Here is a 72,089-nt window from a genome sequence, read left to right as displayed (position 1 = left end):
GAGAGATGAGACAGTGCTGTTTAAACTTCTTTTGGAGTGTTGACAGGGCATCAGCACTCACCTAAAGATGGCCAGTAGACGAGTGGTAGCAAGTTGCACACATCCGGCAGTTCGTTTAAAATTTTATGGAGCAATATATCAATAATTCAAAGAAATATCTACAGTGACTGAAACACAACATGATGACCATGTATCCCGACTTATCCTGATTTCCCCCGGTTTCAGTGTTGAAAACCCGACGCTCTGTTAAACATCGTTGGGATCTGTAAAAATCCCAAACACGTAGTATTGTCTGTCCATTACGCGAGTTTTTAAATTAAGAGCCAATAACATAAACAAACTGAAATTGAAACTATACCTTTTAGTGCAAAGAGAATTAAGTTTGCTAATCTGCACTCAACAGATGTTACATCTAATTTACCCGCATTTTGTTTTGAACCAGAAGCCGATTAAAAAAGATGCAAAAAAAATGGAACACCAACACCCGTCCTTATTTATTGTATACCTAACAGTTTCGGCACTTCAATGCGCTGTCTTCATGCATGTATGCCTAACAATAACATTATCAACTTATCAACCATGTAACAGAAAGACAGATTAAAAACAGAATGAGAATAAAGGACAAGGCCCTACAAGTAAATTTGCCGTAATCATTTGATAGAACAAACTGAAACATCCACTGTAACATACCTAAAGAACACCATAACGAATTTCCACTCTATACGTCGTATAATTATATTATTTATTAATAACTTCTTGAATTAACTATTCCATGACTTTTATTTTGCCAATCGGACTTACACCATAAGCACAACCCTGAAATAACCTACTGAAATACAAAATAACTGGAGAAGATGATAGATGTATGAAGGAGAAAACAAGCACAGAAACATAAAAGCGAAGAGAAAATGGCTCTGAGCACTATGCGACTTAACATCTGAGGTCATCAGTCCCCTAGAACTTAGAACTACTTAAACCTGACTAACCTAAGGACATCACACACATCCATGCCAGAGGCATGATTCGAACCTGCGACCGAAGCGGTCGCACGGTTCCAGACTGAAGCGCCTAGAACCGCTCGGACACATTGGCCGTCTAAAGCGACGAAACGATCTACACTTAAGAGCCAAAAAAACTGGCACACCTGCCTAATATCATGTGGGGTTCCCACGAGCACGAAGTGCCGAAGCACGGCTTGGCATGCACTCGACTAATGTCTGAGGTAGGGCTGGAGGAAATTGACACCATCAATCCTGCAGGACCGTCCATGAATCCGTAAGAGTACGACGGGGTGGACATATCTTTTGCACAGCACATTGCAAGGGATCCCAGATATTCTCCATAATGTTCATGTCTGGAGAGTTTGATGTTTTACTGTATTCTTGATATTCACGGTACGCTCGTGAAATGGTCGTACAGGAAAATCCCCACTTCATCACTACCTCGGAGATACTGTGTCCCATCGCTCATGTGCCGACTGTTACACGACGTTCAAACTCACTTAAATCTTGAAACTTCCTGGCAGATTAAAACTGTGTGCCGGACCGAGACTCGAACTCGGGACCTTTGCCTTTCGCAGGCAAGTGCTCTACCAACTAAGCTACCCAAGCACGACTCACGCCCCGTCCTCACAGCTTTACTTCTGCCAGTACCTCGTCTCCTACTTTCTCATTCTGGAAACATCCCCCAGGCTGTGGCTAAGCCATGTCTCCGCAATATCCTTTCCTACAGGAGTGCTAGTTCTGCAAGGTTCGCAGGAGAGCTTCTGTTAAGTTTGGAACGTAGGAGACGAGGTACTGGCAGAAGTAAAGCTGTGAGGACGGGGCGTGAGTCGTGCTTGGGTAGCTCATTTGGTAGAGCACTTGCCCGCGAAAGGCAAAGGTCCCGAGTTCGAGTCTCGGTCCGGCACACAGTTTTAATCTGCCAGAAAGTTTCATATAAGCGCACACTACGCTGCAGAGCGAAAATCTCATTCTTACTTAAATCTTGATAACCTGCCATTGTAGCAGCAGTAACCGATCTAACAACTGCGGCAGACACTTGTTGTCTTATACTGGCGTTGCCGACCGCAGCGCCGTATTCTGCCTGTTTACATACCTCTGTATTTGAATACACATGCCTGTCTATATCAGTGTCTTTGGGGCTTTTTTGACACCTTTCATGGTAGAGTGATAGAACTTTAAACATTCAGTTGTGCTGCTTAAGCTGTAAGTTCATGGTATAAAAAATGTGTGTGTATGTGGTTGTGTGTGTGTGTGTGTGTGTGTGTGTGTGTGTTTGTGTGTGTGTGTATGTGTGTGTGTGTGTTTGAGTGAGTGAGAGCTCCTATTTGTATTTTAGATTTGGAAATCCTGCCAAATACATCATTTCTGTGATTTTTTGGAAGAGTAGTTTTGCAAATAGTGCAAAAACTCAGATTGTTTGGATACTTCTGAGCGCAGTCAATATACCTGCTCTGGGGCTGCATTGTGATTTCACTTTCATGGCCACTAAAATACTACACAGTGATCGTTTCATTTTAATACTTTGCTGATACTGGCTGTTCAGGCCGGTGGGCAGCGTGAGAGGAGAGCGAGAGAGGCAGGGTAGGGGGAGTTCATAGCTTGTCACGTGATAGACGAGGAGAGTGTCGCTTTTCATGTGATAGGTAACGGGAATATTGCTGCCATGTTGGCTTTTTTTAAAATTTCCCATCACAACCAGTGACTGCAGCGCCATGACAGCAGCACTCTGGAAATTGAACTATGCACAGGTTTGGTACAGATGTACACTGAAGCGCCAAAGAATCTGGTATAGGCATGCGTATTCAAATACAGACACATGTAAATAGGCAGAATACGGCGCTGCGTTCGGCAACACCAATAAAAGACAACAAGTGTCTGGCGCAGCTGTTAGATCGGTTACTGCTGCTACAATGGCAGATTATCAAGATTTAAGTGAGTCTGAACGTCGTGTTATGGTCGGCGCTTGAGGGATGGGACACAGCACCTCCGAGGTAGCGACGATGTGGGGATTTTCCCATACGACCATTTGACGACCCTGAATATCAGAAATCCGGTAAAATATCAAATCTCCGACATCGCTGTGGCCGGAAACAGATTCTGGAAGAACGGGACCAAAGACGACTGAAGAGAATCGTTCGACGTGACAGAAGTGCAACACTTCCGCAAATTGCTGCAGATTTCAGTGGTGGACCATCAGCAAGTATCGGCACGACAGAAAGCTTTACGCTTCACGTGGACCCGTCAACACCGACATTGGTCTGTTCATGACTGGAAACATGTTGCCTGTTCGGACGAGTTTCGAATGGTATCGAGCGGATGGAAGTGTACGGGTATGGAGACCACCTCATTAATCCAAGGACCCTGCATGTCAGCAGGAGACTGTTCAGGCTGGTGGAGGCTCTGTAATGGTGTGGGGAGTGTGTAGTTGGAGTGGTGTGGGACCCCTGATACGTTTACATACGACTCTGGCAGGTGACACGTCCGTAAGAATCCCGCCTGATAACTTGTATCCGTTCAGTTCCACTGTATATTCCGATGGACTTTGGCAATTCCGGCAGGACAATGCGACACCCCACACTTCAAGAATTGCTACAGTGTGGCTCCAGGAACACTCTTCTGGTTTCACACTTCCTCTGCCCACCAAACTTCGCAGATATGAACATTATTGAGTATATCTGAGGTGCCTTCGAAGGTACTGTTCAGAAGAGATCTCCACCCCTCGTACTCTTACAGATTTATAGACAGTCCTGCATGATTCATGGTGTCAGTTCTCTCCGTCACTACTCCAGACATTAGTCGAGTCCATGCCACGCCGTGTTGCGGCATTTCTCCGTGCTCACCGGAGCCCTACACGATATTAGGCAGGTGTACCAGGTTGTTTGCATCGTCAGGGTATTACTTTAGCCATTTTCCACTTCTGAATGGAGTCGACACTTTAATATGTATTTGACAATGTTAGTGATAACTGGTGGCCAGATACCCGTCCAGACGACACCAAACCCTCTGGGAGGGAATCTGTGTAGTCCTTCTACAGTGCATCATATTTTCAAATTTTCGGAAACTTTACATATCATTTATGTGAGCTGTGGCCCGACATTTATGTAAGCGGCTGTGAGGAACCAGGTAAAAACCGTATCCAGACTGGCTGGCCCACCAGCTCTCATCATTAATCCTTGAGGCAGAGTCGTTCTGGGACTAGCTCACCTTCCTGGATCCTGGAAGCAGTGCATTAATGGGCTTGGCTATCTGTGTTAATTTTCGCTATCATGTGCTCATTAAATGTATTATTCTTTGTACATCAGTGAATATTTTTAAAGTCATAATTTTTATTTTGTTGAGTTGCAATTTTCTAAAACACTGCCATCTGTTGGTCTTTAATACTACTCTTTTAGCTCTGTATTCACTGGAAATTCCCATTTTGACCGATGCGAGGCCCCGCAAGTGTCTTCCTTACCTAATCACTTGGTCAGACCCAAGCCTCGAAGTGTTCATGAAAATAATCGTTTCTTGAGACGTGGTTTGTTTTCACGCACATGATGGGACACTGCAGGGAATGTGCAGAAAAGAAAAGAAATATGACTGCGACATATAGTAAGAATGTACTGACATGGCGACTGCACCAGACCTAACCCATCTCATGCTCATAAATATTTGCAAGGACAAGACATGCTTAGTTAATGGTCATGTGCTTTCATCTACACTGCCTGGGAAAGAAATTGAAACACCCAGAAGACATAGTCCATGTAACTTCATATACGTACACAGCACCAGAAGTGTGTGTAAATAATTACAGTTGCAATTCTCTGTGATAGCTAGAACGGGCAGGAGAGTACATCAGTGTCGTTAACGTATAGCTCTGTTAGCGCGGTCCTGGTAGGGTATATTTGGGGCGCGTGATCAGTATCAGGCGTCAGGCGCTCATGCGAGACAGAGTTATCATCACCTAACAGAGTTTGAAAGAGATCTCTCTTACAAGTCTCCATTTGGCCAGCTGCTCGAATTGTGCAGTATCGAGTTTCGTGGGGCATTCGGATGTGAACAATGGCACAATGTTGTACTACAAGGGAACTTGAGAGTGGACTACACGTCATCAAGTTTCCGCTCGACTTTGTCGCCACATGGCAGACCAGTGTATTGTGCACCACATGCGTCATAAGCCATTCACATCTGCGCCTGCCTTCTTAGAACAAATAATAGTCTTCTTGCAAGATTCTCTGTCTCCCTCTACCATTGGTTGGAAAGTACCAGCAACCGGACTACGAAATGAACGTCCCATATGTAGACTACGTTGGCTCCACAACACAAACGGCTGCGTTTGGGGTGGTGCCATGATCAAGAAGGATGGATTGCTGATGAATGGCGTCACATTGTGTTCAGTGATGAATTGCGGTTCAATCAGGTGTAAAAGTGTGAAACCGGAATTTCTCTGTAGATGGTGATAGCCGTCAGTGTAGGGCCCGTGAGACCGCGTCTGCAGTGCCATCTGCTTCCTGTAACGCCTGACGACGAATGCTAACACACAGTAACCCAAGTTCCACACATCGGTAGCTGTTTCAAACCCGTAAAGAGGTCGAGTTTTGTGCCTACGAACTACCATTTTCGGACAGCATTGGTTTTATGTTATCATTTGAAGGAAACTGCTGCAGAATGGCATCGAATGCTTGTCGAAGCTTTAGGCGGACATACTCTGTTCCGAGTGGTTAAAAAAATTCAGAAGTGATGATTTTGGCGTGAGGAGCGGCGAGTGCGGGAAACCACCGAAAAACTTCGAAGACAACAATTTATTGACCTTATTGGATGAAGATTGTGGTGTCACCGCCAGACACCACACTTCTTAGGTGGTGGCTTTAAATCGGCCGCGGTCCATTAGTACATGTCGGACCCACGTGTCGCAACTGTGTGATCGCAGACCGAGCGCCACCACAAGGCAGGTCTCGAGATACGGACTAGCACTCGCCCCAGTTGTACGGACGACTTTGCTAGCGACTACATGGACGAAGCCTCGCTCATTTGCAGAGCAGATAGTTAGAATAGCCTTCAGCTAAGTCAATGGCTACGGCCTAGCAAGGCGCCATTAGTAACATTGCATGTATCTAAAGAGTCTCACTTGTATCGCCACAATCTCCAGATGTACCAAAAAGATGGATTAAAGTTAAGTATTCCAGAAGCTACATACTTTTCTTTATAGCATTCATTACGTATCCTGTTTCAGACCTCACGCCATCCTGTTTTAACTTAGCGCGTGCCTTTCGGCTTCCTCTCATTGTGTCTAGGCTGTCTTGTCTAGACACAACATTTCTGGCGACGAGTCCAAAAAGGGTCTTGTTCTTTCAACTTGCTTCCATTTACTTGTGTCATGGTTTCGCCAGATGTACTGTCCGAATTTTATCGCTTGCAGAATCAGCAGACGCAGGCGTTATTGGATGCCTTGGACAGCTCGTCCAGGGTCAACGTGCACTGCAAAACGATGCAGCCACCGCCGCTTCATCGCTACTGCAGCCACAACATGCAGTTGCACCACCATTCCGTAATTTTCAAGCAGACGTGGAATCCTGGACGGAGTGGTCACACCAGTTTGAATTTCATCTCGCCGCCTACAGAATTCAAGGTAACGAGCGGCAGCCTCATTTATTGTCGTGTGTAGGGGTGCAAACGTACCGTGTGATAGTGAAATTGTTTCCCCGACGCGACGTAGCAACTCTGTCCTACGAAGAAATTTTGTCGGCATTGGATGCCTATTTCAAAGAAACAGTCAATGTCGTTGCAAGAAAGATATACATTCTTTCGTACAAAATGTACGGCCGGTCAGACTAATAGGGAGTGGGTTGCAACATTGCAAGGCCTTACTCGGGATTGTGCTTTTGAGTGTGAATGTGGACTCCCTTATTCAGATACTATGGCATGTGATGCAATAGCACAGAACGTTTCTGATGTTCGTATACGGGAACAGATTTTGAAACTAGTTAATCCCTCCCTTCAGCAAGTGATAGACATATTGGATAGGCGAGACACACTTGACTTTGCTCAGGAATCATTTGCAACTTCGCCAGCCGTGTGTAACATTAACCGGCCCGCCGGGCGCGCTGCATGGCCCAGTAAACTGCCCTCGCACACGTCCGCGCAAATGCCGCCACGCTCTAAACCAGGTGTGCCGCGCCAGCATAAAAATGCAGTGAAATCATGCCCACGGTGTGCTACTAGACATTAGCGTGAAAATTGCCCATCACGCCAAGCTATTTGCTTTTTCTGTAATAAAAAAGGACATGTTCAAAGTGTTTGCCAGAAAGCTCAGATCAGACAATCGCAACCATTCCAGGCCCTTTGCTTCGCGCCGGAATCGAACCAAGAATACTCAGGCTCGTGAACCTTCACCCATGGACATTGATGTAGTTAATTCCACTTCGTCCAGTGCCACTGTCTCTAACAGTGACTGTGTTCGTCCCACAAATACTGTGCGTCGACGTCGCCGGAAATTGCGTCAAGTCGCAAGTGCTTCTGTACCAGTGTCAGTTCAACTTGCAAGAGACAGTCGCTCTTGTCGTCAGCAGGACAATAAACTTTTTGTAGATTTGGACTTTAATGGCAAGGTCATACCATTCCAGCTCGATACCGGAGCTGCTGTTTCATTGATCAATCACGGCACGTACAAACAACTGGGCAAGCCTCCGTTGCGTGCCGCAAATGTTCAGTTAAATAGTTATTCAGGTCAGAATATCCCTGTGTTAGGACAGTGCACTCTTCTTGCAACATACAAGGGACAAACAAAACTTGTGTCATTTTACGTTCTTCGTTCTTCTACTGCAGTGAACTTGTTTGGTTCAGATTTATTTCAGTTGTTTAACATGTCTATAGTAAATCAGGTCCTATCAGTGAACCAGACTGTGCCTTCAGACAGTGTTTCTCGTCTATGTGAGGATAGAGCATTCGATTCTTCCGAACTTGCTTGCATGTTCATTGATGCGGACACCGATGACGTGGTCGAATCGTTTCCGATTTATTTTCGTCGTGTAGCTACAGCCACAGCTGCTGACCCTGTCCTTGCTACCGTTTTGCGTTTTGTTGCTACGCAATGGCCTTTGTCAAAGTCTCGGATCGAGGATCCGTTAGTTCGCCGATTTTTTGCTCACAAGGAGAGACTTTTTGTTCGACATGGTGTTTTGTTGTTGCGTTCTGATAATGATCAGTCCAGAGTCGTGGTCCCACGTTCGTTACAGTCCTCTGTTTTACGGCTTCTTCACCAAGGACATTGGGGTATAGTGCAAACGAAACAACTTGCTCGTCAGCACTATACTTGGTTCGGAATCGATGCTGCGATTACGAATATGTGTTCTTCTTGCATGGCGTGTGCCGAACAACAATCCGCACCGCCGCGGAAAGTCTTTGCATGGCCAAGAGCCAATTCCCCTTGGCAACGCTTGCACATCGATTTTGCTGGTCCATTCTGGAATGATCGATGGTTGGTTCTGGTAGATGCCTTCAGTAATTTTCCTTTTGTTGTCCGGATGTCTTCCACGATGTCCTCTGCCACCATCCAAGCGTTGTCTGCTATCTTTTGCATTGAAGGTCTTCCGCAGACCATTGTTTCCGACAATGGCCCACAATTCATGTCTGCAGAATTTCAGTCCTTCTGCAAGGCCAATGGTATTCAACATCTGACATCCGCGCCGTTTTCGCCTCAGTCAAACGGTGCCGCTGAACGATTGGTCCGGACTTTCAAGTCACAGATGTTGAAGTTAAAAGAGTCGCATTCTCGGGAGGACGCGTTGTTGCTCTTTTTGTCATCGTATCGCTCTCAGCCCCGAGATGGTCGCTCGCCGGCTGAGTTGCTCCACGGTCGTCCTCATCGACCCTTGATGTCTTTGCTGCACCCGCCGCATCAGGTTCCTGTGCAGCGGCAGACTTCTGCTTTTGCTCCAGGCGACGTTGTATTCTATCGCAACTATCGAGGTTCACGGCGTTGGCTCGCAGGGCGCATTCTTCGCTGCCTCGGCCGCGCGATGTATTTGGTTTTGGGGGCCTCTGGTGAGGTGCGTCGGCATCTCAATCAGCTGCGCCTCTGTCGTCGTACGGGTTCTGCCGCTCCCCGTCTGCTTTCAGCAACGGTGCCGTTTGGTCAGCGCCCTGGGGACCCATCTACTGGCTCGCCTCCTCCCCAGGTGTTACCGACGATGCCTTCCATTTTGCCCCATGGCGACGCGCCGCTGCCGCCTCCGCCGCCGCCGCCTGTCCTGCAGCCGGGGCCGCCCGCAGTGGACGCTTCGCTGCAGCCGCCAAGCGCCTCCCTGGGTCACGCGCCGCCGATCGCTTCCCGTGACCGGCTGTCCTCCGCCATGGAACTCTTGCCCGCTCCGGACCACATGACGTCATCGCGCGTCGGATACCCCGACGCATTGGAGGTCGACCCTTCGGCCCCTCCTGTCTCTTTACGGGCGCATACACCGCATGTTGACGTGCACCCTGGACTAGGTTTTCAGGCGTTTCCTAGATCCCCTCGGACCGAATGGCCGGGTGCGGGTGGCACAGCCTCGCCTGTTGTTAGGCTCCCCACCTCATCGCATACGTCAATATGGGGTCCTCCCCACGGCGGGCGGAAGCCTTATAACACGACCGTTCGCCGATTTGCGGGGGAGGAATGTGGTGTCACCGCCAGACACCACACTTGCTAGGTGGTAGCTTTAAATCGGCCGCGGTCCATTAGTACATGTCGGACCCGCGTGTCGCCACTGTGTGATCGCAGACCGAGCGCCACCACAAAGCAGGTCTCGAGATACCACTTGTGAAATTCTGTTCGTCATATACAAAAGAAAGTCGTTTCTCCATCGAATAGTGACTGGTGATGAAAAAATGGATCCTATGCGTCGTAAATCATGGGTGAATCCAGGCAAACCATCGTTGGCCGATGCAAGACCAAATCGCTTTGGAAAGAAGACAATGCTCTGTGTTTGGTGGGATCAGAAGGGTGTCATCTATTATGAGCTGCTATGACTTGGTGAAACCATTAACACTGATCGCTAACAACAGAAAATGATCGATTTTAATCGACCGGTATATGGAAAAAGGCAAGACACAGTCGTATTGCTCCTTGATAACGCCCCATCACACACATCAAAACGGGTCAGGGAAACGATAGAGGCGTTCAGTTGGGCAATACTAAGGCATGCGGCTTATTCTCCAAACTTGGCTCCTTCCGATTATATCTATTTGCATCACTGGTACACGCGCTCACTGAACAATTCGAATGAAGATGTACGAAAATGTCTCGCTGACTGATTTTTTGTCGTGGCATTCATAGCCTGCTTGAGAGATGTGAGAAATGTATAAATAGCAAAGGAGATTATTTTGAATACAATACTGTTCATCAGTTTCAAACAACAACCATATTTCGGGTTCATACTTCCTACACCTGGTACGCTACCCCGTATGGCCATTATTGGCGAGTATGTTGTCGACCTGGGAGAAGCCCATTCTTCCAATACTTTGGAGAAGTGCAGCGCTGTTACTCCTGGCGCGATGGAGTGGGAAGCCATCGAGTACCAATTCAGGTCACGTCTGGTAGCGATTTTGGGGGGGGGGGGGGTGAACTCTCATGGCACGACGGTACTTCACGGACATCATGCATCCTCATGTGTTACGTCTCACGTGACAGCACCCACTACACTTTCAACAAGAAAATGCTCATCCACACACACCATTTGTCTCTATGAACTAGCTGCGTGCTCTTGAGGTACTCCTATGGCCAGCATGATACCCAAATCTGTAACGTGTGGTAACAGCTCGGATAGAACGCTGTCCCGGTGGCAGCGTCCAGTATATCAAGGAGCAGTTACAACTGTTGTGGGGTATCTTACCTGAGGAGAGAATACAGTGGCTCTGAGCCACTCTTCCAAAGCGAATCAGTGCGTGCATCCAGGTCAGAGGGTGTGCAATGTCAAACTGATAAGTGGGCTCATACTGCCAAGTTCTCCTTAAATTGGATTCGATTGTATAATCACAGCAATAACATCACATACCCCCTCAACCCGTAAAGTTTCATTTCGTTTAATCCACCCCTTCTGGGTGCTTCGCTTTTTCTTTTGAGGCAGTGTGTAAATTAGAAAGTAGCCATGTATCAGAAAGTTGTCTCGTCAGATTTCTGACGCGCGATAAGAATAAATGAAATATGAACTTATAGCCAAATTACAAACGACGGAGCATCCGCAGCTGCAATAGTTACTGCTACAAAACATACAACCAAATTGTTTCAAACGTTCCTTGTGGGGGCCATAGCTCATCAGCATAGATATTTGAGGCACAACAGTAAAATTTTGAGAAAAGAAAAATGTGAACAAACGACACTAGCACCCCATATTGTGAAAAATATTCTCATCTGCATGACAGATCGCTTCGTAGATCGCACGTGTGTGGGCTAATCGCACTGATCGGTCCCTATCACACGCAAATCTTCTCTTCGCCCACGTGTGAATAACAACTTTTGCTTTACAATTTATGATTATTTGGCGACCATGAACTATGCTGGAATTGAATGGAGGCCGGAGTTGCCGTTCATATTACCTTCGCAATACCAAAGGGGGATGGGGTGGGCTATGTGGGGGGGGGGGGGGGGGGTGAAGCGATTACTTCGTGCCCAGTTTTTAGAAGTATCGTAATCTAGGCATATACTTAATGTTTTAAATTTCTGAGTAACATACTTATTGTTTTTAATTATTTCTTATATCAGATTCCGCAACTGTTTTAAATTTTTCAATAAAACGTAACATAAAAATTTAAGACTTAGTAGTAGTGTGGGTTTTAGCAGTAAGTGTCATATTCATATTTTCAGGTTTAGGACCTTCCTTATAAATCTATGTAAAATTTTTGTATTTTTTAAATATTTTTGTGATGGTCATAAAGTACCCCTCCAATCGGTGTAAGCATTACGGAAGTGTGTGCTAAAAGATATTTTCAGGTTCTGTACCCTACTTATACATCACCACCCATTTAAAAAGTATGTTGTTAATAAAAGTAAACACATTCAATGAAATTTGCTTTTTCAGTTATTTTCGCGGTGGGTGCAAAGTACCTGTCCCCGGGCCCCACTGGTGTTACAGGCTATGGAAAATGCGTTGGTATTGATGAGTTTGAGAAGTAATACAAAATACAGCTTCCGGTTTTTCAGCGATTAGTATTTTCGAATCTTGTGCCGTAGGAGTAAAACTGATGGGATGTTCATAGTAGTAGTAACGATATACTGATTTTCAGTTATTTATGAAACAATCATGCGCATTATTATAGTTTATAACTTCTAAACAGAGTGACGTATCGTAATATTAAGATGACATTTCTGTGATACATATTCAGTGCAATTCCCTTATACAGCTATACTCAAGTTACTTGTCGTTTCGCATAATCTAACTCTCCATCATGCTAGAGTCATGATAACCAGCAGTGCTACTACAGACACATCCACATTGGAAAACAAATTCTGTGAATACTTGAAGTTAAGTTACGAGACTAATGAAAAATGAATTGAAGGGTAATAAGCAAGAAACAAATTGTATTATAATATTGGAAAGAGGTATACAACCCACTTTGTGTCAATGAAGAATGTCACATATCCTGTAAAATAACTTTGAAATGTTCCTTTCTTGGATATTGAGATATTTTTCTGAAAAATATCTCAAATAACCGACGATACATGATATTTGCAAATGATGCAATACTTCGCATGTGTTAACTGTTGCGCCAATGAAGTACGTTCTAATGAGGATGGGACTTTTAACCGTAAAGCGCAAATAAACTGATAAATCTGAGAAATGAGAATTATTAATATTCAGATATACCGCTGTCAGTGAAAAAGATGGGGGAGGGGGGGGGGGAGGGCGCGTAAAATCAGTGAGTATGATCGATGATATGGCGCCGATCAAATGAGAGAAAATCTTACGGAAGAAATTACGTAAGACAAAGGAAAATCCAGAATGAGATTTTCACTCTGCAGCGGAGTGTGCGCTGATATGAAACTTGCTGACAGGTTAAAACTGTTTGCCGGACCGAGTCTCGGTCCGGCAAACAGTTTTAATCTACCAGGAAGTCTCATATCAGCGCACACTCCGCTGCAGAGTGAAAATCTCATTCTGGAAACATCCCCTAGGCTGTGGCTAAGCCATGTCTCCGCCATATCCTTTCTTTCAGGAGTGCTAGTTCTGCAGGGTTCGCAGGAGAGCTTCTGTAAAGTTTGGACGGTAGGAGACGAGGTACTGGCAGAAGTAAAGCTGTGAGGACGGGGCGTGAGTCGTGCTTGGGTATCAGATGGTAGAGCACTTGCCCGCGAAAGGCAAAGTTCCCGAGTTCGAGTCTCGGTCCGGCACACAGTTCTAATCTGTCAGGAAGTTTCACAAACGAAAATGATCAGCAAATTAATCTCAGAATGGCTGTGTCTTCTGTTACCGAAGAGTTAACGATAGAGAAACGGTCGTTTCGTCATCTAAAAATCCCCTCCCAAATCCACGCCTTCCGCCGTTGTAAATTACAAAAATGCAGTGGAAGTTACGGTCATGACAAATGAAATTAAGAAGGCAGATGATTCTTAAATAATTACAAACGACTTAGTGTAATAAATTGGGTAATTATTTCCAGCAAACAGAAAATACATTTCACTTACGTCTGATCTTTTCGAGCTCACACAGGAAAACGCTATAGAAACGTTTACAACACAAATTAACTTGCCCATTTAATTGTTACAAACAGCATAGAGTCGTGATTCTGTGAAATTGCAGACGGTTGACGACTATTTACTTTGATTATGAAGAGAAAAATTAATTCATTGGTTTCACACAGAGTCGTCTATGTAGCAGTTAAAAATGTAATGTTTCGTCATGCAGCTCCAAAGGATAACGTTTCAAAATAATTTTAATAAATTAAACTTCTTAAATTTAGTTTTTGCAAATACATGTGGGGATTCTGAGATCAGCTGCAATTGGTGCTAGACATAGTACTTTTCATTTTCCATGCTAGGACCTCTCGACGCAGTGGCGTTTGTAATTAAGACTAAAATTGCTTGCAAATCGCTCGTGGGCGGCAGGATCGAGGTGGGCGACCGATTACGACGGCATCGCGAGCGACGGATCGCTGCAATCTGTCTCTCCGGTGTGAGGCAGTTGAGGGGAGGTACCCGTAAAATTTCACCTCGATCATAAAAAAAGTCACAGGGTGCTGACAATTTGTTTCATAACATCTGTTCGCACGCTGAATTGTGCCGGTAAATCAAATATGCTAAACAAAATGTTTTCATAGTTTTGGATTTTTCAAACCCGTATGTGGAGTTGTTGATTATCATGGAATCTATTAAAAAAAGTTTGAGCCAAAGATGTTTAAAATTGACGGAGGAGTAGCATTTTACGTTTCGGCCATTTTGCTTTTTACGAAGAAATTGAACTGTTGTGACCTCTTTAACACTGTTCACGCATGAAAAGTGTAGATACATTATAAAAATTCTGTTTTTAAAATAAGTGACAAGAATTTAGCGTACAGTAGAATTTCTACTAAACTATGCTATGTTTGACCCAGTATTAAAGGTAAGTTCGAAAATTATATTCATTATTTTCAGTTTACGTTTTACATGCGCATCGTACATTTATGAATAATACGGAGTTACATCAAAACAAAGCAGCACCGTAGATTACACTACCACCTTCAAATACAGCTTCTTCTCTTTGATGTTTGGCAAAATCAATTTTTCGGCGAACGTCTTCGTACCTGTTCAAATTTTTCGCTTCACCTTGTGGCAAAGTTACTTTGTCCTTTCGTACTATTGATTGTGCTGTTCGATAAGCATACTTGAGTTCTAATTTTCTGAAATAACTCTGTGAGAGCCTACGTTGTATTCACAAACACTGACAGGAGTCGCTACTTTTACTCTCATTGCAGAAAAATACATCTCTTTGAGACATCCATTCCATATAATGCTGTGTAAACTGCCTTGGCATCTTGTGCTGGATATCGAGCACATCGTGACAGTACTAATTCATCAGTCAAGCGAATGCAAAACGGCAGTATTTTGTCGAAACAAAGTTGATTTATTGGTGTCGTTATATTAGAAGTGTGAGATCCACGTTCTCGCTTCCCACGCCCGGGTTCCCGGGTTCGATTCCCGGCGGGGTCAGGGATTTTCTCTGCCTCGTGATGACTGGATGTTGTGTGATGTCCTTAGGTTAGTTAGGTTTAAGTAGTTCTCAGTTCTAGGGGACTGATGACCATAGATGTTAAGTCCCATAGTGCTCAGAGCCATTTGAACCATTTGAGATCCACGCTCGATTTCTTTTGCCAATTTTGACGGATAAAAACACCGTGATGACTTTCCTTACGGGCAGGGGGAGTGTTGAGGACTAATTTCAGTAGAAGCGCAATGATATAATGTTGCGGGTATTGTACCTTTCATATTCTGTAATTAATAAATTAGTTGACACTACTGTAGCTGTAAAGTGTCAATCATATTGAAAAGTATGTTTATGTGTACCTTTTATCATCTTTATTTCTAGACACTGCTTTTTTGTAACCTACTGCCAGTTTTTGTATTGCAGTGTTCTTCAGTTGTCAATGACCCTTTACACCTAACGTAACTTTTCTGCTTCCTTCTTCTTTCACAATATGTGTTATATCTGCAGAGACCCAGCACACTGTAAGTATATCCTATCCGAGTTTTGCGACATAAATAATGAAAATAAAATAGTTGTGAAGTAGATATGAGTAAAAATCTAAGTATACACAACAAAATCCTTTTTGCAACATAATTCACAGTTTCTTCTTTCTGTATTTTATGATTATCTCCACGCTCGATTTCTTTTGCCAATTTTGACGGATAAAAACACCGTGATGACTTTCCTTACGGGCAGGGGGTATTTGGATATTTTCCAAATATTTGTAGCAATCATAGGTTCCAGCGCACCAAAGGACCCCGAATGATTGATAGAACATTGATTGGCACAACATTACAACAAAAATTATATTCCGGTGAAGCTTCGCGTAATTGAGTTGCTGTTGCCACGCCAGTCTAACAAAATTTTGTTACAATACACATCGACAATGTATCCTGTCGACAAATCAATAACGCTGCCAAAACCAACTTTTGATCGGAAACCTCTAGTTGGCCATGAAACATCGTAACTCATATCTAAATCTACTTTATCATCTGAACTTTGCAGTATTATACCTTTTTTGGCAACAATATCATCACTAACCTCATAATTAGAATCCACGTGGAATTGTCCTCACAATCATTATCAATAAATTCATTATCAGAATCCGATTTGGTGTTTTCCTCAAAATCTTTGTGAATAAGCTCATTCTGAAAATCCAATTTTGAATTTTCATCAAAGTCAATTTCAATAAGCTCGCAATCCAGTTTTGAACATTCATGTGTATTTTTTACTGTTACCCGACATTCATACCCGTAGATTCATCAACAGCAGTTTCTATGTTTTTGAAAAGGAGATACAGGAGAAAGATCGCATATTCATAGGCCTCGCGAAATGTTGAATGCTCGAACATTTTCTTCCCGCATATATAAATGCCAGGCACAGACGCGTATTTACATCAAAAGGAGCTCTGTTGTATTTTGTTTCAAACATTGTCCCGACGTAATGTATGTGATTTAGAAGATTCATTTCCATGCAGTTCGCTGTAAGAACATTTTAACGTGTTTCTACGCGAAAAACCCAACATGTTGGTTCAAACTCCAAATTCAAGGTACTTTGGTCGCAATCAACGCATTTCATTTTTGATAATACTGATGACAACAGTGAAAAATCAAGTAGTATATATTCAGAGTATTCTGTCTTTCGTTCAGCTTTTTATTTTATATTTATTGCTAGTGTTAGCAACATTGAGTTTGTCAACGCTATTCCTGGCATTACTATCAAATTTCCTTAGTGTTCGTTATGTTTTTCTCATACGATATATTTTCATTCACACTTTCCCTACTGTCACTGACACTTTCTATTTTTCGCTTTTCACATTTTTCTGTCTCTCCTTCACTACCTCACTACAATTACCGAGTGTCTCTTAAGCCGAGGTTAGTTATTCTTATCAAGGAATCTGTAAACGCCTCGAACTTGTGCATGCGAACTCGTCCACTGTGGAAAGCACATTCCTGTCTTTGCTGCGTCCACATGGGCGGGTCGTCGGCCGCGGGAATAGCTAGCGACGCGCAGTCAAAGTGGGTCTTTTCTGGCCGCCAGAAATCGCCCCGAGTTGATAGACTCGAGGGGCGTTGACTGTTAGAGTGTGTATACGTATCCTGGTATGGACAAAGTTATGTAAAGTAATTGCGTTGGAATGCTGGTCACCTGCTCGCCCTAAAAACCTCACACCCTGCCGCCATCCATCCTGTAACTTTATAAATATTTACTTTCTTGCTCACAGTTGAGTCTGCTGCGAACGTAAATCCGAATGTCAGAAAACTGCGTTGATTTCAGTTGTACGTATATACTAGGCACATGTACATGCACCATTATAGATGTACTACTGATTATGTAGACATATTCATACAAAATCAAAGTTTTAGTTAAATTTCTGCGTGGTCCATACCTATCAGCTGACAGAAAACTGACAATTGTGGCGGTACAAACCCCCGTTACTAGATGAATAGGTCTAGTATGCAAGCATTGCTTTGTGGAGAGCGAGTGCGCTACCTGGTGCGCGATTCGCGGAAGCACGTGGCGCGCCCGCGCAAGATTTGCAACGGTCGGGGGGACGCCTGTGTCGCCGGGCGGCCACGTGGCCCTAAGCTTGGGGCATTGCTGTTTTTTTTCGCGCATTGTGCGAAAATTATGTAACTTACGGTGAAGAGCGATGTGGCAGTGGATTGTGGTCAGCAATAGGCACCTTCTGAAAGATCGAACTTTATTTCAAGTCACGAGACGCAAACGTTATAATAACTTCAAAATCGGTTAATATCACGAATACTGAAAGATGAATAAAAATAGTAAATAGCAACTTACAGGGATGAGCAAGGACTCATTAAAAACGTTTCGACATAGCAGATCGAGTGCCGTAGTCATACGTTAAGATCAAAAAATAATTAAGCGCTTAAAGAGCAATAAACTAAGTTTGAGTGAAAATTGTTTATAGAATACAATAGAAAATTCATGACGTAAAGAACGGCACTATATAATATTTTGGGTGGCATCACACGTATTTTAAACTATTTAAGTTTTGCTATGCACTTATCTTGCAAAGGTTTTCGTTATTTGAAAATTATTATTAACATTTATCGCTCATAATTAATTAATTATTATAGATATGAAGATTTTGAGCAGGGCAATGTGTAGATCGCCATAGATTACGTCTAAAAACGGTGTTATATGCAGGTCTATGTTAAAACTTTGCAGCACAAATGTAAATAAACAAATTTGCGCTAAGTGGCGAAATTTTGCAAAAACTAAAACTTGATTTTCGGGCGATAGAATAATCTATAGAAATTAATTTAACATAGTAAATAAGATGTACCTTTTAGCAAGGTTCCGATGATGGACTTATTTCTGTCGAGGGATGTATGTATCAAAATTTGTAACCTTAACTGGTGAGATTGTTACTCACATAACCAGGGGGTTGGCGTCTGAGCCTATACAAGCGAGCGGCCATCTTGGCCAGGGGTCAGTAGTTGGTCAGTCGTTTTGGAGGGTGGGTGGCGAGCAAGCCCCACCTGAGGGTGACCCATGTGGTCGTTTGAGAATTCTTTTTCGCGCCGATTTATTTCGACAAAGAGTATTGTTTAATAGTGCAAGTGTGCAATCATATATTTGGTGAACTGGAAGTGCTACGATTAGTTGCGTGAGTATGATTTACGAGTTATACATTGTCGTAAGTGAACATGTGGCGAATTGTGATTTCGCGCCGAAACTGTTAGATAAAAGCGGACAGTGGGACTTGTGGTTCTGTTCTAATTGACTGAGTAATTATAGTTCATAGCAACCTACATTACTGCTATTGGGGGCTCGGAGTCAAATTATTATTAAAGTAAAACTGTAAACCGTCTCACCAGTGCTAATTTCATTGTGTGAAAAAAGGACAACGCCAATAAATAGTGATTGAACTCTGTCGTGAAAAACTGAGTTTAGTATAATGTTGTTGTTGTTGTGGTCTTCAGTCCCGAGAGTGGTTTGATGCAGCTCTCCATGCTACTCTACCCTGTGCAAGCCTCTTCATCTCCCAGTACCTACTGCAGCCTACATCCTTCTGAATCTGTTTAGTGTATTCATCTCTTGGTCTCCCTACACGATTTCTACCCTCCACGCTGCCCTCCAGTACTAAATTGGTGATCCCTTGATGCCTCAGAACATGTCCTACCAACCGATCCCTTCTTCTAGTCAAGTTGTGACACAAACTCCTCTTCTCTCCAATTCTATTCAATACCTCCTCATTAGTTGTGTGATGTACCCATCCAATCTTCAGCATTCTTCTGTAGCACCACATTTCGAAAGCTTCTATTCTCTTATTGTCTATGTTTCACTTCCATACATGGCTACACTCCATACAAATACTTTCAGAAACGACTTCCTGACATTTAAATCAATACTCGATGTTAATAAATTTCTCTTCTTCAGAAACGCTTTCCTTGCCATTGCCAGTCTACATTTTATATCCTCTCTACTTCGACCATCATCAGTTATTTTGCTCCCCAAATAGCAAAACTCCTTTACTACTTTAAGTGTCTCGTTTCCTAATTTAATACCTTCAGTATCACCCGACTTAATTCGACTACATTCCATTACCCTCGTTTTGCTTTTGTTGATGTTCATCTTATACCCTCCTTTCAAGACACTGTCCATTCCGTTCAACTGCTCTTCCAAGTCCTTTGCTGTCTTTCACAGAATTACAATGTCATCGGCGAACCTCAAAGTTTTTATTTCTTCTCCATGGATTTTAATACCTACTCCGAACTTTTCTTTTGTTTCCATTATTGCTTGCTCAATATACAGATTGAATAACATCGGGGAGAGGCTACAACCCTGTCTCACTCCCTTCCCAACCGTTGCTTCCCTTTCGTGCCCCTCGACTTTTATAACTGCCATCTGCTTTCTGTACAAATTGTAAATAGCCTTTCGCTCCCTGTATTTTACCACTCCCTGTATTTTACCAGAGTATTCCAATCAACATTGTCAAAAGCTTTCTCCAATTCTTGTTCCCTAGCATAAACTGTACTTATGTCTGAGTGAATAATTAATTAAAAAACTGGAACAAATGCGCGGGTGTTGAAGTGCACTGATGCACCAAGTGTACAAATCATCCCCTGAGACTTACGTGAGACCCAAAATTTGCAATAACATTTTTTAACCAACATCTGTATACGCATAATTCGTGTGGATACTCTGCAACCGCATTACTTCTTTATTTATACCGCCCTGTCACACTATACTTCAATTTAAAAAAAAATCAGAATGGCCACCATAAGAAAATGCTACTTCTCTGTCAATTTTAAACATTTTTGGCTTATATTTTTTTTGCCAGTACATTCCGTGATAACCAACTTCTTCACGTATGAGTTTGAAAAAATAAGGATTTTTTCAAAATGCACAAATAATAAAAGTACGAAAAAATTTGTTTAAGAAATTGGTTTTACCCATTTAGTTCTGCATGCCAAGGTATGTTATGAAACACATTTTCAGCCCCCTGTAATTTATATACTATAGGGTTGAAGTCCTCACAGATACCTCCCGTTAAGGGTCTCCTTGGACGCGTTGTGCATGCGTCTAATTTCAACCTGTCGTTGCACTGCTGAGTGCGTGAGCCGCTGTAACAACTTGGCGGTGAGGTCTGCAGCCAGCCTCGCTCCTCTGGGCTGGTCGTTAGCAGACGGCCCCTGGCGCATCCATCGGCCCTCGTCTCGCCCCGCCTGGCCCGCCTCGTCGTGCACTCGACCAGCGGTGGTCGGCGGTCGGCGGCCGGCGCCAACTTTAAGCCGGGGCTTATCAGCGCCGCTTATCCCGGCCGACGCTCTCGGGGAGTAATCTGGAGGCCCTCTGGGGCTTCTCGGCCGCTTCCCGCGGGAAATCAGCCGCACCAACTTGCGATCGTAGACCGTCCTGTCGCCCTTCGACCGCCGTATAAGAACGTATTTTACGGGGCCCGAGGTGAAATTAACGACTGCCAACACTAAGTAAAGAACTTATGCCTGTGTGGCCATATTCGTCGATAGTATGTGTGAACTTCCGACGGACGTAGCTACACTACTGGCCATTAAAATTGCTACACCACGAAGATGACGTGCTAAAGACGCGAAATTTAACCGACAGGAAGACGATGCTGTGATATGCAAATGATTAGCTTTCCAGAGCATTCACACAAGGTTGGCACCGGTGGCGACACCCACAACGTGCTGTCATGAGGAAAGTTTCCAACCAATTTCTCATACACAAACAGCAGTTGACCGGCGTTGCCCGGTGAAACGTTGTTGTGATGCTTCGTGTAAGGAGGAGAAATGCGTACCATCACGTTTCCGACTTTGATAAAGGTCGGATTGTAGCCTATCACGATTGCGGTTTATCGTATCGCGACATTGCTGCTCGCGTTGGTCGACATCCAATGACTGTTAGCAGAATATGGAATCGGTCACTTCAGGAGGGTAAAACGGAACGCCGTGCTGGATTCCAACGGCCTCGTATCACTAACAGTCGAGATGACAGGCATCTTATCCGCATGGCTGTAACGGATCGTGCAGCCACGTCTCGTTCCCTGAGTCAACAGATGGGGACGTTTGCAAGACAACAACCATCTGCACGAACAGATCGACGACGTTTGCAGCAGCATGGACTATCAGCTCGGAGACCATGGCTGCGGTTACCCCTGACGCTGCATCACAGACAGGAGCGCCTGCGATGGTGTACTCAACGACGAACCTGCGTGCACGAATGGCAAAACGTCATTGTTTCAGATGAATAAAGGTTCTGTTTACAGCAGCATGACGGTCGCATCCGTGTTTGGTGACATCGAGGTCAATGCAATTTGGAAGCGTGTATTCGTCATCGCCATACTGGCGTATCACCCGGCGTCATGGTATGGGGGTGCCGTTGGTTACACTTCTCGGTCATCTCTTGTTCGCATTGACGGCACTTTGAACAGTGGACGTTACATTTCAGATGTGTTGCGACCCGTGGCTCTACCCTTCATTCGATCCCTGCGAAACCCTACATTTCAGTAGGATAATGCACGACGGCATGTTGCGGGTCCTGTACGGGCCTTTCTGGATACAGAAAATGTTCGACTACTGCCCTGGCCAGCTCATTCTCCAGATGTCTCACCAATTGAAAACGTCTGATCAATGGTGGCCGAGCAACTGGCTCGTCACAGTACCCCAATCACTACTCTTGATGTACTGTGGTATCGCGTTGAAGCTGCACGGTCAGATGTACCTGTACACACCTGTACACACCTGTATTCAAGCTCTGTTTGACTCAATGCCCAGGCGTGTCAAGGCCGTTATTACGGCCAGAGGTGGTTGTTCTGGGTACAGATTTCTCAGGATCTATGCACCCAAATTGCGTGAAAATGTAATCACATGCCAGTTCTAGTATAATAGATGTCTCCAATGAATACCCGTTTATCATCTGCATTTCTTCTTGGTGTAGCAATTCTAATGGCCAGTAGTGAATTTGAAGTAAATCGACTCGGATGATTGTCGCGCAGATGACAAAATGGTAGATATCGAAATAGACGACAGAGGGATAGAGGAACAATTAAAATCACTCAAAAGAGGAAAGGCCGCTGGACATGATGGGATACCATTTCGATTTTACACAGAGTACGCGAAGGAACTTGCCCCCCTTCTTGCAGCGGTGTACCGTGGGTCTCTAGAAGAGCGTAGCGTTCCAGAGGATTGGAAAAGGGCACAGGTCATACCCGTTTCCAAGAAGGGACCTCGAACAATTGTGCAGAACTGTAGACCTATATCTCTAACGTCTATCAGTTGTAGAATTTTGGAACGCTTATTATGTTCGAGTATAATGACTTTTCTGGAGACTAGAAATCTACTGTGTAGGAATCAGCATGGATTTCGAAAAAGACGATCATGTGAAACCCAGCTCGCGCTATTCGTCCACGAGACTCAGAGGGCCATAGACACGGGTTCCCAGGTAGATGCCGTGCTTCTTGACTTCCGCAAGGCGTTCTATACAGTTCCCCACAGTCGTTTAATGAACAACGTAAGAGCATATGGACTATCAGACCAATTGTGTGATTGGATTGAAGAGTTCCTGGATAACAGAACGCAGCATGTCATTCTCAATGGACAGAAGTCTTCCGAAGTAAGATTGATTTCAGGTGTGCCGCAGGGGAGTGTCGTAGGACAGTTGCTATTCAGAATATACATAAATGACCTTGTGGATGACATCGGAAGTTCACTAAGGCTTCTTGTGGATGAATCTGTGGTATATCTAGAGGTTGTAACAATGGAAAGTTGTACCGAAATGCAGGAGGATCTGCAGCGAATTGACGCATGGTGCAGGGAATGGCAATTGAATCTCAATGTAGACAAGTGTAATGTGCTGCGAATACACAGAATGAAAGATCCCTTATCATTTAGCTACAATATAGCAGGTCAGCAACTGGAAGCAGTTAATTCCATAAATTATCTGGGAGTACGCATTAGGAGTGATCTAAAATGGAATGATCATATAAAGTTGATCGTCGGTAAAGCGAATGCCAGACTGAGATTCATTGGAAGAATCATAAGGAAATGCAATCCGGAAACAAAGGAAGTAGGTTACAGTACGCTTGTTCGCCCACTGCTTGAACACTGCTCAGCAGTGTGGGATCCGTACCAGATATGGTTGATAGAAGATATAGAGAAGATCCAACAGAGAGCAGCGCGCTTCGTTACAGGATCATTTAGTAATTGCGAAAGCGTTACGGAGATGATAGATAAACTCTAGTGGAAGACTCTGCAGAAGAGACGCTCAGTAGCTGGGTACAGGCTTTTGTTGAAGTTTCGAGAACGTACCTTCACCGAGGAGTCAAGCAGTATGTTGCTACCTCCTACGTATATCTCGCAAAGAGACCATGCGGAAAAAGTCAGAGAGATTAGAGCCCACACAGAGGCATACCGACAATCCTTCTTTCCACGAACAATACGAGACCGGAATAGAAGGGATAACCGATAGAGGTACTCAAGGTACCCTCCGCCACACGCCTTCAGGTGGCTTGCGGAGTATGGATGTAGATGAAGATTTTTTAAATTTTATTTTTTTACCCTTAAAAAGTACTGTTTTTCTATTTAACAACAGAAGACGCCACAAATGGAAACTAACCATGTAATTTTCCCTTTAGGCGCGATAGTCCAAGCAATATTTTTTCTCTGTGACTATAGGCTTTCGCGGCGTAAACTATTGATGAAGGTTTCTGGGGTTTCCAACCAGGTGGTAGCGTTGATATCTCGCGACGTTTCGGGAAGTGTCATACTACCCATCTTCTGGCGAAGAAGATGAAGATGGGTAGTATGACACTTCCCGAAACGTCGCGAGATATCAACGCTACCACCAGGCTGGAGACCCGAGAAACCTTCATCAAACATTTCTTTCTGTGTTAATCTTTTTCTTTACTGATACTGTAGGGCATCGTGGAGGTATAGTACGAAGGAACTCCAAAATGTAGGTCTACTTTACAATGCACCATAAGAGTGACGCATTGTTAGAAGAGAGTAGGAGAGAGCAGAGCAAAGGAGCCAAGTCAAGCTATTCTTATTTCTTAACGCGAGTAGCAACAGGCAGAAATGCACAGAAATGATCTATTATAATCTGTAACTAATGAAGTACAGTATCGAATCGTTTAATGATATTAGGATAAAATTAAGTGCTTTAAAAAACTCAAATTTCACGAAGGGCTGAAATTTCCACTTTGCTGAAAATGGAAGACAAAAATTTAAAAAAGGATTAAATATACGAGGGATACTCGGTAAGTAGATTCGGATTGGTCGCGAACTGAAAACTGCTGCCGGCCCATGTGGCCGAGCGGTTCTAGGCGCCACAGTCTGGAACGGCGCGACCACTATGGCCGCAGGTTCGAATCCTGCCTCGGGCATGGATGTGTGTGATGTCCTTAGGTTAGTTAGGTTTAAGTATTTCTAAGTTCTAGGGGATTGATGACCTGAGATGTTAAGTCCCATAGTGCTCAGAGCCATCTGAACCATTTGATCTCACGGAGGAACAGAGCGAGTTGAGTTTCGCGAGATCTCTGTTGACGGCATCCATGCTGATTTTTATAAAGGAGATTTTTCTTTTCGAGGAAACGTCGTAATATATGAGCGTAAAACATAATTCTACACCAGACTAACCTTTTAATTACCAAAGTCTATGCGTCCTTTATCAAGTTGTTGGCACCATTTCGTTATTGTTAGACGTGTAATAGCATTTGGTCCATACGTCGTGGAGTTTCACGCTAAATCTGTATGCAATTTAGACGTTCTGCCCACAATGACCGCACTGTCTCGCTTATCTCACCTTCGGAGTACGTTTCTAGTTGTTGTGCAATTTCACTCCCACATTGTGATGCTCCATTTATACCCACCGCTTGCAGGAATCCTCTAACATGTAGTGGAGAGCCTGGTAAAGTTGGTATGGCATGTAAAGTGGTCAATGGGGTTCTGGAGCTATAAGGTGCTGGAATGGCATGGGAAATGCTTCAACTTATTCTGCCTGGGGAGTATAGTCACACGAAAAAGTCTAAGCTGTTTGCTATGCCACTCTTCAGAGTCATAATATTCCTTGCGGAATTTAATTATCCTGATGTAACGTAAGCAGTCAGTCTGTGTATTTAATATGGAGAGGAAAAGTGAATCATGTTTTAAAATGAAATAATAAGGGTATTCGAAAAGTAAGCTCCGATTGGCTGCGAAATGGAAACCACTGTGAAAATCAAGAAAATTTTATTTGCTGCTACATCTTCCAGCTACTTTTCTACATTGTTGCCGCTCCGAATTAGACATCTGTCGTTGCGTTGTACCAACTTTTCAATACCCTCGACATAAGAGACAGCCGCCATTGCTTTCCGCCAATTCTCTGCGCTGGTCTACAGTTGGTTGTCTTTGCAAAATACTGTCTTCATAGCCAGTGGTTGATGTGAGCAGAGATGAAACTAAGAGGAAGTCATTTCCTGGCTGTATTGTGGGTGATAAAATACTTAGCATTGAAAACGCTTCAGGAGCATCTTCGTTGCCCTTGCAGAATACGGCTGAGAATTGTCTTGAAGAAGGAAACACATGACAGTTACGTTATGTGGACTGCATAGCTTCAGGCGAAATTTCTCATCAGAACCTCGTGCTTGGCGGGAGACACTGTTTTCCAGCCATCTTTATGTTCTCACAACTAAAAAGAACGATGTGACAGAATCAACGAGTGTGCTAGAGACACTTCCCAACACACATCTGAGCAAAGCTTCATCGTATTTTCACAGCAGTTTTCAAAATTGTTCAAATGGCTCTGAGCACTATGGGACTTAACTTCTGAGGTCATTAGTCCCCTAGAACTTAGAACTACATCAGTCCCCTAGAAGTTAGAACTACTAAAACGAAACTAACCTAAGGACGTCACACACATCCATGCCCGAGGCAGGATTCGAACCTGCGGCTGTAGTGGTTGCGCGGCTCCAGACTGAAGTGCCTAGAACCTCCCGGCCACACCGGCCGGCTCCCTTGAGATTCACAGCGCTGTTGACATCGGCGCTCATGTTGATGCCGTGTCCTTCGACTTCTGTAAGGCATCTAGCAGTGTCTCGCACTACCGCATAGTGTGAAAAAGGAAGCTTACCGAGTATCGGACGAGACTGGTAGATAGAATTCAACACGTCGCTCTTAACGGAAGACAATCGACAGATGTCAAGGTAATTTCGGGGGTACCCCAAGGAAACGTGATAAGACAGTTACTATTTACAGTGTACATAAATTATCTAGTAGAATGCGTCGGAAGCTCTTTGAGGTTCTTCGCAGATGATGCGGTTCTCTATAAGAAAGTAGCAACGCGAAAAGACAGTATCGATTTGCACAGCGATCTGCACGTGATTGATGAATGATATAGGCTCTGGAATTTGACCCAGAACATACTGCGCGTACATCGGTAAAAGATCCACTGTTGTACAACGAGACTACTGATTACAAAAAGCTGGGAACAGTAACGACCGTAAAAATCTAAGAAATTTATGTGGTATGACCACAAAAAGAAACGGTAGGAAAAGCAGATGCGAGACTGAGATTCATAGCAGAAACTTAAGGAAACTTAATTCATCCACTAAAGAAGTGGTTAAACAAACCGTTCGCGCCACAGATTCTTGAGCAATGTTCGTCAGTCTGGGACCCTTACCACGTAGGACTGATAGAGGATTAAAGAAAGTCCAGGGAAGAGCGGCGCGTTTCGTCACGTGATGGTTTAGCACGCGTGATAGCGTTACAGAGATGCTCAACAAACACTAGGGGCAGACGCTACAAGAGAAGCGCTGTGCGTTACGGAGAGGTTTACTACTGAACTTTCGAGTGGTTCAAATGGCTCTGAGCACTATGGGACTTAACATCTGTGGTCATCAGTCCGCTAGAACTTAGAACTACTTAAACCTAACTAACCTAAGGACATCACACACATCCGTGCCCGAGGCAGGATTCGAACCTGCGACCGTAGCAGTCCCGCGGTTCCGGACTCAGTGCCTGAACCGCTAGACCACCGCGGCCGGCTGCGCACTTACTGCAAATTGAAGTAGAGAGAGATAGAGAGAGAGAGAGAACGAGAGAGAGAGAGAGAAGTGATATGTACGTGTGCGTGTGATAAATCATTTCCCTAAAAAGTATTTATCTTCTTCATACCTCCTCTGTGTTACCACAGTTGACATATCACTGATGTCATTTGTACTAAGATTGCATGAAATGCGAGGTGCCTATTTACTTCCACCGCCCTGAGTGGGATGCGTAAGTTCTAATGAATGTTCACCAACCTGCAGTCTTCCATAGTTGTTGTCCCCTGTGCAGAAGACAGCACATAGGTCGTGAATTCGTAATCTTGAGGCTGTAAGAAACTCTTAGCGAGGAACTGTTTTAGGAATGATTAAATTTCCAATCAGTTCGTTTATAAGGGATGCCACTCGATTTTTATTGGCACGAGAAACTGCACAAATTCATTCCACTTTAGAGTCACAAATAATTCCTATTCTTCAACAAATTAATGAGCTGCATATTTCCGTGATTACAGCTCTCACACTTACAAACTAGGCATTGCAAGTGAAGAGTTAACTGATTCCGCGGAGTGTCTGTCCTCCGACACTGCCAAACCAGCCGTATCACTTCGCCCGCCATCCAAATTAGGCGGGATCCAAGATCACCGAAGTACTTCGTCTGCCTTTTCGTTTCGCAGTTGTGTATTATTCTGCGGGTTATTAATACTTGTAAAATAATGGGATGATAGCACAATATTGAGAGATGCTTTAAATATGACATGCAAGTAAATGCGATGTTTAGCTTGTCTAATATTGATATCAGAAGATTGTCATTTTGGCGCACAACTTCCGAATTCAGGAGCCAATCGATGAGAAGGACGACAATTTAGGCACTCTTTCTCATGATACCAGCAGTGAACATCGGTACCTCACACCACATTACGTCATCTTGCAACTGCTGCCTTCTCAACTGCTCTGAGAAGAGCCTCTTGTACATGAGTATGATGACTGCAAAGCCAGAAATGCTACACACTTCTTGGGAACAGTCGGATAACATATTAATTCCTTACACTCCCCCCCCCCCCCCCCCCCCCCATGAACCATGGACCTTGCCGTTGGTGGGGAGGCTTGCGTGCCTCAACGATACAGATAGCTGCACCGTAGGTGAAACCACAACGGAGGGCTATCTGTTGAGAGGCCAGACAAACGTGTGGTTCCTGAAGAGGGGCAGCAGCCTTTTCAGTAGTTGCAGGGGCAACAGTCTGGATGACTGACTGATCTGGCCTTGTAACACTAACCAAAACGGCCTTGCTGTTGTGGTACTGCGAACGGCTGAAAGCAAGGGGAAACTACAGCCGTAATTTTTCCCGAGGGCATGCAGCTTTACTGTATGGTTAAATGATGGTGGCGTCCTCTTGGGTAAAATATTCCGGAGGTAAAATAGTCCCCCATTTGGATCTCCGGGCGGGGACTACTCAAGAGGACGTCGTTATCAGGAGAAAGAAAACTGGCATTCTACAGATCGGAGCGTGGAATGTCAGATCCCTTAATCGGGCAGGTAGGTTAGAAAATTTGAAAAGGGAAATGGATAGGTTAAAGTTAGATATAGTGGGAATTAGTGAAGTTCGGTGGCAGGAGGAACAAGACTTCTGGTCAGGTGAATACAAGGTTATAAATACAAAATCAAATAGGGGTAATGCAGGAGTAGGTTTAATAATGAATAAAAAAATAGGAATGCGGGTAAGCTACTACAAACAGCATAGTGAACGTATTATAGTGGCTAAGATAGACACGAAGCCCATGCCTACTACAGTAGTACAAGTTTATATGCCAACTAGCTCTGCAGATGACGAAGAAATTGAAGAAACGTATGAGGAAATAAAAGAAATTATTCAGGTAGTGAAGGGAGACGAAAATTTAATAGTCATGGGTGACTGGAATTCGACAGTAGGAAAAGGGAGAGAAGGAAACATAGTTGGTGAATATGGATTGGGGCTAAGAAATGAAAGAGGAAGCCGTCTGGTAGAATTTTGCACAGAGCATAACTTATTCATAGCTAACACTTGGTTCAAGAATCATAAAAGAAGGTTGTATACATAGAAGATTCCTGGAGATACTAAAAGGTATCAGATAGATTATATAATGGTAAGACAGAGATTTGGGAACCAGGTTTTAAATTGTAGGACATTTCCAGGGGCAGATGTGGACTCTGACCACAATCTATTGGTTATGAACTGCAGATTGAAACTGAAGAAACTGCAAAAAGGCGGGAATTTAAGGAGATGTGACCTGGATAAACTGAAAGAACCAGAGGTTGTACAGAGTTTCAGGGAGAGCATAAGGGAGCAATTGACAGGAATGGGGGAAAGAAATACAGTAGAAGAAGAGTGGGTAGCTCTGAGGGATTTAGTAGTGAAGGCAGCAGAGGATCAAGTAGGTAAAAAGACGAGGGCTAGTAGAAATCCTTGGGTAACAGAAGAAATATTGAATTTAATTGAGGAAAGGAGAAAATATAAAAATGCAGTAAATGAAGCAGGCAAAAAGGAATACAAACGTCTCAAAAATGAGATCGACAGGAAGTGCAAAATGGCTAAGCAGGCATGGCTAGAGGACAAATGTAAGGATGTAGAGGCTTATCTTACTAGGGGTAAGACAGATACAGCCTACAGGAAAATTAAAGAGACCTTTGGAGAAAAGAGAGCCACTTGTATGAATATCAAGGGCTCAGATGGAAACCCAGTTCTAAGCAAAGAGGGGAAAGCAGAAAGGTGGAAGGTGTATACAAGAGCGATGTATTTGAGGACAATATTATGGAAATGGAAGAGGATGTCGATGAAGATGAAATGGGAGATACGATACTGCGTGAAGAGTTTGACAGAGCACTGAAAGACCTGAGTCGAAACAAGGCCCCGGGAGTAGACAACATTCCATTAGAACTACTGACGGCCTTGCGAGAGCCAGTGCTGACAAAACAGTACCTTCTGGTGAGCAAGATGTACGAGACAGGTGAAATACCCTCAGACTTCAAGAAGAATATAATAATTCCAATCCCAAAGAAAGCAGGTGTTGACAGATGTGAAAATTACCGAACTATCAGTTTAATAAGCCACAGCTGCAAAATACTAACGCGAATTATTTACAGACGAATGGAAAAACTGGTAGAAACCGACCTCGGGGAAGATCAGTTTGGATTCCGTAGAAATGTTGGAACACTTGAGGCAATACTGACCTTACGAATTATCTGAGAAGAAAGATTAAGGAAAGGCAAACCTACGTTTGTAGCATTTGTAGATTTTGAGAAAGCTTTTGACAATGTTGACTGGAATACTCTCTTTCAAATTCTAAAGGTGGCAGGGGTAAAATACAGGGAGCGAAAAGCTATTTACAATCTGTACAGAAACCAGATGGCAGTTATAAGAGTCGAGGGACATGAAAGAGAAGCAGTGGTTGGGAAGGGAGTGAGGCAGGGTTGTAGCCTCTCCCCGATGTTATTCAATCTGTATATTGAGCAAGCAGTAAAGGAAACAAATGAAAAGTTCGGAGTAGGTATTAAAATCCAGGGAGAAGAAATAAAAACTTTGAGGTTCGCCGATGACATTGTAATTCTGTCAGAGACAGTAAAGGACTTGGAAGAGCAGTTGAACGGAATGGGCAGTGTCGTGAAAGGAGGATATAAGATGAACATCAACAAAAGTAAAACGAATATAATGGAATGTAGTCGAATTAAGTCGGGTGATGCTGAGGGAATTAAATTAGGAAATGAGACACTTAAAGTAGTAAAGGAGTTTTGCTATTTGGGGAGCAAAATCACTGATGATGGTCGAAGTAGAGAGGACATAAAATGTAGACTGGCAATGGCAAGGAAACCGTTTCTGAAGAAGAGAAATTTGTTAACATCGAGCACAGATTTAAGTGTCAGGAAGTCGTTTCAGAATGTGTTTGTATGGAGTGTAGCCATGTATGGAAGTGAAACGTGGACAATAAATAGTTTGGACAAGGAGAGAAGGGAAGCTTTCGAAGTGTGGTGCTACAGAAGAATGTTGAAGATTAGGTGGGTAGATCACGTAACTAATGAGGAGGTATTGAATAGGATTGGGGAGAAGAGACGTTTGTGGCACAACTTGACTAGAAGAAGGGATCGGTTGGTAGGACATGTTCTGAGGCATCAAGGGATCACCAATTTAGTACTGGACGGCAGCGTGGAGGGTAAAAATCGTAGAGGGAGACCAAGAGATGACTACACTAAGCAGATTCAAAAGGATGTAGGCTGCAGTAGGGACTGGGAGATGAAGGAGCTTGCACAGGATAGATTAGCATGGAGTGCTGCATCAAACCAGTCTCAGGACTGAAGACCACAACAACAACAACAACAAATACAGGGTGATAAAAAAGTCAGTATAAATTTGAAAACTTAATGAACGACGGAATAATGTAGATAGAGAGGTAAAACTTGACACACATATTGGAATGACATGTGGTTTTATTAGAACCAAAAAAACAAAATTCACATAATGTCCGCCAGATGGCGCGTGAAGGATATCTTGCGTGCTTCGTTTGGTGATGATAGTGTGCTCAACCGCCACTTTCGTCATGCTTGGCCTCCCAGGTCCCCGGACCTCAGTCCGAGCGATTATTGGCTTTGGGGGTACCTGAAGTCGCAAGTGTCTCGTGATCGACCGACATCTCTAGGGATGCTGAAACACCACATCCGACGCCAATGCCTCACCATAACTTCGGACATTCTTTACAGTGCTGTTCACAACATTATTCCTCGACTACAGCTATTGTTGAGGAATGGTGGTGGACATATTGAGCATTTCCTGTAAGGAACATCATCTTTGCTTTCTCTTACTTTGTTATGCTAATTATTGCTATTCTGATCAGATGAAGCGCTATCTGTTGGACATTTTTTGAACTTTTGTATTTTTTTTGTTCTAATAAAACCCCATGTCATTCCAAGCATGTGTGTCAATTTGTACCTCTCTATCTACATTATTCCGTGATTTATCAGTTTTCAAATTTATACTGACTTTTTGATCACCCGGTACATCTCGCGAAATGACCATGAAGAGAAAATTCCAGAAATCAGAGTTAACACAGAGGCTTACCGGTCATCATTCTTCCCTCCCGCCTTTCCTGAATGGAACAGCGAAGGAGGGATCAGTTAGTGGTACCAGAAGTGCCCTCGTCACACATCGTCAGCTGACTTGCGGAGTGTTGATGTAAATGTAAAGTCCAGGTCTTCCACCATGTGATTTCCATCTTTTCAGCAAAGTGAAAGAATTTCTAAGGAGGAAAGGGAATTTTCAACGATGAAGAAGTTCATATAGCGTTTCCGAAAGGCTGCGTGAACACTCAGTGTGTTGCTAGGACGCTCCGACCATTATTTACAGAGACGTGTTGACTATGACACTTTGAAGTGTTGTGCAGCATTGAATAAAATTAGTTTCCCAGTCACAATAATGCGTTAATCGCTTTTTAAAGACACCGTATAACTGAACATACGAGCACTTTTCATAAATTAACTTCTGACTGGTGAAACACGTATGTAACATAGCAGCGATGGCGAGGCATTGTAGCATCTGTGACCAGAGAGTTTGCGCTTGACCGCGCGAGTGTTGCGAGCGGTTCTCAGTTCTCTGTCGGCAGTCGTTGCGAGTCTGTAGCTCTGTGTAGTCGTGCAGTGCAGTACGCTAATAGTCGTCATGCAGAGCGGTCGGTCAGTAGTAGCAGCCCAGTGCGGTTGTGTGATGTAGGCGGTCGGCAACACTGGTCAAGATGCTGAATGAGGTACACTGTTAATTAATATAATCATTAGACAATGTAAAACTTATTTATTGTAATCAATCTCTAACAAGTCCCCCAGTAATAATTTTGATTTCAAAAGCATTTTTTCAAAAATTTAATTTTTTTATTGAACTAAAGATTTCGTTGCACTTCCCATTTCATTCCACTTCTTTTGAAGAAAAATTTCAGTAAATTCACAGAAAAAAGGAATATTATTATTTGCAATGCAGTTCCTCCAAGCCGTGCGCAGAAATAAGAGCAGAAATTTGACATCCAGTTATTCTGAGGTAAGACTTTAATTCTGATTGTTTTACACAGGGCCAAAGACCGATGTTTCGGTTTAATTGAATTTTCTTATCACTGAATGGACTTTAATTTTTGTGAAGAATTTATATTTGAGTCAGATTGCGAATTTCACATTTTTGTTCCCATTGTCAGTACATTTCATTGTGGGCAGGTTACGCATAGAGCAATGACCATTAGTATTCTTAAATAATATTGTCATTCATGTAAAATTATTGTGGGGAGGTGACAGCGTACAGGTACACGATTTGCACTGTATACGACAATTTATCTTTGTACATTCACCGCTATTACCTGTAATGCAGAAGCTAGCTTTGAACCAGATGCGACAATTTATTTTTGTATTTACAACAGCATTGCCTATAATGCAGAAACTGGAATTAGCACGGATACAACAATTTGCCTTTGGAATTTTTCCGCTATTGCTTGCAACGCAAAAGCTAAAATTTATTGGCAGTGCGTAATTGACCTCAGGGGATTCATTACGCTTTAATGAATATGTGCCGTAGCGAGCATAGGGCCCCGAGCTGTAGTAGTGCTATTTCATCTTTAGTTTTCTGCACTGCTGCCTTCTCTTCTACTATCCTTTATATCTATCCAAACAGCTCTTTAACTATTGCTCTATCTAGAATTAAGAAACATTGTACTGAAAACCCGATAAGACAAATTTTTACGGAATGTGACAATTTTCATTAGGCACTTCAGAACTACCGCCGTGATTTTAATAACAGATAAAATCGTAATCATCAGTATGTATAAAATTAACAGCAAGCGCATTTTTGGTAACAATAGACCTTTACACCACAATAGCATGAAAGTCTTCCGCTTGGCGTACCTAACCAACAATGCAGTCTACAAGGTCAACCAGGCTTTAATGTTTCGCCGCGTGCACGTGTAGTACCAGATCCAACAAATAGTAACGCACAGCAGAAAAGAAATAACTACGTACAGACAACACACCATTTCAATTCGTATCGCAATGCGCCGTATAGAAATTACTATCATGACAGACGTAAAAATAACGAGCACAATTTTCAGCGTACATTTAATAACAGTCGATCTTATCAGCAGCAAGAACATCATCAACAACGAATAATCATGAATGATCCAAACAATAGGTGTCATCGATAGCGTAATACGTCAGTAAGAAATAACAGAACAATTCATATAGTGGATATGCCACAACATTCTCTCGTAAATAATAACACGTACGATAAATTTTAACCAGATACAGCACAGATTGCATATTACAGTAACGCAAACATTACTTTTGACACGCAGAATTTTGTTCACGAGAATGTTATTTGAAACATGCTTTGTTGAATGCTCCACTGTTATCGCATCCAGATCTTACCAGAAATTTCTCCATTGCCACTGACAGTTCCAACACCGCTTTAGGCGTACATATTTTCCAGGAAATTGAAGAAGATGGTTCAACAGTTATTAAAAACATCGCATTTGCAAGCCGCATTCTGTCACCTGCTGAACGAAATTATTCCGTTACAGAATTGGAAACATTATGTGTTGAATGGGCTTTTACGAGATTTCGGCACTTTCTTTATGGCAGACATACCACCGTTTACACAGACCACAGAGCGATACAATTTTTACTTTCGGCTAAACTCACTCACGACAGGTTGAGCAGATGGAAACTATATTTACAAGAATTTAATTTTACGATTGTCCACATTCCCGGCACACAAAATGTTATAGCAGACGCACTATCGCGTTCTCTCGGCAACAATCAGCAAGACGTAGCAACCAACTTCTGCAAAACAAATTTCAGTGTCATGTACATTCAGCAAGTTGCGTTTGAAAACTTTATTTCATCGTCATTACAGGACATAGCAAAGGAGCAAAATAAAGACAATGTGTGGAAAGAAATTAAACACCTTTGGCAAAATAAGAATAATGTTACGATTAGGAACCACTACACAGTACGCAATGACATTCTGTTTCGCCGCTCTCATCCTGACAGCAACAATTGGTTATTATGCATTCCGGACGAACTGGTCAACAAATTAATTTGGTACACTCATTTAAGCTACGCACATTACGGAGCACGAAAATGTTTTCTTATACTGAGACAGAACTGTTATTTTACTAACATGGAAAAACGTATACGACGAGTTTTAGCGTCTTGTAAAATTTGCCAGAAAGCTAAATCAGACACCACTTCACATATTCCTCCTTTATATTCCATTATACCTGTTAAATTAAGACATATGGCCGCAGTAGATATTTTTGGTCCGATTCCGAGAACTAACAGAGGTTTTTGCTACATCTTTGTCGCTGTTGAGCTCACTTCAAAATTTGTTACTTTCACTCCATTACGCAAAGCTACTGCCAAAACTGTTTCGAAAGCATTTGTAAAACATTTTCTATCTCATGTAGGGCATGTAATGAAAGTAATTTCTGACAATGGATCTCAATTTCGTAGTAGCGTATGGACACGCATGTTACGAGCTAGAAACATTTCTCCGATCTATATATCCAAGTACCACGCTTCTTCGAACCCTTGTGAAAGATTAATGAAAGAAATTGGTAAACTGTGCCGAATATACTGCCACAAAAGACATATTGATTGGGACACACACATATTCTCATTCCAAGATGTAATTAATTCCATTCCAAATGAATCCACTATGCTATCTCCGTCTGTTATACTGAAAAATGCTGAACCACCTAACAAAATTAAGGAATTAATAACATTTCCTACATCTCGTCGATTACGACACCACGAAATAATTGACATTGCGCTGAACAACATCAAACGTGCCGCAGAGCGCCGGAGAAGACAGCAAAAACAGGTTTGTACACGCCGCGTCTTTCACGTTGGACAGAAGATACTAGTACGTACACACTATTTATCCAGCTAATTAAAAGGTAAGTGCCGTAAATTTGAACTTCTATACGCAGGCCCGTATCGGATTCGCAGCATCCCTCACCCCAATGTTGTACACGTCGAAACTTTGAGAACTAGAAAATCGAAAGGCAATCACCATATCTCAAACATTAAACCGTTTATTGAGTGAAACCACTGTATGATTCAACACACTATGATGCCATTTACTAATGCAATTATTTCACGTGACTAATTACTGATGATTATCGTATTTTTTCTTGGCAAGTGCCCGGCAAGGTAAGGTTAGCAGGTCGCTTTTCTTGTCGTTACACATCAGACCGTGCACATTTTCCACTTTTTTGTGTATATGATTGTACTCCAGTTTTGTTTATATGCATTGTGAAATAGTTAAGATATAACACACACCAGTCGACTTTGACATTTTTTTTTGCCCTATGATATCTCAACATCGTGAGTGTTTTACATTTTTCTTTTTGCTGCTGCATTATATTATTCTGTGTATATTTTTGCATTTGAACACTGTCAATGTCTTTGACATATTACGTTTTCTGTCATGTTATGCTGTATGCTTAAGTATGTTACCATAAACCAGTCATTATTTAGTGGGTATATGATTTAAATGCAGGACATTAATCTCTGTCATCAATTTCAGAAAGAAATGATGTATGTAAGAAATAAATCCAACAGAAATGGGAATTTCACCTACGGAATAAACGAAAGGAGATGCAATAACTTTATGAGGAAGAGTAAATGGATCAGGATTAACAAGCATTAACAAGAATATACTATACTCATCACAGAATAGCAGTCTTAACTAATTTTTTCTTTCAGAATACAAGGTGATTGATGCAGGCTGTCAGACTGAACTACACATCTTAGTTTTAGTGATGAAATATGCTAGAGATAAGGAATAGTTGTATAATGAGTAATGAAGTGATTTTTTGCAGATGATAATGAATACTGATGAATAATGATGAAGGATATGGTATTATGAATAATGAAGTTTTTCTTTACAGGTGATGATAATAATGAAGTTATGATAATGTGGATAATGAAGTGATTGATAATGAAGTTTTTTCTTTACAGATGAGGATAATGTTGAAGTTTTATATTTATGCTATGTAGTTATTTAAGTATTTGTTGCAGTTTGTTTTGACAGCAGGTGTTATATTGCATAGTAGGATGACAGAAAGTTTTGGAAAGGACAGCTATGGAACACATTTTTATACACATTTCACTACCTGTTAATTCGACGTTCACTACTTTTCAGCATAGTGTGCGTTTCTTCTTTCAGGTCAATAATCCATTTTGTATTTTTTCCAGGAGAAGCTTTTCATGATACTTGCTAAACCTGTTACTTATTATACCTGTTCTAGTACTTGCATTTTTTTGTATTTTTACCCATTTGTGTTTATCATTTATAAATGTGATCACATATACTGCCTTGTTACATAACCTTGCTACAGCTGACTCATGACGAATGACGTTACCTATCCTCGTTTGCAGCAATAGGTCAAAAGCAAATAGTGTTATGCCACAGCAATTAATTATCGATCCCAACGCAATGCATTGCTAACAAAAAAAAAAAAAAAAAAAGGTATTACCAGTCCCAAATAGTGACACCAGTTTGAGACAATTCTGAATAATACTGATTAGCTCTGAATAGTACGTCACTTGAGTAATGACTTCTTAATGAGACAAAAAAAAGGTATATATTTATGATAATGCTTTGTCACTAGCTAATAACTGCCACTGTTTATTGTAATGAGACTACTTATAGTGCCTGTGATTATTAATGCTTTGATTGTAATTAACTGATTTTAATAATGACTTTGTAATGATCTGAATACTACTGAATGAGGAACACTGTTTATTGTAATGAGTACTTGTAATGCCCATGATTATTAATGCTATGACTGTAATTAACGGATTTTTAATAATGACTTCGTGATAATCTGAATAATACTGAATGATGATTCTATTCAATACTTGCCGGCCACTGAGTGCCAATAATTAATGTCACTCCACGAATTGTTATTAATTATGCCATTGATTAGCTCTTGTTTCCAATGTTGATACTTTGTAACCAGAAAGGAATGTGACTGTTTAATAATGCTTTGTAATTAGGAGAAGGTTAATGATTCTTAATTATACTCTGTAACTGAAAAGAATGCGATTATTTCATAATACTTTGTAACCAGGAAAAGAAGGCTACTGATTCTATGTAAAACAATTAATGAACATTTTTCTGTAATACTGCATACTTAGTACAGAAATGTTCAATAACTGGGCTATGAATGCCACAAACTACTAATTAAGTCTGTAATTGTCAATATTATGTGACATAATGTCCTTATCCTCATAAGCTAACTACCCTGAATTACTGCAATGTCCATTTGTCCTGCTTATCCTAGTGATCATGGAGCACTATCTTTGGTTTTGCACTAATTCTACGTTGGTGTGCCTTGTAAGAGCGTGGTGTTGACACGACATGCTGTCCACCACCGTGAGCGATGAAGACATTATTATGGTCCCACTGTTTGGTGTACGTAAGGTACTGCCAAAATGAAAACATGGAACATTACTACGACAGTTCAGTGTCTTGGCTACACTGATAAATTCTGATGGGAAAAGAACTTCAAGTTGTGTCACTTGGTGTTGTACTTCTGTGGAAAGATATGGACTTTCAGAACAGCTGTGTGCAATCTAAAGTGCTACAACCATGATGCAATCCTTCCCTTTCCTATCCTAATTCTTGTCACATAAAGAAAAAATTTTTTTGGTAACATCATTTATGTTCATAGGTTATACATTTTTCGATTCGCTGAACTCCAATGCGAGTACACTTATGTCACTTGTCATCATGATATTTTTTCTTACCAGTCTGTTTATTTGTTCTGAATATGCTAAAGAATTTTTTCAGTGCCTGTGCACTTTGTTATCTGTCAAATAATTTGTATATACATTTTTCTGATTTGCTACTATGTTTTGTACTCACATATTGTCTTTGTCTGATATATTTTGTACTTAGTGCGTGTGCACAACGTTTAAATATTCTGTAAGTTGAAGAAGTTTATTAATTAATTAAAAAATTTTGCCGCGCTTGGCAAGTCCAAATGACTCACCATCGCTGCCAAATTTTTGCCCCCCCCAGTGGAGGGTTATGAAACACGTATGTAACATAGCAGCGATGGCGAGGCATTGTAGCATCTGTGACCAGAGAGTTTGCGCTTGACCGCGCGAGTGTTGCGAGCGGTTCTCAGTACTCTGTTAGCAGTCGTTGCGAGTCTGTAGCTCTGTGTAGTCGTGCAGTGCAGTACGCTAGTAGTCGTCATGCAGAGCGGTCGGTCAGTAGTAGCAGCCCAGTGCGGTTGTGTGATGTAGGCGGTCGGCAACACTGGTCAAGATGCTGAATGAGGTACACTGTTAATTAATATAATCATTAGGCAATGTAAAACTTACTTATTGTAATCAATCTCTAACAAGTCCCCCAATAATAATTTTGATTTCAAAAGCATTTTTCAAAAATTTTATTTTTTATTGAACTAAAGATTTCGTTGCACTTCCCATTTCATTCCACTTCTTTTGAAGAAAAATTTCAGTAAATTCACAGAAAAAAGGAATATTATTATTTGCAATGCAGTTCCTCCAAGCCGTGCGCAGAAATAAGAGCAGAAATTTGACATCCAGTTATTCTGAGGTAAGAGTTTAATTATGATTGTTTTACACAGGGCCAAAGACCGATGTTTCGGTTTAATTGAATTTTCTTATCACTGAATAGACTTTAATTTTTTGCTGAAGAATTTATATTTGAGTCAGATTGCGAATTTCACATTTTTGTTCCCATTGTCAGTACATTTCATTGTGCGCAGGTTACGCATAGCGCAATGTCCATTAGTATTCTTAAATAATATTGTCATTCATGTAAATTTTTGTGGGGAGGTTACACTCGGCTCCCATTTCTATTAAGTATTGTCTTCTTTTTTCTTTTAAAATTTTGTGGGGAGGTTACACTTATTATAAATAAATAAATGCTTATACATTCATGTTGCTTGCTTCATTGCAAATGATATTTTTAACATCACATTGCGTTCATCAGTATGTAAGTAACAAGTGTCTGAAGTGGATGTTATTCTATCTCTTGCCAGTTGCGACGAAAGGTCTGCCATTTGCATCCTGCAAACGGAAGAAGTCACTGCCGGTGAAATTCACCGTTGATTGTGTCGTGTGTATGGGGTATGATTATGTGTGGTGGTGTTATGACAGAGTTCTGCAGAAAATTCAAGGCTGATTGCACAGATATGCATAATAAAAGTGACTGAGAATGAAATTAAGATGTGAACTGATAAATTTGTGCAGCATGTTCGCAATTTCCAAACTTCCTGAAGATATGCCTCAGATATCAAGTATAAACCACTTTAACACTATCACAGAGGGGTTATGTTCGTGCACGGTGAGTGTGAAAATGTCTAATCGATATTCACATTACTGAAAGAATGGATTCGGCCTTGACATTCTGTTGGCGCTCCCATGAAGAGAGAGGGAGGCATTTTTGTACAGAACTGTGACTGAGGAAGGAACATGAGTGCACCACGTAAACACTGAAACTAAGGAGCAGTTCAAACAATACTCTCATTAAAAAATTAAAGCAAACGCTGTCAAATCATAAAGAAGTGGTTAGGCTTTCTGGGATCGGAAAGAAAATTTGGCCACAGATTTCATGAGAGTAACATATGAGGCTACTGTGAAATCACGGATTTATTGTGAGACTTTTACGTAACACCGAACGGCACAGGAACTGTTAGAATCATTTGCTTACTGGCTGCATTTTAACGGAAAATGTTTAGACGGACAGCACAATAATAAAACTTAAATTAATTATAAGTCGCTTGTGCTGTGCTGATTTATGCTTCTCTTACAGAATTGTTTGATGAGTAGCTTACGTCTTGTGCTGAGTTTCAGCGTCGCACTTTTGGAGAATGTATTTCAATGTGTTTGTATTTTTGGTAGGGTTTCATTGTGTTTAGTGGCGCGTCTAGTTTAGAAACCAGAAAGACAGGTAGAAGTGCTTGTTTTGAATCAATGTTTGGTTTTACTAAGGTTTACCTGTGCTTGTGCTCTTAGTTTATGAGAAATAAGTACAGTAATAATCCGTCAGTAACACTGAACTATGAACTTGATGCGGACAGTTCATTGAGTATTGAGGACAGAGAAAAGTCGTGAGAGTAATTTGGATGGGTCTTTACGGACGAGCAGTGAAAATAAATAACATGCAGATTAATGGGGAGTCGTCCGAAGCTGGGTCACCCGTCACCTTTTGATCTCCAGTCATTCTTAATAGAAATGTCGTTAGAGAACAAGAAACAGCGTAAAAGAGGGGAGGAACAACACAAAAAGGCGGATGAACGACATAAGACACGGAAGAGCGTCATGAACGTATGTAGAGCAGGAGAAAAGTGCAGAGATTATTTTTTTTTTAAATATTGGACGAGAATTGCAAAAAAAAATTTTTTTTTAAAACGGAAAAGAACTTCACGCTAATTAATAAACAGCAAAACAAGAAGAATGATGCACGATTAAAAAGACTGACGAACAATTCAAGGAACATAGCGAATGTTTCAAGAAATTAGAACAGCAGTTAATGGGTCATGTAAAAGAGTGTGACGAAAAGATGATAGAATTGGTTAAAATGACCGAGGAAGAAACTAAGAAATCCGAAGACAACACAAAACATTAACTGAGATACAAGTCAGTACTCGCGGCGTTAAATTAGGGACGGTAACTCAAGAAATGAGAGGGACGACTGATGAATTACGTACGGCCGTTGATGTCACTAAAGGGTGGACAGATGGAGCCACTGACGACGTAAGACAAGTCAATGGACAAGAAGAGGAGTTGTCATGTAGAGATGGGGGTTCGGATATGACCGTTCCTGTAGAGTTAAAAGATCAGGAGGAAATTTGGATGTTGTTGAAATATAAGGATATACAGACAGACATCAGCTGTTGTAATTAAGAACTGAGAGAACTGTTTAAAGATGGAGAACGTAGTAGTGTAACAGGGAGCAACATGAGAATGAGTGAGACCTTAAATGAGTGGAGATAGGAGGAAGTTTGAAGAAGAATTACGCCAATTAAGAGACAGACTCTGCCGTATACGCAGCGATCCTGTGTCGCTATGTGTGATTGTACAATCTGTCATAGTTGTGTTAATAGGTTATCAGCATGTTCAAGAGGATGAAACCAGAAACATTTTGTTTCATTATAGAAGTACGCGTTATTCCCTGACAGATCGAACGGTTTGCATCCAATAATTTGGATCGAACAGCTCTATGGTTTGCTGGATACAAAATCAGTTTCATCTGCCCCCATCTTCCGGAAGAGACAGGTGCCACAATGTAAGCGATCGGAGCGATGTGCCTAATTTACGAGTAATTTAAATGGGAGTTCCTGCGTGAATTTTGAACGCAAGGGTAACAGGATCGTGCAAAACTAGGCATTTTGATGATAGATCCTAATGCAGGACGGCAATTTTGCTGTACAACTCACTATTTTGAAAGAAATGATAAAAAATTACAGATTTTCTTACGAAACGTCGAGCAGAAAGTAAATTCCATGCCCAAACTGTCACGCAACCTATTTTACAATTTAATACACACATCTCAATAGTCAATATAATTGGTACTTTAGCGCTGCTTGTAAACTGCAGATCGTATTCACTATTCCCAATGATTGCGAAGCTAACTACTTCCTCTCAGTTCCTTTTATGAGGGGTAGCTGTCATTTTCTGCACCTTTGGGAGAATTTCTTGCCTGGCTCAGGGCAGGGAAGTTAACTCAGAAGGATCTGACTGTCATAAAGTTGTTTGGCACTCGAAGCAGCCTTCGCGTAGACACACAACGGGAGAGTCGCAGTGACCTGTCTTTCCACGGCAGGCACGTAGGCGGCCAGCCTGTGTGCCATGAAAACTGCATTGTGTGAAACGCTAGAAGGAATCCTTTTTGTCAAGATAAAGATCAGAAAGCCAGGTGAAACACTCAGAGCTTGAGACCGTGGAAATGGCCATTGGCCAAAGCCACGCAACACGGAAATGTTCGTTTAGATGCGAGTACGTGGGTCTGTGATTGGCTCTCACTAATTATTTCGAACAGAAACGCGTTTTCGCAAGCGTGTCTACGTGCAAGGTTTTTGCTTGGCCTAGGTTGGAAACTTGTCATATAGTGATACAGATCTTCTGCCTTCCCCGTCACCCCATTATTGGTTAAGTATGACAAAATCTGCAAGAGTAGGAATTTGTACAACTTGTTTATAAAATTATTATTGGTTCGAAATCGCAAGATCTGCTGTAATTGGACGGCGAGGTTTCTGTGATAGCAGAACCAGCTGTATTTCAGAGAGGAAAGCCACAACACTCTTGCTTAAGAGAGATCATTGAAAATACACTTGCTGCTGGGACTTTGAAAAGTGTGCTTCCTTCACAGATGCTGAAGCCTTACATCTACTCTTATATACATACTCAGCAAGCCACCGTACGGTGCCTGGCGGAGGGTACCCTGTAACACTACTGGTCATTTCCTTTCCTGTTCCACTCGCCAGTAGACCGAGGGAAAAACGACAATCTATATGCCTCCTTACAAGTACTAATCCCTCTAATCTTATGTTCATGGCCCTTACACGAAATATATGTTGGCAGCAGAAGAATCGTTATACCGTCAGCCTAAAATGCAGTTGCTCTAAATTTTCTCAATAGTGCTACTCGAAAAGTACATCGCCTTCGTCCTGGTGAATTCCGATTTGAGTTCCTCAAGCAACTCCATAGCACTTCCATGTTGTTGGAACCTACTGGTAACAAATTTAGCAGCCCACCTCTGAATTGCTTCAATGTCTTCCTTTAATATGATATGGTGCAGATCCCAGACAGTCGAACAGTACTCAACAATGGGTCACACTAGTGTCCTATATGCTGTTTCCTTTACAGATGAACCACACTTTCCTAAAAATACTCCCAATAAACCGAAGTCGGCCATTTGCCTTCCATGCTACAATCCTTACATGCACATTCCATTTTATATTGTTTTGCAGCGTTACCCTTAGATGTTTAATCAATGTGACTCAGGCAGAGGTGTTTTGGACTTAGAGTAGAGAAATGAGTATGAGCAGGACTCAGAATTTCCGGCCTTTACTGCCATCGTCTTCCACACACATTGTTTAAGAGTGGTAAGCATGTACCAGCATTGCAGTCACCGAGGTAAGGGGAATGTGAAGCTAGTTAATTTACTCCTGGGTTTAATTGCGTATTTTTAACATTCGTAGTTGGCCCCATCATTGGCCGTATCCGTAATGTAGTTTCGTACCCACCTGCGCCAAGGCTATAGTACATACGTACAACCTTATGTCCACTTATTAAATGTTCTCACGCTTGGTTCAGCTGGTAAATCACTGTAATTGATGTATTATGATAAGACGAATTATTATAGTGACCACTAGCTTCCTTTTGTAGTTACACGAGTCCTCACGTTAATACGAGGGTTGGAACTTAAAGAGTGGCAACTGTTTATTCACAACCGATACAAAAGACTTACATGCTTGCACCTGTTACTGTCCTTCAAGGTAGTCACCAGCGTTGTGTAGAACCCGCTGCCGGTGATGTGGAAGGCGTAGTATACCGTTATCAGAGCCTGTTCTGTTGATGGTGCGAATGGAGTGTATATTGCCCGTCGAATCTCTGAAACAGCTCTGAAGCGAATGCCACAAAGTGGTTCCTTCATCTTCGGAATCAAATCAAAATCATAAGGACTTAAGTCCAGGGAGTATGGTGAATGGTACAGTACTTTCCAGTCCCATCAACCGATCTTCACTCGTTTATCGAATCAGCGTATCCTGGTTGGTGTGGTCTCTTCATGTTTCATCGTTGGCAGCTACCATTATGCAATTTCCAATCGCATCCTTTTCTTTACTGACTGGGAATCTTGTTTTGGGTTGCAGCTCCGGTCATCTCGTTATCAAGGGACCGAATTTTTCGAAGTTCTGGACACCATTAATTTTACTATACACTGAAGTGCCAAGGAAACTGGTATTGGCATGCATATTTCAATAAGGAGATTAGTAACCAGGAAGAAAACTGCGCTGCGCTCGGCAACGTCTGTGTCTGGTGCAGCTGTTAGATCGGTTACTGTTGCTACAATGTCAGGTTATAAATATTCAAGTGAGTTTGAGGGTTGTATTGTAGTTGGTGCACGAGCGCCGGAACACAGCATCTCCGAGATAGCGATGAAGTGGGGATTTTCAAGTACGATCATTTCACGAGCGTACCGTGAATATCAGGTAAAACATAAAAATCTCAAACACCGTTGCGACCGGAAAAAGGTCCAGGAAGAACGGGACCAACGACGACTGAATTGTTCAACATGATAGGAGTGCAACCCCTCCCCAAATTGCTGTAGATTGTTTCAATGTTGCGCCAGCATGTGAACCATTAACGAACATCATCGATAAGTGCTTTCGGAGCCGAAGGCCCACTCTTGTACTCTTGGTGACCGCGCGACAGAAAGCTTTACGCCTCGCCTGTGTCCGTCAACACCTACATTGGACTGCTGATAACTGGAAACACGTTACCTGGTCGGGCGAGTCTCGATTCAGATTGTATCGAGCTGATGGACGTGTACGGGTATGGAGACAATCTCATGGATCCATAGACACTGCATATCACCAGGGGACTATTCAAGCTGGTGGAGGCTCTGTAATGGTGTGGGGCGTGTGCAGTTGGAGTGATATGGGACCCTTGATACTTCTAGACGCTGACAGGTGACACTTTCTTAAACATCCTGTCTGATCACCTGCATCTATTCAGGCCCATTGTGTTCTTCGACGGACTTCCGCAATTCCGTTAGGACAATGCGACGCCCAACACATCCAGAATTGCTACAGAGTGGCTCTAGGAACACTCTTCTGAGTTTAAACACTTCCGCTGGCCACCAAACTCCCAAGACATGAACATTATTTGAGCAAATCTGGGATGCCTTTCAACATTCTGTCCAGAAGAGATCTCCAACCCCTCGTATTCACGGATTTATGGACAGCCCTGCAGGGTTCATGGTGTCAGTTCCCTCCAGCACTACTTCAGACATTACTCGAGTCGATGCAACGTCGTATTGTGGCCCTTCTTCTTGGTCGCGGGGGCCCTACGCGATATTAGGCAGGTGTATCAGTTCCTTTAGCCCATCAGTATAGGTACACGTGACAAAGTAACATTCCAGATGCGACATAGTAATAATCTTTTATGTTATCCATATTGTTTGTAACTACGAATTATTTACTTTCTCTGCCCAAGCGGCACGCAAATGTTTTTGAACCTTCTGACTACTTATTTAATGAATTTACTTCATATAGTTATCAAAATAATATTCCTCAGTTAAGCTAATTAGTGAGAGAGGAAAGTCCATCCCAGGAGCAGAGCAATAATTATAAGGTTTGTTTACCAGCGTCCCATGACAACATTACTGTTTACAAGTTGTGCTTACTACCCCTCTACACGTGACACACCTATGTTTACAGTACTTTAGCACTTCATTTCGCGTCGGTCTTAACATCTGGCAACCATGTCTCGAGATGCCAGAAGCACCGAACTGCACATGTGTCGTGGGGTCTTTAAATCCCTCGTCAGACGGTTCGTTGGCTACCAATTCAGGTCGTGTCGTGTATGCTGCCAAACATTTCACAAAATAACTATTACATACGATTTCTTAACATTAGTTGCTCTGCTACAGACATACAATTGTACGCAGTATTCAATGATTTAACTATTCTTTACTTGCTCACAAAAGAAGTGGTATCTGGTATTCATTCATGACAAAGACAAACGGCTCCATCTTAATTTCCGCAGTATATTATAACATTGACAAATTTATGTACACCTTTTATCGACAGGTATACAGAAGGTTCCACTTCTACTGGAATTCGGTTAAATACTTTCTTTGTCACTACAGCACTTGGTGACATACTCTATTCAATTAATACTGACCCTTGAAAGTTTGAGTTTAATGTTTATTTGGATAGTCTCCGCTGACTACGCTCTCCATGGAGGTAAAAAAAGAAGGGAGGTGGCACTACAGACTTACTCTGTACGTTGTTTTAGAACCAAAGTGGGCGGGGCCTGCCGCCATTCTAAGTAGCCCAAAACATTAGCAGACCACTGTTTACAGTTGATGCTTGTTCACTATTTCAGTCGTGTACGCGCAACAACTGTTTTAAATACTAAAAATTGTAGAGCTTATGTGAATAAAATAGTGTCAGGAAGGCATTTTCGAACGTTTTTTTGTTCTTTTATGCATATTTGCTCAAGTAATGCGACACGTTTGGCCTCTTTATCATAACTTGCTTTTTGCTGCTGTATTTCGGATAACCAGAAACAGAAGGAAGTGATGTGAGAAACATGCTTTCGTAATCCATTTAATTCCTCTTTTACTGTATTTCTACAGGTAGCAAACGAAACTGGAACTCTGAAACCAATGGTTGTTCTCTTACTAGTGCCGAAACTGCTTCTTGTATCTTACATTTTCAACTTCCTAATCACATACACAACATTTTTAGAGTTCACGTTTGCAAAAAACATATATACTTCTTTGCTAGTCCATAAACGTGTGCAGTGAGGAAAGAAGCAAGGCATTCTATCTAGTGCATATCAGAAAAGTGAATGATTATTGAAATGTCAAAGAAACAGAGCTGCATAACTCCAAGCAGAATAGAGTACTCGTTTTATTACGTGTCAGTGCACTAGTCTTGCTGTAGTTAATCCATTTTTTCACTTTGAAACCTTACGTAAGTCATTTCGTGTGTGGCCAACAATACTAAGAGTAAAAAAACGACATATTTTTTAAACATCTTCCATCCTTATGGAATGTTGTGATTAAGGGAATGGTCTCAAACGCTTTAACAGGTGTGTGAGTAACTTTTTACTAATGATAGCCTGACGTCTGTAAGATGTAGTCTACCTTTCCATCAGTAGCCTGTTTCCTTTTGTTCCCAGAATATTTCTAGGCAGCAACTCTGTCAGTTTTTCAGGAATAACCAAACATAGCTTTAAAGGAATGTACGTCTAGTTTTATTTTCTGCTTGATTTTACTTTTGAATGTAATTTTGAGGTTTTCAATGTATGTAAGTCTATACCACGCCTTGTGATATACCAGTAGTTAATTACTAAGTTTCATGTTCTGTGTATTATTTGCACGATAAATCGTAGTGATATGGAACGAGTCATTACATATTGACAAATTTTTTTTGTAGATATACCTGCATGCTGATCATTTATTAGTTTGTACGTTTTTAATTAAAGACAGACAGATGATAGTCAGTAATCCTTACCAACACCATTTACACATGACAGTAATAGATAATCTTCCGTAGAATAGCAGGAATTATCAAAGAGGAACGTTTTCAGTTTAGTTTTAAATTTTCCTTTGCTGTGTGTCAGGCATTTTATATCAGTGGGTAACTGATCAAAACTTCGTTGCAGCATTCTGAACCGCTGTTTGTGCTACAAACAATCTAAATGTGGCGTAATGAATTTTTTTTCTGGTATTGTAATAAGTGCGCCATTGTTCCTATTTAAGTGCACTGGATTATTTACAAAAACTTCAGGAAGGATTAACAATACTGTGAAACGGATAGATTGCTACTCACACGCAGATACAAGGCAGGCGCGATGAAAGGAGTGTGCACAAAAATTTTCAGCCTAAGTCTTCTTCAGAAAGGAAGTACAGTACACATTCACGATCATACAACCATACACACAAAACTCACGCACACATGATCGCTGTCTCCAGCTGTTCTAGCCAGAATTTTATTAAAGGGGCAGGAAATGTGAATAGTGAATAGTATTATCGTCGAGAAAGACTTCAGATGCTGCCCCAGCAATCACCGCGGTTACGTAGCCGTGTGTTTCTCGGGGACGAGACAGTTGACACAGTGTGGCTCGGATGTCGGAGCGTTTGCGACTTCGAAGGCAATGAAAAACACAGGAAAGAAGAGAAAGAACGGACGGACACTGAGTAAAGTACGCAAAGCTGAAGTCAAATGACAGAAATAAAACCATTATAACACAAGTAAAAAGGGCAACAATACACTCCTGGAAACTGAAATAAGAACACCGTGAATTCATTGTCCCAGGAAGGGGAAACTTTATTGACACATTCCTGGGGTCAGATACATCACATGATCACACTGACAGAACCACAGGCACATAGACACAGGCAACACAGCATGCACAATGTCGGCACTAGTACAGTGTATATCCACCTTTCGCAGCAATGCAGGCTGCTATTCTCCCATGGAGACGATCGTAGAGATGCTGGATGTAGTCCTGTGGAACGACTTGCCATGCCATTTCCACCTGGCGCCTCAGTTGGACCAGCGTTCGTGCTGGACGTGCAGACCGCGTGAGACGACGCTTCATCCAGTCCCAAACATGCTCAATGGGGCACAGATCCGGAGATCTTGCTGGCCAGGGTAGTTGACTTACACCTTCTAGAGCACGTTGGGTGGCACGGGATACATGTGGACGTGCATTGTCCTGTTGGAACAACAAGTTCCCTTGCCGGTCTAGGAATGGTAGAACGATGGGTTCGATGACGGTTTGGATGTACCGTGCACTATTCAGTGTCCCCTCGACGATCACCAGTGGTGTACGGCCAGTGTAGGAGATCGCTCCCCACACCATGATGCCGGGTGTTGGCCCTATGTGCCTCGGTCGTATGCAGTCCTGATTGTGGCGCTCACCTGCATGGCGCCAAACACGCATACAACCATCATTGGCACCAAGGCAGAAGCGACTCTCATCGCTGAAGACGACACGTCTCCATTCGTCCCTCCATTCACGCCTGTCACGACACCACTGGAGGCGGGCTGCACGATGTTGGGGCGTGAGCGGAAGACGGCCTAACGGTGTGCGGGACCGTAGCCCAGCTTCATGGAGACGGTTGCGAATGGTCCTCGCCGATACCCCAGGAGCAACAGTGTCCCTAATTTGCTGGGAAGTGGCGGTGCGGTCCCCTACGGCACTGCGTAGGATCCTACGGTCTTGGCGTGCATCCGTGCGTCGCTGCGGTCCGGTCCCAGGTCGACAGGCACGTGCACCTTCCGCCGACCACTGGCGACAACATCGATGTACTGTGGAGACCTCACGCCCCACGTGTTGAGCAATTCGGCGGTACGTCCACCCGGCCTCCCGCATGCCCACTATACGCCCTCGCTCAAAGTCCGTCAACTGCACATACGGTTCACGTCCACGCTGTCGCGGCATGCTACCAGTGTTAAAGACTGCGATGGAGCTCCGTATGCCACGGCAAACTGGCTGACACAGACGGCGGCGGTGTACAAATGCTGCGCAGCTAGCACCATTCGACGGCCAACACCGCGGTTCCTGGTGTGTCCGCTGTGCCGTGCGTGTGATCATTGCTTGTACAGCCCTCTCGCAGTGTCCGGAGCAAGTATGGTGGGTCTGACACACCGGTGTCAATGTGTTCTTTTTTCCATTTCCAGGAGTGTATTTACAAAGAAAAATATTAAACTTCCTGGCAGATTAAAACTGTGTGCACGACCGAGACTCGAACTCGGGACCTCGGGAATAGGCAAAGGTCCCGAGTTCGAGTCTCGATCGGGCACACAGTTTTAATCTGCTAGGAAGTTTCATATCAGCGTACACTCCGCTGTAGAGTGAAAATCTCATTCTGGAAGAAAAATATTGCTTGAACTGCTCCACATACGAATGAAATGTAATTCCTTTAAACTTTAGATTACGAGTGCAACCGTAAACAACGTAAGCTGGCATTTTTTAAGAAACAACTACTTCTCCTCAATTCAAAACACCAATATTCTCGAAACTGGACACGGGCACGTCAGAGTGACGCTGCGGGAAAATACCACCGCGGCGAACATAATGTTTTCGACTAGCTGAGATGGCGGACATCGGCTTCAAGTCTGTGAAGCAATGATACCACCTTTTTTCACCTCCACGATGCTGTGCTGTCGTGTGCATACACAAACTTTGAGTCAGAGATATTATCATCGCAAGAAGCAGCGAGCGAACAGTTGATAGGAGGGATCGGAGGACGTCGGACGCAGCCTGCGGTGGAGAGAGCCGCTCGACAGATAAAATCGCAGCCTGCTGTGACCGTGATAATAGCGCTGGAGGTATCTTCGGTATTAACTGAGGATTTTTGGTAATTTGCCCTTTTGCTGCACGTAGTTGTTGCTATATACATATATTCAAAGATCTAACTGCGAATTGTGCGTCAATCACATTAATTAATTAGAACACTTAAAGAGCAACTGGGACACGCCAAGCTTTACGTGTAAGAAGTTGGGTAATCGTTAAAACTAAGCATGGACGTAGATCGGCTTCTCGCTGACATGCATGTGCGGACAATCTGGCAACAACGCGCCAAGTATTTTTCATTTGACTTCGAGCAATCGTTCTTTGGCTACGCATCTATACTGATTTTCCTGGTCTTTTTTGAACACAGGATGGCTAGATATTGTCGATACGTATAAGAGATATCCGGTTGTCATTCCAATGAGTTAAGCGACTTGTGCCACCATTATGACAGCTATCTCCACAATGTAATTACAACACATACTACTCCACATTCAAAAAATTCTTCTTCAGTGATGAAGGAGTTGTGATGTAGACATGATTTCAGTTTGTGTTTGAACTTAATTTTGTTATTATTAAATTCGCTATATAATTGGGTAGGTGGTCAACGATTTTTATGGGTCAGTATCTCACTCCTTTCTGTGCCACACTAAGACTGAGAGATGGAGTACATCTCCAGAGATACAGTGTAACTTGCAATTAATGGACGACTACATGCAGACTCAAGCGACGTATTCTCAGTCTGTTACTAATATAAAGAGTATGTTGAGCCTAAGTAGTTGTCAGTGGTGCGGGAGCAGTAACCCAATAAAATTGTCACGTAGGTCAAAGCGAAGATGGAGTATCTCATAGAAACAGTTTTATGAATCATCAGGCTACCTTCCATTAGGAACTTGTGTGCACTCAACGACTGTGATATGTTTTACGGATGATAAAGCACAGAAATCAGTCTTCCTTTTCTGCAGGTTTTATTCGGCAAATCTAGACTTCGGCTGGTGCCTAGCCATTATCAATGCATTATTTCATAGTAGTGTTGAAAGATTTGTGACACACTCCCGAACAACAGGGGCTGACATGCATTGATACTATGAAATAGTGCATTGATAATGGCTAGGCCCTGGCTGAAATCCAGATCTGCCGAATAAAACCTGCAAAAAAGGACGACCGGTTGCTGTGCTCTACCATTTGTAAATTTTATTAATGTATTGGTCGAGGATGTTCATCTAGGTCCACCAATAAAATATTTTCTACGCCAACAGTGTGGAAGTTAGGTTCACGGATCGCCATCGTTCTCGTCCGACCTTGTCTGGTCTATGACAACAGTCAGAGAGCCTCACACTCTGCCACGAACAGTGTTGTAATGGACTGATTGTTTCAAGTTTACAAATGAAGCACGAGGAACGCTACATGGAGGGTTATTACTGGCAAGTTTGCTGAAAGTTGTGAGCTCTAACATATATGGAAAGTCACCTAACGCTGATTTTAAGATGATGCGGCCAAATGTTGCCATGTTTTGTGTTACATCTATACTGGTTCTATGTCAGTCTCTATCTTTTCGACCATCGTAGTGCATAACTACCATTTCATCTCCCACAGTCTTCCGGTGTAGTTTTCCGGCTCTCTTTCTCCCTTCTGGGACCAGACGTTACCCGGAATCTAATACTGCCCAGTAGAACAAAGACATTAATTGGACCGCGGAGCAGTAACAAACTGTGCAACGTTTGGCGGTGATGTCGGGGGAATATTGATGAGGGAGCTCGTACGCATTAAAGCTGCCGTGGCAGAGCGCGTTCGCAGAAGTGGCAGAGCAATCAATGCATAGAATGAGTTACACAATTTTGTGGAGGGTTGTAATTAGGAAATTCTTATACGTAGTGACGCGTGACGTTGTAACTCAAGCTGTACCGATATGTGGCTGTGAACTAAATTGGAACCGAGTAATTGAGCAGATGTGTGAAAGAATCTGGTGAAAATGGACCACAAGCACACCCTATACATTAATCTCTAAAGCTTTTATAAAGACGTTCCATCACTTTTTGGTTAACTACACCGCCGGAAAAAATTGGTACACTCTTTCAGAGGTTTCCAGTTCACTCAGAATTTACTGTCGCCATAGTGCATGTGGAGTACACGAAATGATTACATTTTCAGATCAATAGCACAAGCAATTCTGAGGTACCAAGTGTCCACCCGTGGTGCAACAACCATATTAGTGAGTGTTGTAGACTCCATTAGCAGCAATGCAGGCGCTGACTCTCGCATCCATTCGATCACACAGAATGCCAATACTGCCCTGGGATATGCAATGTGAAGCCTGCTCGTCCTGTTCACGCAGTTCTGCAAGAATTGTTGGTTGATGAGTCGCACGAATCAGTTCTCTCCCCATAACATCTCACACATACTCAGAGATCGTGCTGGCCAGGAAAGTTTGTAACCTCCCAACAGAAAAATAATTATAATATTCACATTTAGTGTACCTTCCCAACAGAAAAATCTCTTTTAGTTCCCAATAGAAAAATTTATTTCCAATAATAAAATTTCAAGTTTTAATGCGAGCTTCCATTAAAGACTGACTGAATATCGACATTAACAAGTTTTGACGTCAGCAGTGCTGCGTCATGGCCCTGTGAAATCATCCTGAATAAACTGAAAACTTCTTACCTCACAATGATATCGCTGGATTGCGCTATCTATATATATGCTCCTATAAGAAATTTTTAGCACAGCCCAGTGCAATGCTGGCCACTAGATTTTCATTTGTAGGAAAACAACTGATTTTCTTTTCCTTAATCAACATGAGTATGCACAGGAGAAACTAGTAAAATCTTTAAACTTAGATAAATGACTGGCAAAAGTTTTCTTCAGAAGTTATTATTGAAACATTTCTGCAAGGAACTACATGGGGCTTTAACATTACAATTGTGGTTAAATCAGTTGTGGCAATAAACATATGCGCGCAGCAACAAAGAACTATAACAATTTTTTATTACCTTATACTACATCTCTCAGGCACTGCTATCGTTCTGCACGACCGGCCCAACACAAGTCAACCGCTGCACTGCCCTGTCCGAACTCCATAACTCAAGTGCTCTGTGCAAGCTACAAAACACGACTGCTCTCTGCGAGCTACTATACTCGACTTACTGCCAACACTACTCTGACCGGCCATTCTATTGTTGCATAGATATTCCATATCGCAGGCAGCGCGTTAGTAATTCATCCAAATTACATCTGCTCAAGTGCGCTAGCGAATAGTAATGAACCCCTTACAAGTTGCAACACGTATTCTAGTCCACAATGGGTTTCCCAGGCATTTTGTGGGCGAGCATTAACTATCCTGTTCAAACAACGTATCACCTCCCTGCAAAAGAAAGGGTCTAAGAACGTTCTGCATGTACCAAGTGCATGTTAGCGTCCCATTCAGAAACACCAAATGTGGACTTCCAGAACCTTGTCTACGGGTGTGAGTAAGTTCACGTTACGACTGATACCAGAATCGTTGCATAACTAAAGCAACACGTTCAGCTTATGTGGCAATTCCCAGAAACGACGAAGCCCACAACTTGACCCCTTTCAGGCTCGCAAATTTGGCTTTAGGAAAGACTACTGCGTGTCCGTGGTCTGGGTGCCTGCTTCCCACACGCATTTGCGCCACACTGAACATTTTGGTTGTGAGTATTCCCTATTAAAGAACAGACACAGGCAGCGCTCTGATAGCAATACCATTACGCTGTCGGCTCGCCGACGAGCCTGAAACCATTATTAATACATCTGCTACCCCCCCGGTGGCATATGTCGTCGTCGCATCAAAATCACCGTACGTTCCAACCCTTCCAGGTACACTAATCTTTTCTTGTAATTTGTAATCACGAAGTTGGGATGGTGCAGTTGGTTCTACAAACTCGGACTTCCTTCGTAGTTCGAGTACTCATGCAGATTGAACGCCTTCTTTTTCTTCTTCCTGTTGTCGTGTTGACTGAAGACTCATTTCGGATTCAAGGGAATAACCGTTTCTTACATCGTTTCCAGGATTATGCCAAATCGAGCTGGCCTGTTGGTATACGTAATACACAGCTTGGAATATGTGTCTATTGTTAAACTGCGAGCAGTGTAAAAGACTTGCTAAAAATAAAATGTAATAATGGACCACCTACAAGTCAGTTTTATTCTAGCTTTGGTTCCTTCAACAGGTAGGCTTCTCATTACATATTTCAAAATAGATTCATGTTATTGTTCTTAATGATGAAGCTTCTGGAAGACACATTTAAACCTTTAATTTTTATTTGAACTGAAATTTCACTTCCAGCGGCGCATGTAACATTATTTGGTTAGATTGCTTAGCTGCTGTAAGGAACACAAATGTAAATGTAAAAGTAAATATAAATGGCGATGAAAATTTTCCGGTTTAAGGCCTTGCTTCAGCGCATATACAATCTGGAGCGGTTCCAATAAACACTGACATATAGGCAACGGATTAGTAAGGCATTCTTATCTTTCCGGCGTGCGTGCGGTAAATGCTGTGACGTGAACTATGGCGATGTTATTACCAAATGCTCCCAAACATGATCGAGATGCTGTTATTCTTTTCTTAGCTGCCGAACGAGAAACACCGGTAGACATCCATTGGAATACGAAGAATGTGTGTAGGGCAGCATGTCCGTCGAATACCACTTTTGTGTAATGGTGCTCGAAGAACTGCTGCTTCATGATAACGCAAGTCCTCCCGTCGCAAATTTCGTAACGCAAACGTTTCAAGTGGGAGACTCTCGAGCGTCTGCCCTATGGTTCCCGTATTATTTTCATGCCTTCAGTCACCTAGAAAAGGTGTTGAAGGGTCGATGGCTACTGTCGGACGAGGCTGCGGCAGGCAGTTACGGACTTCTTTACGCAGCAGAACACGGTGCTTTACGAAACGGATATCTTCAGCGTGGTGCGTAGATAGGACGATTTCCTTACTGCTCACGGCGATCTTGCCTGGCTGGCATACCGATTCTGGTCTTTACGGTCTTCGAGCGGAACCTTTTGGTCCCTCTTTATATGTAACATGTGATAAAAGCAAGAAAAAAGGCCTTCACGTTAAATTCCTGATCCGATATTGACAAAGTGGTCTATTTTGTGTTTTGACATGTTTTAATAGTCATATTCGTGTGATCTTTTCACTGTTGAATTGGTAAATATATTTGGAAAGTGTACAAACAATGTTAGCAATATTGGATGTTTAATGTGCTGTCCACGTCAAAAAGTTGACGTGTGTTTTGGTAATAGCAGAGATTATTTATTTTGGTCTAAAATGGGTAAGAGAGTTTGTATTAAATTGTGCTACACGAACGGAATAAAAGGCAGAAAAGTTCTACCGATGTTAAATATTGCTTTTGGTGACTCTGATATGAGTAAAACCATGCTTTGCGAGTGAAATAACCGTTTCGAAGAGGGTAGTGAAGACACTGCAGATGACAAGCGCTCTGGACGTCGCAGCAAAACAGTGGTAATTTATATTTATGTGGCGTTTGTTCTTTCGGATATGCCACGAGAATTTATTTCATTTCATTACACCAATAACTGAGGAAATGAATGAAATAAAAGATTATAAAGAATGCTGGATCACAATTAGAGACGTCTTTGATGATGTTAGCATATGCCTTCATTTCATAAATTTTTTAGAAATTGATATGCGTAGATCAAAATTTATTCCAAATTTCGTGAACTTCGAAAAAAAAAAAAAAAGAAAAACGAGTGCCGAGTGCAGGGGAGGTGGAAAATGATGGTTGGCTTCCTTGGAAGGTTGATGGTATGTTGGGAAATGCCGTTTATAGGAAGTCAATTCACACGCTCTTGTATCTGCAGGCTAATAGTTGGAAATTTGTGGTAGGGTCTTACGGGACCAAACTGCTGAGGTCATCGGTCCCTAAGCTTACACACTACTTAATCTCGGCTACCCCGCGCGGCGCTAAAAGTTGTCGCCATAGCAGGATACTGTCATAACAGGCGATGAAGAATGTGTTTACGGCTAGAACGTTCAAACTGAGGCTCATTCGTTCGTGTCGAACCATTCTGCATCGCCAAGACCGAAAAAATCTAGGTCAAATGTGAAGGTTCAAAATGGTTCAAATGGCTCTGAGCACTATGAGACTTAACAGCTGTGGTCATCAGTCCCCTAGAACTTAGAACTACTTAAACCTAACTAACCTAAGGACATCACACACATCCATGCCCGAGGCAGGATTCGAACCTGCGACCGTAGCAGTCGCACGGTTCTGGACTGCGCGCCTAGAACCGCGAGACCACCGCGGCCGGCCAAATGTGAAGGTTATGCCCACTTATTCTTCGGTTTTAACGGCGCAGTTCACCATGATTTTTGGTTACAAGGTCAATAGATCAATTTTATTCAACTAAATACTTAGGGATTACAGTTACAAGTAACCTAAATTGGAACGATCACATACATAGCGTTGTGGGTAGAGCAAACCGAAGACTCCGTTTCATTGGCAGAACATTTAAAAGGTGCAACAGGTCTACTAAAGAGACTGTTTACACGTTGCTTGTCCATCCTATTCTGGAGTACTGTTGAGCGGTGTGGGAGCCCCATCAGGTGGGACTGACGGATGACATCGAAAAAGGTCAAAGAAGGGCAGACCGTTTTGTATTATCGCGAAATAGGGGAGATAGTGCCACAGACATGATACGTGAATTGGAGTGGCGATCATTAAAACAAAGGCGTTCTTCTTGTGAAATTTCAATCACTTGTTTTCTCCTCCGACTGCGAAAACACTGTTGGCATCTACCTACATAGGGAGAAATGATCATCACGATAAAAAAAGAGAAATCAGGGCTCTCGCAGAAAAAATTTACGTGCTCGTTTTTCCCACACGCTGTTTGAGAGTGGAACGGTAGAGAGACCGTTTGAAGTGGTTCATTGAACCCTTTGCCAGGCACTTTATGAGAATAGCTGAGTAATCATGTAGATGTGGATGTAGAGCGCCGTTTGCGTGAAGGAAACCGAAAAACACGTCTAGCTTTTGCACCAACACAATGCACCTGCTCATAAAATGTTGATTGCTGCGGAATTTTTGATCAAATCCCCCATATTTGCTATTCATAGCTCCATGTGATGTTTTTCTGTTCACTAAAAGATAGAAAAATTTAAAGAGCTGTAGTTTTACAAGCATAGTTAACATTAAAAAACGCTTCGCTGAGAGAGACGTGGAAACTCCAATATCAAACACCAGCCTCCGTCCAGTGACTTTTCAACTCGCAAGAGAAGAAATTTTGAAAAGAATATTGATCACGTTAGGAAGAAATAAAACAAAAATTGAATGTCTGGCATTTGCTGATGACATGGCAATATTGGCAGATGACATCGAAACAGCAAAGATTCAGATAGAAATGCTGCATGAGATCGCTGAGAAGACAGGTCTACAAATATCGTATGAAAAGACAGAACTGATGATACAGGACAAAACAGACCCAACACAGACATTGCAAACTAAATATGGAATAATTAAGAGAGTTCATAAATTTAAGTATCTAGGGGAATGGATTACACCGACAGGGTTACCAAATGTTTCACTACAGGAAAGAGCAATAAAGATGGAAACGGCATATCAGCTATGCCGAAATGTATACAATAAAAAGTCGATCTCCATCAATGCCAAGCTCAGGCACTACAATGCGGTAATAAAACCAGAAAGTTTGTATGCGATTGAATGCATCCCACTGAACAGAAAACGTCTGTTGGAGAAATTGGAAATAAAAGAGAGAAAAATACTGAGAAAGATCTTAGGACCTAAAAAGGATGGACAGGATTATAAATTGCGATCCAATAAAGAGTTATACGAGAAAATTGAAAAACTGACAACATCCTTTAAAAAGAGAAGACTGAGTTTCTATGGGCATGTCAAAAGAATGGCACCAGAAAGAACGGCAAAGAAAATCCTGGAATACATGGAAAGCAGAAAGACACAAATTAACTGGCTGAAAGAAGTAAAAGAAGACATTGCAGAAATGAACATTATACCAGAGACAGTTTACAACAGAATGGAATATAGGAATGCCATCAACAAAATACAGGGATTCAAAGACCGAACGCAATCAAAGAAGACGGGAACAACCTGGTCGCAAGAACGTAAAGAAGCCCACTCAGAAAAAATGAAGAAGTACTGGGAAGAACGCAAGAAAAAGCACAAGAAATGACTGATGCTTAGCGTAGTCCAAAGTTGACTGTAACGAATAATAATAATAATAATAATTGATCACGTTGAGCACCACAGCTTACACCAATGGTAAAGATTACTTTTGAGCACTGCAGAAAGACAAGTAGGTGTGGTTACCCATTGCCGACCGTTGATTGGGTCACATTGCATATTGAGTGCGCCAGTGATAAGATGACACGATTGGAAATTCAGCGTCCCGAGGAAAAGAGTGCGTGAAAATGAACAAAAGATCTGAGCGTGAGATAGTGAGTGAGGCTCATAGACGAGACGAGGACTCGAGGATTCAACGGGACGATCGATGAATGAGGACGGTAAAAGCGATCAAGTGGAGAACAATGAAGATAGAGCGGTAGTCCAGTCAGTTCTAAGCAAATAAGGGAAATTAGAAAGGGTGGAAGGACTATATAGAGGGTCTGTACAAGGGTGATGTATATGAAAATGGAAGAGGACGTAGGTGAAGATGAAACTGGAGATATGATACTGTGTGAAGAAATTGCCGGAGCACTGAAAGACCTAAGTCGAAGTAAGGCCCCGGGAGTAGACAACATTCCATTAGAACTACTGATAGCCTCGAGAGAGCCAGCCACGACAAAACTCTGCCATGTGGTGAGCAAGATGTATGAGACAGGCGAATACCCGCTTACTTCAAGAAGAGTATAATAATTACATTCCCAAAGAAAACAGGTGTTGGCAGGTGTGAAACTTACTGAACTATCAGTTTAATAAGTCACGGCTGCAAAATACTAATACGAAATCTTTACAGATGAACGGAATTATTGGTAGAAGCTGACCTCGGGGAAGATCCGTTTGGATTCTGTAGAAATGCTGGACAATGCGACGCAGTACTTATCCTACGACTTATCTTAGAAGATAGATTAAGGAAAGGCAATCCTACATTTCTAGCACTTGTAGACTTAGAGAAAGCTTTTGGACAATGTTGACTAGAATACTCTCTTTCAAATTCTGAAGGTGGAAGAGGTAAAATGCAGGGAGCGAGAGCCTATCTACAATATGAACACGAACCAGATGGCAGTTATAAGAGTCGAGGGGCATGACAGGGAACCAGTGGTTGGGAAGGGAGTGACACAGGGTTGTAGCCTATCCCCGATGTTGTTCAATCTGTATATTGAGCAAGCAGTAAAGGAAATAAAAGAAAAATTTGGAGTAGGAATTAAAATCCAAGGAGAAGAATCAAATACTTTGATGTTTGTAATTCTGTCAGAGACAACAAAGGACCTGGAAGAGAAGTTGAACGGAATGGACAGTGTCTTGAAAGGAGGATGTCAGATCAATATCAACAAAAGTAAAACGAGGACAATGGAATATAGTCGAATTAAATTAGGTGATGCTAGGGAATTAGAAAATGAGACACTTAAAGTAGAAGATGACGTTTACTATTTGAGCAGCAAAATAACTGATGATGGTAGAAGTAGAGAGGATATAAAACGTAGACTGTTTCTGAAGAAGAAAAATTTGTTAACATCGAGTATAGATTTAAATGTCAGGAAGTCGTTTCTGAAAGTATTTGTGTGGAGTGTAGCCATGTATGGAAGTGAAACGCGGACGATAAATAGTTGAGATATGAAAATAATAGAAGTTTTCGAAATGTGGTGCTACAGAAGAATGCTGAAGACTAGGTGGGTAGATAACGTAACTATTGAGAAGCTAGCGAACAGAATTGGAGAGAAGAGGAATTTGTGGTACTACTCGACTAGAAGAAGGGATCGGTTGGTTGGACACGTTCTGAGGCATCAAGAGATCATTAATTTAGTATTCGAGGGAAACCAAATACAGTCGACATCTCTTAGGCGTTGACACAAAGTGATTTGAACCGGTTTTTACTTTTACGTAATTATTTTTAATGTATGTTAACAATTCATTTTCTGTTTGAATAAGTGCTGGATATCGTGCATAGCCTATTTTTAATTTCTCTAAAGTACGATGTATATTTCTGGTATAAGTGGCACTATTACCTGTCCTTCCTCATGATGGTTTCTCGACGTATGATGTATAATACTTGTTCACACCTTGTATTTTAAATTTATTGCAATAACACAATTAGAATTATAGGTACTTCTTAAGTCTGCTTTTACAAGTTATGTAAAATCAAATTATTTTTATTAGTGTTCAAAACCGGTTGCTTGGCAATTTTATTACTGTTTTATCAACCTGTGAATATATGTATGGGTTCTGAACCAGTACTTATGTGGAAACGTACAACCAGTGTTATACATAAAAAAACTGATAGCCGGCCCAAATGGGACGAATGATATGTACATTATCACGTCGTTAAATATGATAACAAAATTGTTAGTCTACACCCTCAAACCTTTTTTGTTGTTCTAATGAATATTGTTTACTGGCGTTTGAATTGTTACTTAGTGGCATTTTCGTACTATTACTATTTTTATATATTTGACTTCTCAGTTTTAACGTAATATTTACGTAAATCAAGAACGATATACTTCAAACTTCCCACGCCAAATGGTGGGTGCTATGTTTTACGGTAAGCAATTGTGTATATTTGATGTCATGTATGTATGGGCTCTGACCCAGTGCTTATGCGGAAGCGCGTAACCACTGTTATAATAATGCTAGCTTGTCCAAAGGGACAAACGAGATGTACATCATCATGTGGGTTAAATATGATAACAAAATTGTCTATCCACACCTACAAACATTTTTTGTAACGAACATTGTGTTTCACGGCATTTTAATTATTACGTAATGGCAGTTTCGTACTATTACTATTTTTTATATATTTGACTCCTTAGTCTTAACGTAACATTTAACGTAAATCATAAACGTTGTACTTCTAACTTCCCACGCCAGATGGTGGGTATTATGTTTTTTAAAAACCTGTGTTATGCCTCATTTCATGTTATTCATATTATTCTTTTTCATTGTCTTTTTCTCTTTTACCTGTCCTGCACTGTGACAACTTATTATCGATCTGTTTTATGTATAGTAATTCTTTATTTTTAATTTTTTTAAAAACAATACGCCAATGTATTTTAGATGTTTCCTTCCCCCTTCGTCTGCTATGTGTTTTATGTACATTTTAAATTTGAATTACTTCATGATTCACAAATACACAAGAGTTATTTTGTGTTAATATCTTCCAAAACCAGTAATATTAAGTCTTCACGTGACACATGTCACATAGAGGGCGTTCCAAGCCCTGTCACACCGAGGTCTGCTGAACAGGTGCATGTAAACAGCGGCCCCAGTTTATGTGATCGTTCTAAGCTTGATACCAGTGCCTACCAATTTTAGGTATGTTCCTACCAACTGTTATGTTCATACGCAGGTATAGTTGTGATTTTCTGTTTTATACTCTCTGATGGTTATGTGAAATTTTTAACTTCTAGCACTGAGGATGGTCACTAAGTGACCGAAAATCGATTTTGCGGATAATAAAACAAAAAAATACGACCAATGCTGTGTCTCCTTCCAATTGTATCCATTATCTGGTCGTGGTGCACAGAAAATTGCATGGAGTCGCCAATCAATACTGATGATCTCTCGATGTCTCAGAATGTGTCCCTTCATCGGCTCCCTTCTTTTAGTTAAGTTGTGTCGCAAATATGTCCCTTCAGTTCTGTTCAGTACCTGTCCTGTTACACGATCTACCCACATATCAAAAGTCTCTATTTTTTTCCAGAAGCCTCTATTTTCTTCTTGTCTAAACTGATTATCGTCCATGGTTCAGATGGCTCTGAGCACTATGGGACTTAACATCTGAGGTCATCAGTCCCCTAGAACTTAGAACTACTTAAACCTAACTAACATAAGGACATCACACACATCCATGCCCGAGGCAGGATTCGAACCTGCGACCGTAGCAGTCTCGCGGTTCCGGACTGAGCGCCTAGAACCGCACGGCCACTGAGGCCGGCCGATTATCGTCCATATTTTACTTCCATACATGGCTAAACTATAGACTAATTCGTTCAGGAAAGACTTGTAACACTTATATCTGTATTCGATATTAATAAATTTATCTCCTTCACAAAGTATTTTCTTGTCATTACCAGTCTATATTTTATACCCTTTCTATTTCGGATATCATCAGTTATTTTGCTGGCCAAGTAGCGAAACTCATCTGCTAATTTTAGCGTCTGGTTTCCTAATCTAATTCCCTCAGCATCTGACTTAATTCCAGTACAGTCCATTATCATTGTTTAGCTTTTGTCGATGTTCACCTTATAGTCTCCCTTCAAGACGCTGCCCATTCCTTTCAGCTGCTGTTTCAAGACCTTTGCTATGTCTGACAGAATTGCGTCATCGGTAAATATCAAAGCTTTTGTTTCTGTCTCTCTGAACGTTAACTCCTGCTCCATCTTTGATGTAGACAAATAAAATAAATTGATGCTGATGTACAACAACTAATCACAATTTAGTTTTAGGTTACTTTATTCAAAAAGTTCCGTTACCAGTTTAGAATTTACACTGTTCATCGTTAGACGGTCTTCATGATTTCGTCTAAACGTTTTTTGCGTTGGTTTACTGCTGAGTTGCACGTAGGATAAAAGAAGATTCCTTGTTAGAAACGTGTTATGAAGAATATTGGGCTACCGACTTGTGTTAGACTCCAACTTACATGAAATTTCTCTCACGAGCACTTGTTTTCACAGCTTACATCCGGCACATCATATTCGTAATGTTGGCTGTATTTTCACAGTCACATACGTATGTTAGAATCATTAAAACACTTTTGGTTTGATCAAGAAGCCAATTTCCTATGCGCACTACAGAATTTGACTCTCTTACAATGTATGAAAGCAGATAGAGTATTTACGAAGTACGTGTGTACCAAAGATGCTGCGATGCAGTTATGTTCTACGAAGATATAACATTTTGGGAAAGGAAGCGTACACTATTTCTACGTTAAATGAAAATGTATTTTACATTAAATGTAGGACATTGCGTACAGAGAGATAAATGGGAGTTCATGAATTACAGCGTTATAAACCTATTTTACAAAATGGTAGAGGAATAAATACTGATAAGAAAGTATGTGTGAGTCCTTATGTACTATTTCAACACTGATGATGATAGCACATTTAAATATTTTCATATTTAGTGCCAAATTATTAGTGGTACATGCAGTGTTACAAGATTTATTACTTGATATGCAGATAGGTGTAGAAACATTTTTATATTGGAGTGTTTAAAGTAAAAGGACTGTTAGCAATTCAGTCAGCTCATTAAGGATATTCTTACGAGATCTTTTGTGTGTGGATATCCTTAATGAGCAGTTTTATTACACGTTTGTAACAGTCAATCAGTATTTATCCTACGTCAACTCACCAGTAAACCAAGTCATTACATGTTTTGACAAAAGCGCGAAAGATATCTTACAATGAACTGTATAAATTGGAAACCGATGGCGTACCTTTTTGAATAGAGTAACGTAATACCAATTTGTGCGTGGCTGATGTACACAATCGACAATTTATCTAGACGGCGAGGGAAAGGGGCGTCGAATTAGACGCTTGGTTGCATTTTTCTGGGACAACGTCGTTCCTAGAATATAAAAAAGTTAAAAATGGCAACATTGTACCTGTGAGACATTTTAAAGCATAATGTATGTCGGTAACGAAGTACAGTAAGGTATGAAAAACTACTCTGAGCGAACTGAAGGAGTACTACTTCTAGAGAAAGACCTTTTTTCCGGTATTGTTATCTTTCTCAACAATCGTCATTCTTTTTCGGAGATGTTGTTTAGGGGTAGCGTCTCTGATTACTAATCAAAACGTACTCGGTCCCAAGTCCGAATCCCGCCACTACTTAAATTTTGATTAATAATCAGCACTGGCGGCCGAAGACTTCCGGCATTCTGCCAATGGCCTGTTCTTGACAAAGAGGGCGGGGGGAGGGGGAGGCGGCCAGAGGATCAGGGCACTCTCTTGTCTTAGGGGTGGGAAACTGCCCCTAAAAGCGGGAGAGTTACCAATAATCAAGGGAATGAGGCTGCAGAAGGCAATGGAAACCACTGCATTAAAGACACGTAACGTGTATCGACAGGACATGTGGCCTATAATTGAAGAAGTGTCATGATGATCTCTCCATTGGCAAAAGATTCCGGAATAGTCCCCCATTCGGATCTCCGGGAGGGGACTGCCAAGGGGGAGGTTACATTGAGAAAAATATTGAATAAGCAACGAAACGATAACGTTCTACGAGTCGGAGCATGGAACGTCAGAAGCTTGAACGTGGTAGGGAAACTAGAAAATCTGAAAAGCGAAATGCAAAGGCTCAATCTAGATATAGTAGGGGTCAGTGAAGTGAAGACAAGGATCTCTGATCACATGAGTATAGGGTAATGTCAACAGCAGCAAAAAATGGTATAACGGGAGTAGGAGTGGTTATGAATAGGAAGGTAAGGCAGAGATTGTGTTATTGTGAACAGTTCAGTGATAGGGTTGTTCTTATCAGAATCGACAGCAATTCTGAGAAGCCGACGTCGGAAGCTGAAGACGAAGAGATAGAGAATGGGTATTACAGTACGTAAGGGCAGATGAAAATCTAATACTCATGGGGGATTGGAATGCAGTTGTAGGGGAAGGTGTAGAAGAAACGGTTACATGAGAATACGGGATTGGGACAAGAAGTGAGAGAGGAGACTAATACTCTGTTCAAGAATCACAATAGGAGGAGGTATACTTGGAAAAAGGTGGGTAATACGGGAAGTTATCAATTAGATTCCATCATGGCCAGACACAGATTCCGAAATCAGATCCTGGATTGTAAGGAATACGAAGGAGCAGATAGAGACAGAGATCGCAATGTAGTAGTGATGAAGAGTAGTATGAAGTTTAAGACATTAGTCAGGAAGAATCAGAACGGAAAGAAGTGGGATACGGAAATATTAAGAAATGACTAGCTACGCTTGAAGTTGTCTAAGGCTATAGATACAGCAACAACGAATAGCTCAGTAGGCAGTACAGTTGAAGATGAATGGACATCTCTAAAACGGACACACATATCAGTTGGAAAGAAAAACTTTGGTACAAAGAACGTAACTGTGAGGAAACTATGAGTAACAGAAGAAATATTTCAGTTGATCAATGAAAGAAGGAAGTACAAAAATGTTCCGGGAAACTCAGGAGGAATGAAATAAGTAGGAAGTGCAGGGAAGCTAAGAGGAAAAGACCGCATGAAAAATATGAAGAAATCGAAAAATATGTGACTGTTGGAAGGACAGACTCAGCTGAAGGAAAGTCAAAACAACCTTCGGTGACAGTAAAAGCAAGGGTGTTAACATTAAGATTGCAACTGAAATCCCACTGTTAAATGCAGAGGAGAGAGCGGATAGATGGAAAGAGTACATTGAGGGCCTCTATGAGCTTTGGAGGACTTAAGATAAAGTAAGGCAGAGGGGATAGATAACATTCCGTCAGAATTTCTAAAGCCACTGGGGCAAGTGGCAAAAAAACTATTCACGTTGGAGTGTAGAATGTATGAGTATGGCGACATACCATCCAACTTTCGGAAAAATATCATCCACAATATTTCGAAGACTGCATGAGCTGACTAATACGAGAATTATCGCACAATTAGCTTAACAGACCATGTATCCAAATTGCTGACAAGGATAATACTGTATACAGAATACGATCTGTCTACCTGGAAAAAGCGTTCGACAATGTAAAATGGTGCAAGATCTTCGAAATTCTGACAAGAATAGGGGTAAGCTGTAGGGAGAGACGGGTAATATACAATATGTAGAAGAACCAAGAGGGAATAATAGGATTGGACGAGTGATAGGATTAAAAAAAGTGTAAGACAGGGATGTAGTCTATCACCCCTACTGTTCAATCTGTACTTCGAAGAAGCAATGGGAGAAATAAAAGAAAGCTTCAGGAGTGGAATAAAAATTCAAGGTGAGAGGATATCAATGATATGATTCACTGATGACGTTGTTATCCTGAATGAAAGTGAAGAAGAATTACATGAGGACTACAGTATATGGATTGAGAGTAAATGGAAGAAAGACGAAAGTAATGAGCAGCAGCAGAAATGAGATGAGAAACGTATCAGGATCGATGGATCACGAAGTAGGTGAGGTTAAGAAATTCTGCTACATAGGCAGTAAAATAATCCGTGACGGATGGATTATGGAGGACAAAAGTAGCCGACTAGCACTGCCAAAAGGCGCATTCTTGTTCAAGAGAAGTCTAATAGTATCAAACATAGCCTTAATATGAAGAAGAAATTTCTGACAATGAACGTTTTGAGCACAGCATTGTATTGTAGTGAAACATGGACTGTGGGAAAACCGGAGAGGAAAGGAATAAATGGGGAACACTACAAGGAGAAGGGACAGGACGATAGGAAATCTGTTAAGAGATCTGGAAATAACTTCCATGGTACCACAGAGAGCTGTAGAGGGTAAAAACTGGAGGAAGACAGAGACTGGAACACAACCAGCAAATAACTGAGGATAAGGTTGCAAGTGCTACTCTGGGACCAAGAGACTGGCAGAGGAGGGAAATTCGTGGCGGGTCGCATCAAACAAGTCAGAAGACCTATGACTCACAAAAAAGAAAAAAATTCTGCGACTTCTCCACTTTTACGCAACTGCTGCTTTATCGGGGCTGGCTGAGAATCCCCACCATGTTGCTCCTCCGATCGCCAAACAATCCGCGACTGCTACGGTCGCAGGTTCGAATCCTTCCTCGGGCATGGATGTGTGTGATGTCCTTAGGTTAGTTAGGTTTGAGTTGCTCTAAGTTCTAGGCGACTGATGACCTCAGAAGTTAAGTCCCATAGTGTCCAGAGCCATTTGAAACATTTTTTTTCCAAACAATCTCGGAATCTCCCCTGACACTGCTCCTATGGAAACATGTCCCTCTGTTCATTCATTACATTTCTTGTAATCCGAATTTGGCCATCGGCCACTTGATTATCCGTCCCCTTAATGTGACTCATCAAACCAGTCACAGGAGCAATGACTCAAAAAAAAAAAAAAAAAAAGTGATGCACTCGAATTACATGATCTGCTGAATGGAATGAACAATCCAATGAGTACAGAACATGGATTAAGAATAAATCGAAGAAAGACGAAAGTAATGAGAAGAAGAGTAAATGAGAACAGCGAGGAATTTAATATCGTGATTGAGTTTCAAGAAGTAGATGAAGTTAAGGAATTCTCTACCTAGGCAGTAAAATAACCAATGACGGACGGAGCAAGGAGGATATCAAAAGCAGACTAGAAATGGCAAAAAATTCATTCCTGACCAAGGGAAGTCTACTAGTATCAAACATAAGCCTTAATTTGAGGAACAAATTTATGAGAATTTACGTCTGGAGTACAGCATTGTATGGTAGAGGAACATGGACTGTGGGGAAACTGGAACAGAAGAAAATCGAACCATTTGAGATGAGGTGTTACAGACGAATGTTGAAAATTAGGTGGACTGGTAAGGTAAGGAATGAGGAGGCTCTGCGCAGGATCGGAGAGGAAAGGAATACGTGGAAAACACTGACACGGAAAAGAGACAGGATGATAGAACAGCTGTTGAGATATGAGGAAATGACTTCCATGGTATTAGAAGGAGCTGTAGAGGGCAAAACCTGTAGAGGAAGACAGAGATTTGAATGCATCCAACAAATAATTGACGACGTAGGTTGCAAGTGCTACTGTGAGGCGAAGAGGTTGGCACAGGAGAGGTATAAATCAATAAATCTAACAGAATGGTATACGCGAGATATACGCGAATAGCCTCCAGTTCATACCAGATTTGTTTTAAAGTCTCCTCAGAAGCAAATTCATTAGTTGGAAAATGTAAGAAAAGGCTGTCGCAACGGTATCATTTAACGAAATCTGTTCGAGTATCCGTTTCCGACAGTAAGTTGGTTCTGGGTCCGGTTCTTGTCAGAAACGAATGCAAGATTTACCTGATGCCTCATGTTTGTCGAACAAATCAGTGCCCGTCCCAGGCAAGCAGTTGCATGTGTCCAGCAAGGAGGTGTGTCAGGTATGTTTTAGTCCAGAATGAAACAGATGCCGGGCGCTTCTCATCACTTCGAGGGTTTTTCGAGAATTGTCCAGTATCGGAGCAAAATAATTCTACCCATTTTATAGCCCTGCATTCAACATGACGGTTTCGTTCAAAATGGCTCTGAGCACTATGGGACTTAACATCTGAGGTCATCAGTCCCCTAGAACTTAAACTACTTAAACCTAAATAACCTAAGGACGTCACACACATCCATGCCCGAGGCAGGATTCGAACCTGCGACCGTAGCAGTTGCCCGGTTCCGGACTGAAGCGCCTAGAACCGCTCGGCCACCGTGGCCGACGATGGTTTCGTCTTATGAGATAGTGAGCACAGCAAGCTCACCTTGGCCGCGCGGGATTAGACGAGCGGTCTAAGGCTCTGCAGTCAGGGACTGTGCGGCTGGTCCCGGCGGAAGTTCGAGTCCTCCCTCGGGCGTGGGTGTGTGTGTTTGTCCTTAGGATAATTTAGATTAAGTAGTGTGTAAGCTTAGGGACTGATGACCTTAGCAGCTAAGTTCCATAAGATTTCACACACATTTGAACAAGCTCACCTTGCTAACACTTTGCTACAGCAGGCGGGTATCAACCGAATGGAAATGCCTGCAGTAGGCCTGAGCAAGGTTTGGACCAGTGAAAATCTGTTGTGAGCTCTCACACACTGTTGGACCTCTGCAGTGCCGCCGTCGAAGAGTGTGACTAGCTTTAGCGGCAAAGTCTCCAGCAGCATGTGGATAGCGTGCCAAGGAGGCTCTAAGAATGTCATACGACACGAGGTGCAACAGTACGATAGTGAATGTTATCCAGCAGCAGATCTTGATTTCGCAGTTGTGCAAAGTTGTATACTGTCGAAAAGAATCATTTTTGTTTTTTATTGCATATGAAAAATTCTGTTCAAATTTCATTGGAATTATTATTTCGGTCCCTGCTCTCCTTGAATCTAAGCCCACACAGAAGGGGCAGAGGTGGTTAAAATTTTTTGATTAGTTTTTTTTCGAATGGGTCTTCAAAACCTGACGCCTCCTGTAAATTGTGGATCTCAGAACACTGATGTAAATAAGATCCCGTGCGAGAGTGCACGTTATTACACGAAGAGTAGACTGCGCACTGTGGCACAAAGCCGGAGGAACACTAGAGCTGTTTACGTTTAAATGACACAGTGATATCTCGTCTAGAAAGTGGACATCCTCGTGTACATAGCACACTGAATTCGACTTCTTGAACAGCGTCATAACAGCGGTATGAGGATTCATGACCTCCTGGCGGGGCGGCTGCCCGTATGACCTGTGGAGGAAACGACTACTAGGCGGATATAACAACGACGAATGGAGTAAGACTGCTATGCCTCTCTGAATATTGGAAGAATGGTACATCTTCGCAGTCACCATACACGTCAAAGATTGCCATCCAGAGTAGCTGAGAACCGCGATTCGTCACAGAATACAATGCGACGCCATTCGTCAGCATTCCTTGGTTCCTAGTCATGGCACCACTCCAAATTCAGCCGTATGTGTTGGGTGTTAATGGTAAGTTACGCATGAGATAGTAATTCCATATTCCCACTACTGCTAGTGTCTGACCAACGGTGCGATGTGAAGGAAGTGATCCCAATTGCTGTAGAGGAATTGGGAGTACAAAGGTCAGGATGAAGCACTACTTCCTTCATTTGGACGTGGGTTAATAACAGTGGTGGTGAGTTGATTCGAGCGGTGGAACGCTAGTCAGCCATCCCTAGAGGAAGTATACTTTTATCCATGTTAGGTGCAGAGGATTGATCGCCCATGGAGTGGAAGCTATTGGCCCTGAACGTCGCAGTGAGCCGCATAACCTTTTCCCTGTGAAGATTTTTTGCTGCACAGGCGCCAGGCAGTTCAAGGCACTTGCCTAGGTCGTGGCGCAGCAGATTGTTGCTGCGAGTCCGTTACTTGTTTTTAGATATCACTCGCAGATATTAATGGGTTAGGTGTCCTTGGTGCACAATAGGGCCATCCTCCCTTCTGGTGATCAGACGTGGTCAGCTGGATCCTTGACGACGAATATCATGAGTACGCGGCATCTTTGCATCCTTCACAGCGATCACTCAGCATCTGACGCTGTTCATATACAGA

Source organism: Schistocerca serialis, chromosome 1 (assembly GCF_023864345.2).
Source record: "Schistocerca serialis cubense isolate TAMUIC-IGC-003099 chromosome 1, iqSchSeri2.2, whole genome shotgun sequence".
NCBI classification, from domain to species: domain Eukaryota; kingdom Metazoa; phylum Arthropoda; class Insecta; order Orthoptera; family Acrididae; genus Schistocerca; species Schistocerca serialis.
This window is presented reverse-complemented; position numbering follows the sequence as displayed.